The sequence below is a fragment of the Quercus lobata genome, chromosome 1 (assembly GCF_001633185.2).
Source record: "Quercus lobata isolate SW786 chromosome 1, ValleyOak3.0 Primary Assembly, whole genome shotgun sequence".
NCBI lineage: Eukaryota > Viridiplantae > Streptophyta > Magnoliopsida > Fagales > Fagaceae > Quercus > Quercus lobata.
In genome coordinates this window covers 47,995,155-48,067,243 of record NC_044904.1, presented here as the reverse complement: position 1 = coordinate 48,067,243, position 72,089 = coordinate 47,995,155, and the positions used below count along the sequence as shown (strand labels likewise).

The following is a 72,089-nucleotide window of genomic DNA, read 5'->3' as shown; positions in this document are numbered from 1 at the left end:
CAAAGAAAAAAAAATCCAAAGTAAAAAAAAAAAAAAAAGACAAAAGAGTTAACCAGTGACCCACCCTGAGAAAAATGAGTCGTATCACAAGTCAACCTATTTTTACTATGGGCCAAAAATCTAGAGTTTAGGTCAAGTATTTTCTTTTGGGTTCATTTTTTTTTTTTTTTGGATAAGAAAATATGAATCTTACTCTGAATGAGAAAGAGAGAGTACAGCGTGGGCACACGTGTGCTTAATTTGACTAGGGCATTCCTCTATCCAAGTAGAGAAGTCTTCAACATGTTTAGCATGTTGGGTGTAGACACCACATTTTGTACCCCTTACGATTTAGGCCCCCGTTTCCTAATGATGCTCAAACTCTAAGGCCCGACACCAGTTTAGAGCCTAATCAAATATTAAATTGACTTGAGGAGTGTTAAAATGGAAAACATAACCTTTTAAATGAGCAAAAATCTATTTTTGGAAATAAAATGACCAAAGAGGCCCTCGGCTTGCGTACGTGGGTTGTGGCCTGCTTACGCAAGCTAAAGCATGCGTATGCAAGCACATTCCTACGTATGCAGCTAGGGTTTCAGAAGTATAAGAAATATAAGTTTTCTGCAATAATAGTTGAGGTTTGGAATGAACCCCATATCATCTGGGAGCCGTTCCAAACCCCATTTTTTCAACTATAAAAAACCTTACATGGTACATTTTCAAAACACACAGAAATCCCACAGGAAAAACCTAAGAAGCACTAGAAAATAGTGAATCAAGTCAATTTTATTTGATTGAGGCCTTTTCTGGCCCCAATCCTTCTAATTTAACGTTGTTAATCACTTTCTTATTGGTTTGTGAATAGATTTAACCGAGGGGAATAGTCAAAATTAAGCTTGGAAAGCTTTTGTGTGAGGTACTTAGTCTAAAATTTTCCTTTTCCCTCTCTTTTATTTTCTGCCTTTAAATCCTCTTGTTTGCTTTGTTTGTTTGTTATGATATGTTCTAATATGCCTTCCTAGGTTAGGTTTAAGTTTTTGTATGCTTAAAATGCTTGTTAGGGTGTTAGAATCATTGTTCTGAAGTTCTGCTCTATTTCTGCATGTTTAGGGTTTTTTGGGCAAGGATCTACGTATGCATGATCTAGCCTACGCAAGTAGGCTTGATTATGCATACGTAGACCTATTCTAGCGTGCGTGATGCCGTTGCTTAGAAACCCTAATTTTTTTATTTGTTTCTACCTTCACATGTTTGTTCTGTTTGGCCTTTTTTTCATATGTTTTAGGCCTTATAAGTTCCTGTCATTCTTTTCACATGCTTGTTTGTTATCACAAGTTTGTCTTAGGGTTTGTCTTAGGGTTTGTTAGTTTAATACCATACATTCACATGTTTATGCATGAATGCCATGGGTGTTGTGTTGCTGCAAGGTAAGTGAAAAGTAAGTCATGCATTGGAGATGTTCGTGCATTTTTGATATGATCTTGTGTTGATATTAGAGATGAATATGAATGCTTAGATATTTCCTTATGCTTATGTTTCTACCTTGATTTGATTGTATATGTTGTTGCCTTGAATATGCTTTGATGCCATGATAGATGTACACTAGGATTTGTGATGAGATGCTTAGATGTATGGTTAGGGTTTGGGATGAATGATACCATGTTGAATAATTAGATGTATGCTAGTGTGTATGTGAGTTAGAATACAAGCATTGAACATGCTTTTAATAAGGTTAAGATATAAGACACAATGATGGGAGGCTAACCTTAGAGTTAGGCAATCTTGGGTGCCTAACACATTCCCAAGAGCGTACCTAAACTCCAAACTTATATCTCTGGTAGTAAGATCAAAAGGCCCTTCCTCGAAGGAACACTATATATATGGCTTCTAGACCATTGCAAAAACTAGGTGGTAACTCCCAAACCCCTTGTGTCCACAATGGCGACTCCACTGGGGGTTATGACTTTAACTCCTATGTGTCTTGTTTCTTAACCTTAATAAAACCTTTTTCAATACTTGTTTGCATGCACATTCACTTGTTCTTTTGTCCATTAACCTCGATTGGTGATAAGTGGGAAGGTGGAAGGCTTCATTCGGGCCCAAATCTTCCGAAGTTCATCCCACTAACTCACAATCGATGCCATCACCTATAATGGGCCTTGAGTATGTTAAAGGTTTGCTACCAATCCATTATGGGGTCCACTTAGGCCCTCGGTTGAAATTATAGCCTATCTAGTTGTGAGTGACCTACTTATCTATCCCTTTTAGCCTTAGGGAGCCTACCCATACTAGAGAGATCCTAGGCCCTATCACAAAGGATACCATTTTCTCTTGTTTGTTCAAACATATACCATGTGTTCACCTAATTCTAAAGGACAAATAAAAGGTATAAAAATGGAAGGGATGGCCCTAAAGTTATGGTATACCCTAAAATGTTGTGGGATAAAAGAAAGAAGTCCTTACATATGAGAGTCTTGTCCCTAAATCCAAAGGTATATTTTAACTTGAAAGGTTCATAAGACCATAACCTAATTGCTATCATAAGACCAAGTGGAAAAAACCCTTTTGAAAAAAAGGACTTTGGGCCTAAGGTAACAAATATGCTATGGACTTAGCAACCAACATCCTTCAAAGCCAAAATGAACTTCCTTAATCTTGGGTCTCTTTGTTGCATGCCTAGGCCCAAAATGATGAGAATTTCATAGACTTTGAGAGGAAGGCTACAATGTATTCTAGCTAGAGGGCTATTATAAATAATAATAATAATGATGAAATATTGAATAAAGAATGGGAAGCCCAAAAGTGACAAATACATTGCAAGCCCAAGTTTTAGACAAAAGGGTTGGAAATTCCTAAATGCATTCTAATGAAAGCCCATGAGAGTAATATGAGAGCTTTACCAAAGCCTAATGAAACAAGGGGAAAGGATCCATGAGAGAAAAATGAGTGACATTGTAATTGGGCCTTCAACAAAATGAACTTAAGAATTTTCCAAGGACATCTAAAGTTTAAAAGGAACCATTAATTGGGACATGAACTTAATGAATATGGGGCTTCTTTTCAGGCATAATTACACCACCAAAGTCAAGAAAACACATCCCCACTCCCATTTGGATTCGAGAGAAAGGAAGGCGCTTGATCAAGATAGAGGACACACACCAAGGAGAAGAAAATCCCTAAGAAACAATGGCTAACTTTATGGAAGGCCCAATGGCACAAAAGATCCTTGAGGCTTTGGAAGAACATGGAGAGGCCCTTAAGAAAATGGGAGGGCACCTCACTAGGTTGGAAGAATCTAAGCTCAAAAAGCCTCCATATGTGGAAATCCATGATGATGAGGAGGAAGATGAAGAATGGAATGAAAATGACAAAATGGAATATGAAAGGAATAAGAAATTTGAGAAGCTCACCGTAGAAACCATAGCTATGAGGGAAAAGATGGAGAAGATGCAACTTGCCTTCTGTAAGGCACAAGGAATGGATGATTACCTCTATAACATTGGGGGAGTAAGCTCAAAGGCTCCTATTGTATTGCCTCCTAAGTTCAAGATCTTCGATGCAGAAAAGTTTGATGGGACTGGGGATCCGAAGCAACACATAAGAAGATACCTTAGCATTGCTGAAATGAAAGGGCTAGATGAGAAGCAAACTTTGCATGCATTTCCTTTCTCACTCACGGGAGGTGCATCAAGGTGGTACTAGCCTTGAACCAAGCAAAACTAAGGTGTGGAATAAGCTAGTGGAGTTGTTTGTGGACCAATTCATCTTCAACACCATGATCGATGTGACCCTATGGGATTTAGAGACTACCAAGCAAGGTGTGGGGGAGACATCTTACGAATACATGACTAGATGGAAGAACAAGGAACCTAGAATGGTCAATAGGCCAAATGAGAAAGGCCAAATCAACATGAGCATCAAGAATTTTCTTCCGGTTTATAATAGTAGGCTTTTGTCATCACCTATTTGCTTATTTAGAGAACTATGTGATTGTGCGACAAGAATCAAAGACGCTCTCAATAATGGACAACTGGAGAAAGGGGAAAGCAAGCCTCCAACCAAGAAGACATATGGAGAAGGAACCACCACTAAAGCACCCAACCTCGTAAATGTAAGCGCCATCATACCCCAACAAACACTAGCCTACCCAAAGAAAGCTCACCAAGAATTCTTCGACCTAGGAATGACCCTCGCCCAAGTATATGAAAACCTATCCTCCAAAGGATTCATCAAACCCTTAGACCCCACACCCATGCCTAATCCCATACCTTTCATGTGGAACCTTAATGAATATTGCCATTACCACCAAAAATCTGGCCACAAAACCGACAATTGCTTCCGCCTTAAACACGAGATACAAGACCTTATAGACAATAGAACCCTCCCAAATCCTAACATCATTACCAAACCTAACATTAGAAAGAACCCTTTACCCAATTACCATATGGCTCCCCTTCCATATCAAAATTGGGTGCAAGTAGATGAGATTGAGTGGGATTGCTCAAAGTTGATAGAAACTACGAATGTCAATATCAATGCCGTGGAAGTCCAAGGAATATGGGATGAAGAAGATGAAGTCTTAAAGGAAGCAATAGCAATATGGGGAATACTTCCTAAAGGAGTGATGGAATTGAAGAAAAGGGTTTTGGAGGACAATGTAGCAAATATCACTAGGAGTGGGAAGCACTACAAACCATCCTTTTTGGAAAAGGATCATCCTGGTAGGGATCTAGGGGAAGGGTCCAAGCCCACAAAACCTAGAGGAAAAGAAGATAAAAAAGAAGAAGATAGGGTCTTAATGCAATTAAAGAAGACCCAAGCTCATGTGTTCGATGGGGTTTGCTCATGGCCTCTTAGATGCACCGTAAGGCTCTCTTGGACACCTTGAATGGGAAAGAAGTACCCATAGAAACTACACCACAAGAAGTTTTGTCTCTCATGGGAGTTGAGGGTTCCTCACACCCTCTCCTTGTTTTTTTCGATGAAGATCTCCCTCCCAAAGGAGCTACTCACAATAGACCTTTGCAAATCACCATTGAATGCATGCATGCCAAGGTTCCAAAGGTTCTTATTGACAATGGATTCGCCTTAAATGTTTGTCCTTTTAGGACCGCCCTCGATGTTGGCCTAGACATGGAGACTATCATTCCTTCTCCCTTAACTATAAGGGCATATGAAAACACTTCAAGGAAGGTCATAGGTACTTTCAATGATGAAAAACATTATTGTAGCCACAAGGTGATTGCAATGATGAAAAACATGGAATACATGCTTGGTATGGGCCTTGGAAAAGAAGGAAAATGGGTAGTTGAGTTCCCCAATATCAAGACTCAAGTGACCAAGGAGGGTCGAAGATTCTTTGAAGACTACAACAGAATCAAGAAAAATCATGGCATTCTCAATGGGAACTTTGTGAAAGAAGGGGGAGACTTCCCTTATAGTGACTTCCCCAAACCATGGGTAGGTAAACACAGAAGGGTGTATTCGGGTTAGGAAATGTTCTTTAATGAAAAGCTCACTTTTAAGGAGAAGCCTACCATGGTGATCAAAGAGATACAAGAAGAGGTCGATTGGGTGAACTGCATGGATGTTGAAGCAATAAAAACCAAGATTAAGACGAGTGGGGATGTGTTCGCCATTACTAATGAAGAGCCAAGTGATACTTTCAAATTCATTGTGCCTATTGTGGGGCCCATTAACAATTGAACTTGGGTTGGATTTTATGAAAACTTGGGGAAAAAGTTTTGTAATGCAAGTTCTAATGTACTTTTCAATATTTTCAATAAGATGAATTCTGATTTGGCTTACTTTGATGTGTCCCATAACATTGAAATTCTGCATTTAAATGATTTGAATGAATTTGAAAATGAAATTAATAAACAATTGGAAAAGAAAATTGAACCTATGAAACCAACTCTTGAAACTATTAATTTGGGCAATGATGAGAATCCACGCTTAATTAAAATTGACTAAACTCTAAATGAAAAAGAAAGAAAAGATCTTCAAGAACTCCTCATGAAATTTCAAGAGGTGTTTGCATGGTCCTATAAAGATATGCCTAGAATTGACCCCTAGATAGCTCAGCATCACATTGATACTCATGATCACACGGTGCTTGTCAAGCAAAAGTTGAGAAGAATGAGGACTGAATGGCTCTTAAAAATCAAAGAGGAAGTCACTAAGCAATTAAACGTAGGAAAAAATTAAGGCAAAAGAACCCCGCTAGATTGAAAACCCGCAAAGGTGATCTAGGCAAAAATTAGGAGAGAAGACCATGGGCATGGTGAAAATTCCCGAAGGGACGTCATGGGAAAAATTACATGGTAAAGGAAAAAGAAAAAAGAATAATAAAGACAAAAAACAAAGATAATAAAAGGAAATTCTCTCATTGCTCAAATTAAAGGATAATAAGATTGTTTTCATAGGAGATTTGGAACATTCCAATCCTTTATTAAATTAAAAAACAAAACATAAGAATCATAAAAGTGTAGAAAAGTAAAACATGGGGCATATCAAGGTGGTCACTTAGTCCTCCTAGTCGTCATGCAAGCCTTCTCATCCTTCAGAATCCACTTCATGTCATCCTCTAACCATTGCTTGTACCTTGCAATAAGATAGATGTATTTGGGAGGAATGATGTCTCTCATCACCCTATGCCGTGACCAAGCCTCACTGATCCTGCCCAAGATCCTATTGGTGAACACTGCGGCGTGGTAGGCCCTTTCATCATTAGGAGCTCCTTGATGCTTTCCAAATTTCCTTAAGATACGACAAGTGGAGTAGTAAGAGCAGCATCGAAGCTCAATTAAAGCCACACAGTGGTCCTTGCAGCAACTATGGACCATGCTTAAGATATGCCACCATTCCATGACCCACTAAATGTCGGTCTCCTTGAGGTGACTCATAAGCTCCATATACGCCTTAAAGCCCATGTCATTCCGATGAAGTTGGCGATCCCTAAGGTGTCTAGGGAGGTAGGTGCTAAGAGTAATGGTTGGAGGTTGAAGCAATTGAAGTCTCTCTTGTAGCCATATCAAAAAGAGAGAGAGAGAGAGAGAGAGAGAGAGAGAGAGAGAGAGCGTGAGAAAAAAATAAATAAAATAATGATGAAAGACAATATAAAGTGCCTCGATGGGTATACCTGAAGGAGAATAGGACTTCCCGCAAAGAAGTTTGCTTCCTTCCTATGAAAGGCATCCAAGCCATTGAGAGTCTCCGCCAAGATCAAGCCCATTGAATTACCTCTCTTTAGCTCATAACTTAGTCCTCGTAGTCGTCATGCAAGCCTTCTCATCCTTCAAAATCCACTTCATGTCATCCTCTAACCATTGCTTGTACCTTGCAATAGGGTAGATGTATTTGGGAGGAATGATGTCTTTCATCACCCTATGATGTGACCAAGCCTCACTGATTCTGCCCAAGATCCTATTGGTGAACACTGCGGCGTGGTAGGCCCTTTCATCATCAGGAGCTCCTTAATGCTCTCCAAATTTCCTTAAGATACGACAAGTGGAGTAGGAAGAGCAACATCGAAGCCCAATTAAAGTCACACAGTGGTCCTTGCAGCAACTATGGACCTTGCTTAAGATATGCCACCATTCCATGACCTGCTGAATGTCGGTCTCCTTGAGGCAACTCATAAGCTCCATATACGCCTCAAAGCCCATGCCATTCTGATGAAGTTGGCGATCCTTAAGGTGCCTAGGGAGGTAGGTGCTAAGAGTAATGGTTGGAGGTTGAAGCAACTAAAGTCTCTCTCTTGTAGCCATATCAAAAAGAGAGAGAGAGAGAGAGAGAGAGAGAGAGAGCATGAGAAAAAAATAAATAAAATAATGATGAAAGACAGTATAAAGTGCCTCGATGGGTATACCTAAAGGAGAATAGGACTTCCCGCAAATAAGTTTGCTTCCTTCCTATGAAAGGCATCCAAGCCATTGAGAATCTCCGCCAAGATCAAGCCCACCAGATTACCTCTCTTTAGCTCATAAGCTATCATGCACATTCGAAGGTCCACACAATACAAGTTTTGAACCAAGAAATACCTTGCAAGAGCACACAAGCAAAAGGCACGAATAGAGTACGAGCGTGGCCTCTTACCCTTGGGAAGGGTTGAATCGGAAAAATACTCAAAAACCAACTTAAGGTTAAGCTTCCCAAAGACACACCACCTATTTGTCGTGGCAGCAGGGACACCTAACACAACTCACAGCATGGAAGGAAGATCCCCAACCATTGTAGGGAAGATAAGGTCATTAATCTTCAGTTCACCCATGATAGCAGCAAATTCCTCAATAGTAGGGCATAGTTCTATTCCATTGAAGCTGAATACATGCCGAGAAGGAACTTAATAGTTGGCAGTAGCATGAAGAAGAGGTTCATCCACCCTAATTTGATGATAGGGAAAGATGCAAGAAAGACCATAGGGAGTAATGGAATCCTTGAAATTGGGACCAAGCCTTCTAATCCAAGCTAAGACATCAAGTGAAGAGTTTTCTGCCATTGGGAGACCTCAAAAAAGTGTTCTCTAGGTTGGAAATATGTGGGTGAGGGTTTTGGACTCAAACGGCTACTTTTATACTTAAGTATGTCGGTTAGGGTTTTTCTGATTCACGACCCACGTATGCAAGGTCAACCCTACATACACAAAGTCAAAGCTGCGTATGCAGGCCCATCCCCACATACGCATGACGCTTGGCAGAAGCCCATGTTCCCTTGTTTTGAGTAGAGTTTTTCACTCCAAGGCATTCCTAAGGGTTCCTGCAGCCTAAAGGATCATTCAAGGCACATTCCAAGCATAAGATTGCAAGCATCAAAGAAGCAAAGTTGTATAGAAACATACAATTTATATCTTGTAAATTAAGTACTAAGTTCCCAATTAAAAGCATAAATGTAAAAAGATGTTTTTAAATACAATCCTTTGTCTTAAACTTAATCCAAAATGTCTGCTAAAGGGAATAATATATATATATATATATATATAGATAAAAGCAAAAAAGAAAAAGAAAAAAGTTGTGTGTTGTATGCCTATATGTGTCTTAAGCTACAGGTAATCAATAGTGCTGCCTCTTCCTTAATCGATAGCTAGAAGTCGCCTCCGAGTCCTCCTCCTCACCATCATCATCATCATCATCATCATCATCATCATCATCACCACCACCACCTAGATGGGTCGCTCCTCCAGGACCGTATAGCTCCCTCGAGTAGTTGGTCACCTCTAATTTGAGATTCCCGACCAGCCACACCAACTCCTCATTCTCTTGGATAGTGGGCTTCGGTTCAAAGAAGGACAAGTTAGTGACTAAAACAAACAAAGAAATTTTGCAAAAAGATAAGGACAAAAGGAGAAAGAACTCACCGCTCGAGTGTTGGGAAGGAAAGAATAGCCAATGACATTAGGATTACGGGGCACGGCACACTCCCGAGCAAATCCATCTAGCCATAAGCATATACCATCCAAGGGAGGTGTGGAGGATTAATGGGCTCATTGGTAACAAGTCCCCCTTGTTGCAATTTCCCACATTAGTAGTCATGACAAAAAAAAAAAAAAAAAAAAAAAAAAAAAAAGATTGAGCATATACTTGAATAGTAAGGGAAGGCATGAGGTGAGTAATGTTGAACTCCTCATAGTCCAACCCCTCAAGAAGCCGCTCGGCATAGGAAACGTCGCTCCCCCACAAGTTGTATTCAACATCAGTCATGGAGTGTGGGGCAATCATGAACTTAGGAGGGTCCATCGGAATCTATGGTTCATTTCTACCTACCAGCTAGCATTGCACTCTCTCCACCAAGTATAGCGCCCTCAAGCCTGCCCCTTCAACAAAGGGTAAGGTAAACTCTGAAGCAATAAGAGCGGCAGAGAAGCAGGAAGGGGCTGGCGAGCCCATGGAGTCCAATTAACCTATAATGACACAAGGTTAGAAGAAGAGTATTCTAAAGGAAATGCATGAAGAGGCATGAACAACTAGAACTCTTAAACTTACCTCATCCGAAGTTAACCTAGCAAGATGGGCCTTCACTTAAGGAAACTCCCTTAGAACTAAGTCAGTGCTTGGAGTTATGAGGCCATACCTAACAACCTACCACTGCAAAAAAAGCACAAGCCATAGGTTAGATACAGGATGACAGTTGAAAGGATGACAATTTGCAAGGTCTCGTTTGCAAGATGACCGTTTGCAAGATGATAGTTTTCAAGACAATACAGTTTGCAAGCTACAAGCTATGAGTGAAGGTGCAAAGAATGAAAAGATAACTAACCTCAAGAAGCTTCCAAGGCCCCACAAGCAGTCGCACGGTGCCCCGGCTGAGAATATCAAGAGTGGAGTAGAGATAGGCAAGACATGCCTACCCCCAGTTGGCCCTCAGTGTCTCTCCAAAATCCTGGAAGAGGGTAAGCCACCTTAAAGACACCATTTGCCCGCCATTGGCAAAGAGGTAGGCTCCCAACAAGTGGAAAAGGAAGGCCTTAGCCATACAGACACATTCCTCCGTGGTCCTCTATAGGAGGAACATGTAATCCGACACCAAGTTGAAGTAGCGGATGGTCTCATTGGAGTACTTCCTCCCCAACATGTCAAGGCCCAGCTAGATGCCTGACATACCGTCCAAACTGATGATGGCTCGATCGAAGCTAAGGCCAGTCATACGGTAAAAGTCATAGGGAGTCATCGTCATCTCCTGCTTGGCAATATGAACGGTGTGGGTAGTGTCCCACCACCTTTTAATAAGGCACTGCGCCAAGGTAGCACTTGCAAACTTCTCTGGAAGAAGACCGATGATAGGCTCGAAGCCTACCTCCTAGATATAGCCTCTGGTTTCGGGGACAAGAAGGTTGAACTACTCCACCACCTTATTGGTGCTTCCCCTACCTGCATAAGGGGATGGTGAATGCAAAAAAGAAGAGGATGACATTAGATTCCGAATTCAAGTAAAATTTATAAAATATTATATTTTGATGAAAGAATGAAGATAAAAAGAATGATATAATGATAATCGGATGCAAAAATGATGAAAATGTGTTAGGATTGCATGTGGAAGTGAAATGGTTGAAAAATAAGTGAAAATGAGTAGAGTAGGGCTTCTGCTAGGCATCTTATATACGCGGGTCAAAACCCGCATACGCAAACAAGACCCTGCGTACGCAAGTCCATTCCCACGTACGCAGAGCCTCAAGAATAGACCTACGTACGCAAGAACAGAACTATGTACGCATGAATGTAAGCTGTGTATGCAGGCCCGAGCCCACACATATAAGAACATAGACAAAAGCAGTTTTTCGACATTTTCAAAGAAGCATCATCCAAAATCAATACTAGACATGTTCCTACCCCTCCTAAGATGTTAGGTATTCATCTAAACCCATCCCATAGCGAAACCCAAGCATTTACATGGCCAAAAACACATCAAAACCGAAGAACAGAGAGAAACTTGAAAATGAGAAAAAATGAGAAAACTTATAGATTCACCCATGGGAATATGATTCTCTGACGGATATGTCAATAGTGGAGGCCCCGCTAGCCTCGTTGCTCCCTCTAGCGGGTTAGATGGAAGGCATCAGAAGATAGGATGAAGGAGGACTTCTTGGCTTTGGGTGCCATTGGAGAAGATGATGAGAGAATGAGAGAAGATGAGAGAGTTTGAGAGGATCAGGAAGTGAGGAAAAGAAAGAGGAGAGGGAGGTTTTTGTAGAGAGAAAAAAGAAGAGTTATGGAGAATATGAAGAGGTGAGGGAGATGAAGAGAATGAAGTAGAAAAAAAAAAAACGGTTGGTAACTGTTGGAGAAAATGAAAAGGCAGGAACACACCTGATGGCTAAACTACGTGTAGTTTAGGCCTCACCACTAAACTACGTGTAGCTTAGTCATGAATAGTGAAAAAAAATTCTTTCTTTCAAAAAGGGAGGGACATCTCGAGATTACCACAATTAAGCACAAAATTATCAAAAAACTCCTTAGTGAGCGGTCTCTTCCCCCAGTCAAGCACATCAATCAAAAATTATCCTTAGTGGATCAAGCACATCGAGAACCATCTTTAGTGATTCAAGCACATCAAAAACACCATCCCCACGATGGAAGCAGAAGACCCTTCCCCAGAAGATCAAGCATATCAAAAACACTATCTTTAATAAGGAAGTAGAAGATTCTTCCTAAAATGGATCGAACCTATCAAGCATCACCTTCAGTGAGGAAGCATAAGACTCTTCCTCAATATTTCAAACATCTTAAGCAATATCCCCAGTGAAGGAAGCAGAAGATTCTTCCTCAAGCAAGATCAAACCTATCAAACATCACCCCTTTAGAGGAAGCAGAAGACTCTCCCTCAAGAATTCAAGCATATCAAGCGTCATATCCATGGAGGAGGTAGAAGATTCTTCCCCGATGGACCTAAGCACATTAAAGCAAGTCCCTAGAGAGGAAGCAGAAGATTCTTCCCCAAAGTATCCCCAATAAGGAAGCAAAAGATTCTTTCCTAGTGAGTCTCATACACCTAAAAACCCCCAACGAGGAAGCAAAAGATTCTCTCTCAAAATCCTCAGTGAACCATGTAGGAAGCAAAAGATTATTCTCTAGTGGATCACACATTTACGCTACTCCTTAGCGAGTCCATCCATACTGCTCCTCGACGGGTTTCTCATCCCCAAGCAAGTCATGAGAGGATGAAGATTCCTTCCCATGAGCATTTACTCCTCAGCGAGTTTTCACCATCTTCGATGAATCCAACAATCAAGACTACTTATGCACATATCCTCCAGGAATTGAACATTCAGGCACGGTAGAAAAAAGGTAGAGATAGTGATAGAGAAGAAGACCAAGGTCAACCCAAGGCAAGAGCCCACGCACGCAAGAAATGAAGAAGATAAGAGCCTCTCCATCTTTTCACATGCTTGTTTGTTATCACAAGTTTAGATTAGGGTTTGGCTTAGGGTTTCTTAGTTTTAATACCATCCATTCACATGTTCATGCATGAATGCCATGGATGTTGTGTTGCTGCAGGTAAGTGAAAGGTAAGTCATGCATTGGAGATGCTCATGCATTTGTGATATGATCTTGTGTTGATATTAGAGATGAATATGAATGCTTGGATCTTTCCTTATGCTTATGTTTCTACCTTGATTTGATTGTTTATGTTGCTGCCTTGAATATGCTTTGATGCCATGATAGATGTATTTTAGGGTTTGTGATGAGATGCCATGATAGATGTATGCTAGGGTTTGTGATGAGATGCCATGATTAGATGTATGGTTAGGGTTTGGGATGAATGATGCCATGTTGAATGCTTAGATGTATGCTAGTGTGTGTGTGTGAGTTAGAATACAAGCATTGAACATGCTTTTAATAAGATTAAGATATAAGACACAATGATTGGAGGCCAACCTTAGAATTAGGCGATCTTGGGTGCCTAACACCTTCTTAAGAGCGTACTTAAATTTTGAACCCATATCTCTGGTAGTAAAGATCAAAAGGTCATTCCTCGAAGGGACGCTATATAATGATTCCTAGACCATTGCAAAAACTAGGTGGCGACTCCATTGGGGGTTATGAGTTTAATTCCTATGTGTGTTGTTTCTTAACCTTAATAAAAGCGTTTTCAATACTTGTTTTCACGCACATTCACTTGTTCTTTTGTCCTTTAACCTCGGTTGGTGATGAGTGGGAAGGTGGAAGGCTCCATTCGGGCCTAAATCTTCCGAAGTTCATCCCACCAACTCACAATTGGTGTCATCACCAATTATGGGCCTTGAGTACGTTAAAGGTTTGCTACCAATCCACTATGGGGTCCACTTAGGCCCTCAGTTGAAATCATAGCTCATCTAGTTGTGGGTGACCTACTTATCTATCCCTTTAGCCTTAGGGAGCCTACCTACACTAGAGAGAACCTAGACCCTATCACAAAGGATACCCTTTTCTCTTGTTTGTTCAAACATATACCATGTATTCACCTAATTCTAAAGGACAAATAAAAGGTATAAAAATGGAAGGGATGACCCTAAAGTTATGATATACCCTAAGATGTTGTGGGATTAAAAAAAGAAAAAGAAAAGAAGTCCTCACACATAAGAGGCTTATCCCTAAATCCAAATGAATATTTTAACTTGAAATGTTCATAAGACCATAGCCTAATTGCTATCATAAGCCCAAGTGGAAAAAGCCCTTTTGAAAAAGAAGACTTTGGGCCTAAGGTAACAAATACACTATGGACTTAGCATCCAACATCATCCTTAACTCAATTATAGTCACCTCTCAATCATGAAATGAAATATTAGGACTAACATTTCACCTACTACACTTTGGTAAGCATTTAAGTGAGAAATAAGAAGCCTAGATGAATACAGTAGGAATGTAAGTTACGAGCATTAATGCTATGTTAGTTTCGGTAGCAAAATTTCTTGCATTTTCTAGTGTTTGGCAAGAGCATTAGTATCAGGTGTTCCCAATGCCAAAAATTTGGCATCTACCACACCATACACAAAAAAATGCCTCATAAAATATGTCAAATGCCAAATAATTTTGGCATTTGCTACAATACAATTCTACAAATGGAATTGTACGATAAAAAATGCTATAATTATTTATTATTATTATATTAAAATTTTATCTCTCCTCCACGTATCTATCTCTCTCTCTCCTTGTCTGTTGCTTCTCAAACTTCTCTCACTGTCTTCCTCTCTCACTCTCTCTTCCTCAGCCACAACCGATCTACCACCCCACGCTGCCAATCTGCTACCCCATGCCACCAATCTCACCTTCCTCCTTAGCCACAAGCCGCCGATCTTGCCCTCCACCTTAGCCACAACACCAATTGTCTTCCTCCTCAACCACGCCGTTGATCTTGTCCTCCTTCTTAACCATGCCACCCATTGCCCTTCTCCTCGGCCATGTCGCTCACCTGCTTCCTTTTTTCTTTTCTTTTTTGTTATGGATTTTTTTGTGGTTATGGTTTGATTTTTGATGGGTTGTGGTGGCTGATTTTGGTGGGTTATGGTGGTTGTGGGCTAATTTTAGTGGTTATGGTTACCGTGGCAGGTGGTACTAGGTTGATTTTGGGTTTTGGTTACGGTGGTCAGTGGTAGTTGGTTGATTTTGGGTGGTGGTGGGTTTGTGATAGTGGTGGGTTGTGGGTGGTGGTGGGGTTCCAATTTGGTGGTGGGCTGTGGGTAGTGGTGGTGGTGGTGGCTGTGGGTATTGAATTTATTTATTTGTTTGTTTATTTTATTTGTATGATTTTTTTTTTTTTTAGGTTATTTTATTGTGGTGTATATATTATTTTAATATTTTGTATAAAAAAAATAGAACATTTGATGTAGGTGAATTGAAAAATGGTATGTTAAAATAGATAAAAATAACTTTTTGACATGTGAAAATAGAATTTTTTTTTTTTTTTACCACAACTGATGCTCTAAGACTAGAAATGCTAATTAACAAAAATATGGTCTATGGTCAACAGAAAAAAAAAACCCCTAGACATTTTCCAAAACATTATATAATCAATGAATCACCACAAAAGCTCTCTCTCTCTCTCTCTCTCTCTCCAAACTAATTATTGACCATAACTATGGACTTTTTTCAAAATGATATATTTTTTACAAATTTCTGCTTTCCCACATAATTCTTCGCATAGATTCTTAATTTGAAGTATGAATTTCCCATATGCGAAATTTTTTTCGGTGTAAGACTCTCAAATCACCCAAAAATATATAAAATATGCGAAAATACACTTTTGGTCCTTACATTTTGGGTTTATTCTCATTTTGGTCCTTAAATTGATTTTGAGCCTACCTCAGTCCCTGAAAATGAAAAACCATTTCCATTTTGGTCCCAGACGTCAATCTAGTAACAGAAAATGCATACATGGCAAACGGAGCACATTGTTGGCATGTTAGATGTTTTGATGTGGCTAATTAGGGAGCTGACGTGGTCATTAAAAAATATTTTAAAATACCACAATAGCATATAAATTAATTAAAAATAAAATAAATTTTTTTTGAATTTCTCAATTTTAATTTTAATTGAAAATTTTTTTTTAATTAAATACAATTAAATACAATCTACTTAAAAATAGTAATTAATTTTTTTTTCTTGTCATTATTTTCGGAAGAACAAAATAACATGTTCTTCATTTTCTTCAAGAAAGAACATGTATGCCTAGAAAATTAAAATAATCAAGATTTTCTTTTCTTTTCTTGCATTTTCTTAGTTAATAAACATGCAAAAATATATACAAAATCTCTATTCTCCACCGAAATCTCCAACAAATCAAACCCATAATCTCAAAAAAATCATCAAATCCACATAAAAAATTTTTTTTTTTAAAAAAAACCCAGAAATTTAAAATAAACACAGTAACAAGTAACAACAATCACAAAAGAAAACTTTCATCTCCTTCAGTTTCATAACTCAAATCTAACAAAGAGATCTCTTTTTCTGAAACTCCACTGTTAGAGTATTCGGTGAACAATTTTTGGGTTTAAACCGAAACCCAACACCAACCAAAATCGTTGTGCTCTACATATTTGGTCAATCAGCTCCTCGAATCCAATGGCCCACATTACCAACACCAACCCCACCAAAATGTGAGAGGCGGAGCTTGGGATTTTTGGTCATAGGCAAGGACGGATCTAGGATTTCAAGCTGGGGGGGGGGGGCAGAGATAAGCAAAAAAAATTTTCAAATACGCATCCATATAGTATTAATAAACTATCAATCAAGACAAATACCCAAAAAATCATTGTTTCTTAATAAACTATCAACTTTTTGAAATTGTGTTTGAGAGATATGGTTATTTTCCGGAATTGGGATATCGGCATTTTCTGGAATTGGGGAATGAATATTTCTTGAGAATGGAAAATTGACATTTTCCTAAATTGGGGAATGAATATTTTCTAGAATTCGAATATCCACATTTTCTAGAATTGGAATAGCAACTTTAGTTGTTGGCAATCCCACGTTGACTTCGGAAGAATTTGAATCTTTTCTTTTGAAAAAATCAAGCATTGTAGTTGATTTTTTCATGATCTACAAATAAAATAAGAATCATATATATTATCATGGTTGTTGTTACTAACTAAAGACAAATACTAGAATCTAGGTAATATGCATGATGCATTTAATTATAAATTTAGTATTTCTCACTTCTTTTCAATTTATAAATTTATCTAATTTAACATTATGAGTTAACAATAGGCGTAAGTGAATCACTATTATTTTCTTAAATTTGTGTGACAATTTTCTATATTATATAATTTGTTTTTTTCTTTTGTCTTTGGTTTGCCTTTATTTATCTCTTTGTGACTTTGTCTTTGTGTTGTCTCCATCTTTATGACATTGACCCACTAACCCAATCCCACTACCGACAGTCCAACACTATAAATTTATTCTGCACTACTAACCAAAACTTTTTTTAACTTTAACTTCTTTAATCTGAGTAATATCTACAAACTCTCTCTCTCTCTCTCTCTCTCTCTCTCTCTCTCTCATCTATATATACAAGAGAGAGAGTCATAAACACAGAGTGACAAAGAGCCAAAAAGCCAAAAAAAAAAAAAAAAAAAAAAAAAAAAACACCACAGGCCACAGCACAGATTCAATTCACAATTTCACAATCACCAACATCAGTTCATCACTCATCAGTAAAAGCACAAACACTCCACAAGCAAATTCACAAACATTTTATTAGGTTTTGAAGGAAAGGATAGATTAAATACCTGTGAACTGTGAAGGCTGGAGTAACGAGGCTGGGCTGGGTAGATCGAGCAACCGCCGGCGGCGGCTAGATGGGTCTCACGTGGGCGGTGGCATCGTCTCGCCTCTTTGTTGTTGTCGGCATCGGCGTGGGTACTGGGTAGACTCTTGCGTCAGCGTTGGTATCGTCTCACCTCTTTGTTGTCGTCAACGTGATGATGGCAGCATCTAACTATCTGAGTACTCTCTATCTCTCTGTCTCGCTTCGACCGCTCTATCTCTTTGTGACTCTGTCTCACCTCTCCTAAGTTTCCTTTCTTTCTTTTTTCCTTCGTCTTTCAGACTTTCACTTTTCCATTAGGTTTTGTTGAGTTTTCTTCTTCTTTCCTTTTTTTATTTTATTTTTTACATAGGTCATGGGCTCAATTTTTCAACATATGTGTAAATATATGGGCTGTAAATATACTTCATGAGGGGGGCCGGCTGGGCTAGGAATTCATAAGGGGGGCTTGAGCTAAAAACTAAGGGGGGGCCCAAGCTTATATTTATATATATATATATATATTTTTTTTTTGAAAAATTTAAGCTGCTAAATTTTTTTTTGGGGCCCGGGGGGGTGGGGGGGTGCCGGGCCCCCTTAGGCCCCTACCTAGGTCTGTCCCTGGTCATAGGTGTCTTGGTAGATCGAAAAAAGAGAGAGTGAGTGACGCATAGATAAAACAGAGAGATATCTGGAATAGAGAAAGAAGAAAAATGCCCATAAACCTAGCAAACCAAAACATAGAAACCCATAAAATACCTTGCAATCCAAAGCCCAAACCAACAATAAACCCAACCAATGATCACCAATCAGACCAACCAACCAGCCAATCCTACAATCCAAAACCCATATGAACAGATCAGACCATCAAGCCACCGCAACCCACGCCAACAACAAAGCCATCCAACGATCTACCACCACCCACCACTGGACCAACCACCACTTCACAACCACTAACACCGATCTTAGCCCATCTCTTTCTCTCTAAACCCAGATCAAAGCCAAATCTCAAAGAGAAAGCCGAAAGAAAGAGATCTTGATCCGAGGAAATGCCAAAAGAGAGAGAGAGAGGGAGAGAGAGTGAGGAAGATTTTGATCTAAGAGAGAGAGCTTTATGATCTAAGAGAGAGAGAGATTTTGATCTTATAGAGATTTTCGCTTGGTTGTATGACCAAAGTAAATTTAGAGATTTTCTGAATCTTTAGAGATTTGACCTTTAGAGAGAGAGATCTTAGAGATTTGAGCTTTAGAGATTTTCTCAATCTTTAAAGTTGAAAAGTAAAAAAAAAAAAAAAAATAATAATAAAAATTGATTTTTTTAATTAAAATTAAAATTGAGGAATTAAATTTTTTTTTTAAAGTTTTTAATTAAAATATTGATGTGGCATTTTTAAATGCCCGAGTAAATTTTTTTTAATAATATTTTAATAGCCACGTTAGCAAAATACTCCATTTGCCACGTATGTATTTTCTATTACTGGGTTGACGGTAAGAACTAAAATGAAAATAGTTTTTCATTTTCAGAGCCTAAGGTAGGCGTAAAATCAATTTAGGAACCAAAATGAAAATAGGCCCAAAATTAGGGGTGGCAATTTGTGTTCACGTATCGGATTTGTGTTGTGTCAACTCATAAGTATCCGACTATATAGGTCAACACTAACCCGACATGTTATTAAACGGGTCAAGATTCTTCAACCTTAGCATGACCCATTTATTAAATGGGTTAGTCGTATCAACCTGTTTATTATATTTTATTAAAACGAAACAAAAAAATAGCATTAACCAAATTAATATGAATTATGGAAAACTAAAACAAATAAATATTTTTAATATAAAATTTAGAATTAACGAGTAACTGCATAATAATTAATCATTCAAAACTAAAGCATATCTCAATATCACAAATAATCAATCATAATATGTCAAAGAAAATAAATCACAACAACTAATAAGTTTATATACCTAGAGTTTGAAGGGTATATAGGTAAAATGTTATTTAATTAAACGAGTCAGGTCAAACAGGTTCCATGGATTGGTTACTAATTCAACTTGTTTATTAAACGGTTCATTCGTGTCAACCTGAATATGATACTAATCCATTAAATCTCAACCCATAAACTACTAATTTCATATCATGTCGTGTCGGGTTTGCGAGTCGTGTCTAATTTTGCCACCCCTACCCAAAATATAGGGGCTAAGTGTATTTTCACCTATAAAATACTTCATCATTTGGGATATGTTTTCTTAAATGTAATTGTTCATATAACTATTTAGAATTATAAAAAATATATATAATTTCACGTGAAAACTAAACAATATAAAATATTTTCTAACTCATTTCAGAATCATCGCATCAATCAAACACAGGGAAATGAGTCAATTTTCCAAAAACAAACAAGTCATTTTCCAAAAATATATGTATATATATATATATATATATATATTTATATATGTTTTTGTTTTTTTATTCTCACCTGCTCTTGATTTTCTCCCCTTCACACAAATAACAATAACACTCACTAGAATTCTTTTTATTTTCTCAAGTTACATAGCTATCACAATTCCTAAAACTTATTTATTTATCTCTTAAATGCTTACCAACCCCAATTAATGTAGTAGGTGAAATGTTTGCCGAATTCATTTGATTCTATAATGAATTGGGTAAGACAATAAGATTATGTAGTACCTTCACATATTGTCAGTCTTTTTCTTTATATATATATATATATATATATATTTGTGATAGGTACGTAACTTGGAGAAAATAAAAAACAAAAATACACGTGTGTGTGTTTCCTCCAAGTATTATGAAATTTTTGTTGGGAAAAAAATTTCTTCGGCCATAGTAGTATTACTATCCTACTCTCTCCTACCCTTAACCTATCAAATAAAGTAGTAGACTACATATGTTAATGAATAAAAATCTATTACATGTTAATTAACCCCACTTGAAGTGACTGACATACTATATTTGTATTTGAGGTAAGCCTTGATGAAGGGCTCCAATTCACCATCCATTACAGAAGCAATATCCGAGGTCTCAAATCCTGTCCTAACATCTTTGACAAGTTTGTATGGATGAAATACGTAGTTCCTTATTTGCTGGCCCCACTCAGCCTTTACCGCATCTCCTCTTATTTCCTTGATTTCAGATGCTCGTTGCTCCACAGCTATGACTAGCAACTTGGTTTTCAACCTGCTCAGAGCCTTGATCTTGTTTGCTAGTTGGGACCTCTCTTCTGCATTGTAGTCAAGAGAAAGTAAATGCTGTCAATTTTAGATAGGAACAAGTGCTCAAGTCTAGGAGGCAGTGGAGTTGACATGATTGCTCAAAAGATTTGACATAACAAAAAAGAAAGTATTTATGGTGCATAATTTCCATATACTTGCGTCAAAACTGGGGAAAGGCTAGCCACACCTACGCTTACATCCCAAAAAGACTAGTCAAATTACAATTGAGGTTCTTTACAATCGCTTATATAGCCCAGTTTGACCTAAAAAACACCCAATGTGGTGTGTCATGCTCACAACCCAAGAAAAGGGCTTACACCTCAGGACTGATCAAATTATAATTGAGACTCCTAATAATTACTTATACTCCCAGTTCGACCTAATAAACCCCCCAATGTGGGACTAAGCATGTGCCTGCACAATACAAGTTTGATTGAAATGTGCAAACATCCCATTTTCCAATTTTAAAGTTAACATAGCTGAACTGGGTGCTCAAAGATACAAATTCTAGAGTTGTTTAAAAAAATCAATTATGTTAATTCAAACAGTTGCCTCATTCTTGCCATTGATGGTTGCACACCATGTGAGTGGTGCATTTACAGAAATACATACTCAAGCGGATGCATCACATCACAGAAAATAGTGCCTGGTGGCACAGATGGTGATAATTATAACAAGTTGTTATATCCACAGTAAAGCCAACGGAGTTACCTACTTGAACAAGGCATCTCAAAACCTCTTTTTTAAGTTTCAATTAATTTTTTTGTCTAAGCACAGCCTTCACTAGACTAATCAAAGTGGTATTCTCTTCTTTGCTTCCCCCCTAAGAAGCATGGACATGCATACTAAGACCGACACAAGTGGTAAAGAAGAGAATACCATACAACAAGAAAATAAATAAATTTTATACTCAAGTGGTAAAGAATACCTGTGCATCAAAGAGTAACACCAGTGGGGATGTGAGTAATCCGTACAGCTGTTTCAACCTTATTTACATTCTGACCTCCTTTTCCACCTGCCCTAGAAAAACTGATTTCCAGGTCCTCCTCGGGTATTTCAACATTCATCGACTCTTCAGGAAGAAGAGGCATGACTTCAACACCAGAGAAGCTTGTCTGCAGATAATTTCAAAATAAAAAATACAGTGGAAAACATCTGATAATTTCCATAGAGAGATAGATATCTTTCATTAAGAACTCGAAGATCAAGGTTAGATTAGGTTGCTTGGTAAAATACATTGCACAACTATGAATAAGACTAGTTTAAACCTGATGGACAACCCAAGTGTTCAATATCGGCATTGCATCAACAAATCCTAAGACCCTGAACACTATCAAGACCAGAACATTTAGGACTGGTAACCTTAACTTGCAGCACTTAAGGAACATTTGCTTTTCCAAGTTTTTTCCGTTTCTGCAATCACTTTTGCAGTGCTTATATAAAAAGGATCTCCTAAATGTTACTTTTTTTTTTTTGGGAACGTGTTGGAGATAAATGGGTCTCCAACATATTACAATGGGTTGCATGTGAACTTTCTTGGCAATTTCCTCTTTTTTAATTATTTGAATTTTTTATTTTGGTCATAAAGCAGGACTAACCCATTAATTCATTTCAAAGATCTGACTAGAAAACATCCACCAAGCAAATAAAGGTAGGGACATGTAGTAAGTGTCTTGTTTGATGTTATATTTTTTTAACCCTCTTCAATTGAAAGAGCAAGGATTGTTTCAGATTGAAAATCAATTATCTTTTCTGATGACCAGAAAATCATTTTCGTTAGCTACCCCGAAAATCAGGCCATGAATGGACCAGGTTTCATTCGAATGACAATTTAGATGGTGGCCAAAATTGGCCCTATCTTTTTTTTTTTTTTTGAGAAACAAAAATTGCCCTGTCTAACATCACATCTGGAGCATTCTTTCTTAGTTTTTTTTTGCATATAAAATCAGATTTTACCCATACTTATATTTATCCAAAAGAGTTCAAAGTTACCTGGCGAAGACCTTTGGCATTAAAAGGAGATTGTCGCACAATACGGTGTGTTCCTTTCTCTCCAGACAAATAACCATAAGCATAACGACCTTCAACTTCAATTGTGGCTGACTTAATCCCTGCTTCCTCTCCGGAGGATTTCTCAACCACTCTTGTTTTGTATCTCTGTTTCTCTCCCCACCTCACATACATCCTAAGAAGCATGTCAGCCCAATCCTGCGCTGGAAATTATCAAAAACCATTTACACAAAAATGGGGAAAGGAAAACTTAAGTTCATCATCAAGTCTTCAACTTTCACGCATAACTAGGCAACCGCTAATGCATGCAAAGTGCCACCCATTATATTACAAGTCCTAACAAACAATTAGATGAGCTACAGGTGGAAATTTTATATATTGTTGTCACGTTAGAGAACCAGTAGGTCCAATGGTCCGGGCGTTCTAAATGGGAATTCAATTCAGCCAAAATTTCTGGTTGGATAAACAAGGAAATCACTAATAAAATAATAACCAACAGAAGGAATATTTCTTCCTGTTTAATGTAAATACAAAAAAGATTAAAGAGAGATAGAGACACGGAAAAGTATATCCATAGCATATGAAACGTTGTGCCCGATCATGCTAAATTAGCATTCATACAATTATTGGGGTTATTTTCAATATTTGAGTACATCAGAAGCCCTAGGCACACTACATTAATTCAAAACATGTATGCAGTCCTAGTAATACCCGAATAAGGTTGAATATATATTACCTATGATCCCTGAAACTCTCAAGTCATCTTAATAAAAAAACTGCAACACATCCGTGTATGGGTAAGAGACATAATTCCAGCATTCTCCTTTCTTTTTTCTTTTTTTTTTCTGTTATTCGCATCTCACAGACCATGGGTTAGATTTTGCATTTCCTAGCAATTCAGGATTTAGATGTCATTAAAACTCTAGGAAAAAAATTATAATATATAATGGAAGTAAATTTATGTTCCAATACAAAGAGGGTTGGTGAAATTTACAAAAAAAAAAGTCGGTCATTTGACAATCTGCCTATTTAACATTACATTTATATACAAAGAGGGTTGGTGAAATCTACAAAAAAAGTCAGTCATTTGACAATCTGCCTATCTAACATTACATTTAACCAGCAAAGTGCTCGATAGTTATAGTTCATAATAGCTGGACCGGTCCAAAATCACTCCTGCCAGCACTAAATGCCCATTGCATACATTACAATAACCATATGCTCAGTAGAAGAGTCCCTAGTTTACAGACCCCCAATGATCTCATTCTACATTTCTAAGGCAAATATTATAGCATCAAATGGATAGTCCAGTCTAGATGGATAGTACAGTCAAAGTAGTCCATAGATTGGATGGCAAAAACCAGTTTATAATATTATCGAAAGTAGGCAAGCCTATTTTATGCCCATAATCGGATGGTCAGAATGGTAAGGTAATGATCAGTGCCCCTAATTCACTTTGTATAATAGGCAGGATTCTCAATTTTTTACTAGCTCCAAGCAATACTCTTATTGGGTGGGAAATAAACAGGGGCAAGACAATCTCAGCTGATTTTTTTTTTTTTTTTTTTTTTAATTTCAGATGGTGAGGTCTGAAATTTTCAATATCCTAGGGAGGGCACCCAATTCACTAGTGACAAAAGAAAAAATCCTACTGCAAAAGATGCATTTTGCCTCTCATCTAATTTTCATATACATGGGGTATGCTTATGGAGGAGCATTAGAGCCAGGTAGGATTTTTTTTTTTTTTTTGGTGGCTTTCTTAAGTTTACCATTGGGGATGGGCTTAGGAAAGATTCTGGCACGATCTTTGGTGCAGTGACTCTAGCCTTACGGTATGTTCTCAGAATTGTGTAGAGTGTCAGTAAAAAGAATGCATCTGTTGCCTCTTGCTTGAGTGGTGGGCGCACTTGGATTCTCATTTTCGTAGGCCCTTTCAAGATAGGGAGTTGGAAGCAATAGATAGTCTCTCTGACGTGTTGTATTCTCACCTACCTCAAGGATATGGTGATGACCAACTTTCTTGGAGAGAGTCAAAGGTTCAAGGTACACTCTTTCTATGAGCATCTTAGAGGATCTAAAGAAGTTCAATTTCTTCTTGGAGGAGTATTTGGTGTGTAAAGGTTCCTCATAAGGTAGCTTTATTTGTTTGGCCGGCAGCACTGGGTAAAATTATTTGATAGTGAATAATCTTTGTAAACACTCATTTTGATTGTTTATTGGTTCTGTATGTGTAAAAGAATTGAGAGTTTGTTAACCATCTTCTAGTGTACTGCCCTTTGGCCATGGACTTGTGGTCCTTTCTGTGCTCTTTGGTGTCTCTTGGATCAGGCCAAAAACTGTGCTTATGTTACTGGAGTGTTGGCAACGAACCTTTCATCATCCTTGGCACTTGAAAAATTGGAAGGCTACTTCTTTGTGTGTATTGTGGACCATTTGGCGGGAGAGGAACAGAAGGACCTTTGATGGCATTTATTTGTTTTTCAAAAAGGACCTTTGATGGTTTTCAGAGTAGGTCAAATGATTTTGAGATCACTGTGTAGATGACCTTTTTGGGCAGTATCCAACCATCTTCTTTATTTAGATTTTTTAGACCTAAATTTGAGGGTGTAATTGTTTAGGAGTAGGCCAATCCACAACTTGTGTGTTTGACTTACTTCCTCTCTTGAATAAACGTATTTTACTTATCAGAAGAAAATGTGATGCAGGACATGTGGCCCTAGACTACTTACAAAACTTGAACACCAGAAGGGTAAACAGGCCAACCACAAATCACAAAAGATTCCTACTTGATTCCCTAGGAAGAACATTGACTCATTTTTTCTAGGAATGTAGCAATTCTAGTGATTTGATTTCATGTGAAGTTTAATTCTATGTTTAGAACTTTAGCAAGCTTAAGGACTATAAGTACCAACAATAAGGAGTCCCTCACATTCATGTGGTTGATTAATAATATTTATGAAGTAAGACACATTTAGGATATCTATTTTCTGTGTGCTTGTTGTAGACTAAGGGTTAGGAGAATCTGTAAATTACAGCTTAGCACTTTAGAAAGACAGATTAGGGTTCAACAATGGCTATGGTTTTAGTAGGAAAGCAAAAGATCTGATTTAGGGTTGCAAAAGAGGTAAGAAGAAACAAACATCGAATTTGTCTACAAGCTATGAATAGTTTTTTTCTTTTTTTCTTTTTTTTTGATAGGTAATAAAACTTTTATTCAAAAATACTGAGCATCATGTTCACGATGGTGAACATTCTGATCAGGAAAAAATACAAAGGGTTCAAAAACTTAATCTAATAGAGTGTAAGAAATCAGAAATAGAAATACAATTCATAAAACCCCAAACACGTGCCCACTGAAACAAAGTACCGAAGAGAAAAGCTTTTAAAAGATCTAAAGTTCTCTCCTTGTCTTCAAAGATGTGTATTACGTTCCGTCCAAACCAGCCACATTAAACATGCTGGGACCATATTCCATATGGTTGACAAATGCTTTCCAAACCAATTTCTCCAAGCAAAGAGAGAGCTAACTGTCTTCGGCATTACCTAATGGATCCCAAAAACCTCGAAAATTGCACTCCATAATGCATGAGAAAACTTACAGTGGAGAAGAAGATGATCTACAGTTTCCTCGCCACAAAAACACAAACAACACCTTTTAACCAAGACCTGGCCTCTCTTAACTAGATTATCAATAGTGAGTATCCCATTCCTACCTGCTATCCATAAGGACACCCGTTTAGGAACCTTTGTACACCAAATACACTCCCAAGGAAAAACCTCATTGTAGGGACCAGACAACAACTTATAGCAAGAGTGCACATCAAACACCCCCTTCTTAGTCAACTTCCAAGTCAAAGTATCATCCCCCTCACCCCTCGGCATATGGGAATACAGAAACTCAATGAAAGAACAAACGTTTTCCTTCTCCCAATCCTCTGGAGCTCGACGGAAATGAAAATTCCAGCTCCTACTTCCCCCTTTTGAAGCAAATACAATGAGGTCAAAAATCCAAGTCTCTTTAGATTGAGAACGGGTAAATAAATTAGGAAAAAGGTCCTTTAAAGGATTACTCCCACACCAAGGATCATGCCAGAAACTAATACAGTCACCCTCCCCCACATTATACACTACCTGTCCAAAGAACTTCTTTGCTCCTTCTGTAATGCTCTTCCACATCACACACCCATGAGTACCTCTTACAATTCTAGTGCACCAGCCCCCTCTAGTCTCACCATACTTGGCTGCTGTAACTTGACGCCATAACCTGTTACCTTCCTTCCCAAAACGCCATAACCACTTACCAAGCAAAGTTTGGTTAAACAACCCAACCCTTCGGATCCCCAAGCCACCATCCTCCACTGGCAAACAAACCTTCTCCCAAGCAACCAACGGATATTTAAAAACATCCTCGGAGGCTCCCCAAAGGAAATTCCTTTGAATCCTTTCTAGTCTAGCTACCACCGCTTGGGAATAGTAAACAAGGATAAAAAATAGGTAGAGAGGGTACTCATTAATAAAGTAAGCCTACCACCTTTCGATAGATATAGATGTTTCCAGCCAGAGAGCCACCTCTCCATCTTTTCTATAATAGGGTTCCATATCGATGAGTCCTTATAATGAGCCCCAAGTGGCATGCCCAAATAAGTCATGGGCAAGCTACCCACCCTGCAACATAAAACACGGACCAAGACATTCAAATTCTCAACACCACCCACCGGCACAATCTCACTCTTACCACCGTTGACTCTCAAGCCCGTAATAGCTTAAAAAAAATCAATACCATCCAAATGTATAGTAACTATTCTCTCGAGGCATCACAAAACAAAATGGTGTCATCAGCAAAAAGAAGGTGAAAATTTTTCAAACCTCCTTGTCTATGAGACCCTGCCTGAAAACCACAAAGAAAACCACCATCTTCCGTTCTCTTCAACAACCTACTCAATACCACCTTAATCAAGAGAAATAACAATAGAGACAAGGGGTCCCCTTGGCGGATACCACGAGAACTACCAAAAAAAATCCACAGGAGACCCGTTCATCAGAACTGAGAATCTAATTGTGGAAATACAAGCCCTAGTCCATCTCCCCCACCTCTCCCCAAAACCCATCCTCTCCATAAGATAAAATAAGGCATTCCAATTCACATGGTCATATGCCTTCTCAATGTCCAGCTTAACAATGACCCCAGGGATTCCACTTTTCAATCTACTATCCAAGCATTCGTTGGCAATTAGAATTGAATCTAGGATTTGCCTCCCCCAAACAAAAGAATTTTGAGAAGCAGATATCAACTTATCCAAAACCCCGCAAAGTCTATGTGCCGACATCTTAGCCAAAAGTTTATACAGGCTACCCACAAGACTTATTGGACGAAAGTCTTTAATATTGATTGCATTGACTTACTTAGGGATCAAACATAGAAAAGTGGCATTGAGAGACTTCTCAAAAATACACTGACTATGAAAATCCGCGAAAAAAGCCATAACATCCTATTCTAGTACACTCCAACATTTTTGGAAGAATGCCATAGTAAAACCATTTGGCCCAGGTGCCTTATCACCTTCTGCCTCCATAAGAGCCTCTAGAATCTCCTCCTTCTCAAACTCCCTCTCCAAAGAGTACCTCTCATCTTCGTCTAAACATGCAAAGTCTAAACCATCAATAGTAGGCCTCCAAGATTCCAAATCCTAATATAATTTCTTATAAAAATCCACTACCTGTTTCGTAATTCAGACTCATCCTCATAGAGAATCCCCTCAACCTCCACCCCCCTAATTTGATTGGTTCGCCTATGAGAGTTGGCGAGTTTATGAAAAAAGCAAGTGTTATTATCACCTTCTTTAATATACAGCACCTTAGATTTTTGCCTCTAGGAAATCTCTTCCAAAGAAGCCAAAAGATCAATATCAGATTTAACCACCACTCTTCTGTCTCTGCCCACTTGGATCAGAACTTCCATCCCCTTTTTCATATCAATGTCTAAGAGTTCAGTCATCAAGCAATTTTTCCTAAAAGAAACATCCCCAAAAACATGCTTGTTCCAGTGTTTCAAGTCCCCTTTGAGAGCCTTCAGTTTACATGCTAGAATATAACTAGGAGGTCCCAAAAAATGATAACTACTCCACCATTGACGCACCATATCCACAAAGCCCTCTACCTTTAACCACATATTTTCAAATTTGAAAGGACTCCTCCTCCTAGACATCCCTCCTGCCTCCAAGAGTAGAGGACAGTGATCAAACACCACCCTAGGAAGAATTCTTTGGGTCACATCTAAGAAATGATCCTCCCAATCTGTAGACACTAGCACTCTATCAATTTTGGACATGGAGGGTCTGTCAGAGTTGCAAAACCACGTGAACTCCCCTCCTTCCAAAGGCAAATCAACCAAAGAGTGTTTTGCAATAAAATCCGAGAATTTAAACGTGGCTAGACCGAACGAAGAACATCCAAGTCTCTCAGACGGATATCTAATAATATTGAAATCACCAAACAAACACCAAGCCAAGAGCCATCGTGATCTCACAGTGTCTAACTCTACCCATAATACATCCCTAATGCTTCCCTCGGTCGGTCCATAAACCCCCGAACAGATCCATTCAAAACCATCTGCCACACCCTTCAAAACAACGGAAATTGAAACCTTTCCAGCCATAAAGTCAACTTGCTCAAATCCCCTCTTATCCCACATCAAAAGTATACCCCCGGCTACATTGATGGCCTCTAAAGCCACCCAGTCTACAAAAGGGCTGCCCCAAAGACATTTTACCATGTTAAAGTTGGTATTGTCTAGTTTAGTTTCTTGAAGGCAAACTATATCACATTTCCATTCCTTTAGAAGATTTGTCACAACTAGTCTTTTATGAGGATTATTCAATCCCCTCACATTCCAAGACAGAAGCAGAGGCTTTCAATCTGCCTCTGGTATTTCTACCATCTGTTTCGCAATCCTTGGTGGCAAGGTTGAGTCCACCATTAGGATCCCACAATGCTAGAGGAGTAACATCCATCAAATTATAGTCCTCCCCACCTTTACCTGATAATGATATCAACCTAGGAGTCACACTCTCGTTTATATCAAGACCCATCTCGGATAGAGGGGAAAAATGGTTATAACCAAGCAAATGGTGCTGCTGAAACAGCTCTTCAAAGGAGTACCTTCCCCTGGTGGAACGTGACAACCTTCGAGACAGTATCGGTAAGGTCACCGACTCGTACAAAAGCATCGGAAGAGTGACCCATACCATTATCAGGGTTCGACGGCATGGGTACCTGACTCTGGACCAACCTTCAAAACTACACAAAACTGGAGGAGTGAGCCTTGCCATCGTCGGAGCCCAAATTCTCCTTCGCTTCTTCCTTATGGGTACCTGACCCTTCCCCAATCTCCCACAAACTTCACACGAGGTTGAACAAGAGTGGTGGAATCAGTCTCAGATGTGGCTACGGCCCACTCTTGTTGGGCTGTGTTTTATTAGCCCACGCGACGACCCGCTTGCCTGATTCCACCAAATCCACAAAGATTTTCAAGGCAAAATGGGCCTGGGGCCACTTCACAATAGTTGAGCATATCGGCCTGCTTGCCATTCATTTTTTTTTTTTTTTTTGAGGTAAAAGGCGATAGAAAGTGTATTATTATCATAAAAAAGTATACAGCCCCATGTATAATACCACGGGTGAGGGAGGCACCAATAGCACATTAACGCTAGGCCCATGAGCAAAACAAAAAAACATTGAAAATATTAGACTGACACAACCATGTGCATGGAAAAAAACAGGACATTCCCGCTATTCTTTGTGCTTCCATAAATCTTTGGTATTCCTCCAGTAAGCCTCTTGCTCCTTCCCAAATTATCTATGGCTGAGGTTGGAATTGTTCAAAGTATACTTTATTCCTTACATTCCATATAGCCCAAGCTGTAACCGCCCATGTCTCCAATTCTTGTTTGCTCAGTTTAGTTTGCATCTGCTTGAAGAGAAGAAAAAAGTCACTGTCTCCATTACTGCATTTTTGGATTTTTCCCTTGATCAGTGCCCAGACGTTTCTTGCAAAGGGGCACGTCCATAATATATGAGTGGTAGTCTCGGGTTCTTGTTTGCACAGCTCACAAGTCGGTTCCACTCGCACTCGCCTGCAATGTAGATTGTCTCGGGTAGGCAAGCAATTAGAGAACGCTCGTCATATAAACATTCGTATCTTCGGTGGCACATTGAGGGACCAAATCTCTTTCCATGTCCATGCATGAAGCCGATCTGCTGAATGTTCTGCCTTGGGCTGGTTTTTCAAGCGAAACGCTACCTTATAAGTTGACCGAACGAAGAATTTTTGTGCTTTGTTTTCCATCCAGCAAACAGAGTCTTGAGAGTTAAGGTTTTTTAGCGGCAGTGACATGATCTCATTTCGTGTTTGAGGGCTAAACATGGCATCTATTTTTCCTCGGTCCCATTGTCTTGAGTCGTGGTCGATTAGCTCACACACCTTCATGTCTGGTGGTGCATCATTTAGTGGTACAGGGGTGTGAGTCAACCAACGATGCGTGAATACTCCAATACTTCGACCATCCCCTACCTGCCATCGTGAGCCCTCTCTGATGAGATCCCTTGCTGCTAGGAGACTACGCCAAACAAAGGAAGGATTATTCCCCAACTTAGCAAACATGAAAGAGCAATTTGGGAAATAACGAGTTTTGTAAACTCGATAGAACAGAGAGTAGTTTTCATGTATTAATCTCCAGGCTTGCTTGGCCAGCATCGCTAGGTTGAAAGCATGGAGGTCATGAAACCCCATCCCTTCTTCCTTCTTTGCCATACACAGTTTTCTCCAATTTATCCAATGTAGTTTCCTCTCTGCCTGCGTTTGTCCCCACCAGTATTTGGCCAGCAAGGAATTTATGTTGTCACATATGGAGTTTGGCAGTTTGAATATACTCATAGAGTATGTCGGTATCGCTTGTGCCACCGTCTTAATCAATATCTCCCTTCCCGCCTTCGAAATAAATTTTTTTTTTTTTTTTTTTGATAAGTAATAAGAATTCATTGATAGTAAAAAAGATACACCCAAGCACACAGGGAGTATACATGGGGGAGCAAGTCAAGAACGAAAATTACAAAAGTCAAGTAAATCCAAAATAGAAAAAGGATGGTTTCTCCACACAGAGAACCATTCAAGTAAGGTTCGGATGAAAAGAAGCTTGAGGTCAGGCATAGCACGTTCAGAGTCTTCAAAGCATCTACTATTCCTCTCCTTCCAAATACACCACATCAAACAAAGAGGAACGACCTTCCAAATAACTCCATTGCGGAGGTGACCAAAGTGACCTTGCCAGCAAGCAAAGAGACCAACAACAGATGAGGGCATGATCCAACACACTCCAAATAAACCAAAAACCATATCCCATAACTCCGAAGCAACCGGGCAATGAAGGAAAAGATGGTCAACACTTTCACTACTACGCTTGCACATATAACACCAATCCAAAATGCAAACCTTTCTTTTCCTTAGATTGTCAATAGTCAAACATTTCCCCAAGGCTGCGGACCAGGCAAAAAAAGCCACTCTAGAGGGGATCTTCTGCTTCCAAATACTTTTCCAAGGGAAAAAATGCTCACTATGACCAACAAGAAGATGGTAGTAAGTACTAACCGTGAACCCCTTACTCTTACAAGGCAGCCAAAATCTCTTATCCTCCTCGATTCCCCTTACAGGAGTGCTATAAATGGAGTTGATGAAGCTCCTGAGAGCTTCCAATTCACGATTATGCACCTCCCTACAAAACTGAATCTCCCAATGGAGGACTCCATTGGAGAATCGCATAAGATCCGCCACACTTGCCTCTTTGCTACAGCTAATCCTATATAAATCGGGATAGCGGACAGCGAGAGAGGAAGTCCCACACCAACGATCTAGCCAAAACTGCACTTTTGAACCATCTCCAATATCATACATAATAAACCGAGATAAAGAGTGCCACCCCCTGCTAATATTTTTCCACAAACTGACACCATAAGGACTAGAGGAAGAGGTAGAACACCAACCACCCCAATCACAACCATACTTAACCTCTATCACTTGACGCCAGAGAGCATCCCTTTCTTGCCCGAATCTCCAAAGCCATTTCCCTAAAAGAGCTATGTTGAAAGTTCTCAGGTTCCTAATCCCTAAACCACCCGAAGAAAGCGGGGTACACACCGTAGACCAATCAACCAAATGAAATTTGGGCTCATCTCCTAGGCCACCCCACAGAAAGTCCCGCTGAAGTCTGGCAATACGGTTGGCCACAGAGGCAGGAATAGGGAATAAAGAGAGAAAATAAGTAGGAAGGTTAGAAAGCGTGCTTTTAATTAAAGTGACTCTACCTCCCTTAGATAAATATAATTTTTTCCAGCCTCCTAATTTTCTTTCCATCTTCTCAAGAATTGGATTCCAAATAGACTTGTCTTTGAATTTTGCCCCCAAAGGAAGACCCAAATATTTCATGGGGAAAAACCCTTGTTTGCAGCCTAAGATAGCCACCAAAAGATCCATGTTATGAACAGCCCCCACAGCCACCAGCTCAGACTTACCCAAATTGACCTTCAGACCAGACAGCCTCAAACCAAATGAGCACCATACAGAGAATCAGCAGTTGATCAATATTAGCATCACAGAAAATTAGAGTATCATCAGCAAAAAGGAGATGAGAAACCATCAAAGATCTACCAGTAGAAGCACCTTGCCGTAACCCCCTAGAACTTCCAAAGAACCCATGGGGAGTACCATTAATAAGGATAGAAAAACGAACAGTAGATAAACAAAAAGAGATCCATCGCCTCCACTTATCAGGAAAACCACAACGCTCAAGCAAGAGAGTAAGAAAATTCCAGTTCACATGAACGAAGGCTTTCTCAATGTCCAGTTTACATAACAACCCTGTTTGACCAGACTTCAGTCTACTATCAAGACACTCATTAGCAATAAGAACAGAGTCGAGAATTTGCCTATTAAGAATAAAGGCATTCTGAGGAGCAGAGATGATCTCGCCTAAAACCAAGCGAAGACGAGAAGCCAAAACTTTAGCGAGAATTTTATAAACTCCCCCAACAAGGCTAATAGGCCGAAAGTCTTTTATTTCCACAACTGCGGCTTTTTTAGGAATGAGAGCAATGAAGGTTGCATTCAAGCTTTTTTCAAACTGGCCGGTGACATGGAAGTGGTGGAACACCGCCATGATGTCAGTTTTGAGAATCCCCCAGCAAGCTTGAAAGAAAGCCATCGAAAAACCGTCAGGCCCAGGAGATTTATCCCCATTGAACTCCTTGATGACTTCTAAAACCTCAGATTCCTCGAAAGGTTTTTCTAACCAATCCGCATTGTCCCCAGAAATACATGGGAAATCCAAAACATCCGGAAAAGGGTGCTGCACTTGCTGCTCAGAGTATAGGTTTATAAAGAATTGTTCAACATGGTCAACAATCCTATCCTGGTTGGTAGTCACAGCCCCATCAATCATAAGGGTTTCAATACAATTATTTCTTCTATTAGAATTAGCCATTCTATGAAAAAATTTCGTATTAGAGTCGCCCTCATTTAAAAATAACATTTTGGACTTTTGCCTCCAACTAATCTCCTCAAGCAAGGCAGCCTTCTCAAGATTGACGCGAAAGGAAGCTTGATCCAATTTTTCCTCTTCAGATAAGGGTTGAAAGTCCTCTTTGACATCTAAAGCATTCAATTTACTCCATAGCAGCTGCTTCTTTGCTGTGATATTGCCGAAATCGGACTCGTTCCACTTCTTTAGGTCCGATTTTAGAGCAGTCAACTTCTTGGCAAGAATGAAGCTAGGGGTCCCTTGAAAATGGTAATTCTCCCACCAGGATTTCACCTTATCTAAGAACCCTTCCGCCCTCAACCACATATTCTCAAAACGAAAAGGGATTCGCCCTCTTCGATGACTCCCACTCTCCAAAAGAATAGGGAAGTGATCGGATAACACTCTAGTAAGCCTTTTTTGGGAGAAGTGAGTGAAGTGATCTACTAGGGTCGGAGAGAAGAGAAACCGATCAATTCTAGAGGCAGAGGTGGAGTTAGACCAAGAGAAGAGACCTCCCTCTAAAGGAATATCCATAAGCCCATGAAGAGCAATAAAATCCGAGAAGTCAAACATGCAGCGAGAGAATCTTCCCACCCCTAATCTCTCCGAAGGAAAGCGGGTGACATAAATCACCTCCCAAACACCAAGGCAAATTCCACCAACTGATCAAGCCAGCCAGCTCTTCCCACATAAGATGACGATTCCTGTTTAAATTTGGACCATAGATACCAGAGAAGGCCCACTCAAAATGATCAAAGACATTTTTGAACCTACACGAAATCGAAAAATTCCCCACTGCTTCCTCTAACTTTTCCACCACCCTTCTATCCCACATGAGAAGGATACCACCGGAAGCACCCTCAGAGCCTAAATATAACCAATCAATGAAGGGACAACTCCAAATGCTTCTAACTAGGCCTCTAGTAACCCATTCCAGTTTTGTCTCTTGCAAACAAACAATATCAGCCCTCCAAGAGCGTAAAAGATTGCGAATCTTGAGCCGTTTATCTTTGTCATTCAAACCTCTAACATTCCAGGATATAATCTTCAAATTCATTGGGAAACAAAGAGAGCCCTGTCCTTACCAACACTAGAGCGTCTTGAAGACGCGGAACCATAATTAACAGAGCTGAATAAGCCCCTTAATTCTCTTATTCCTTTCCTCCCTGAGCTCTTCTCGGCTTTGTCAGTTTTATCCTTAAAGTCCCTCTGCTGTATCTCAGTTTCAACAGCCAACAAGAATTTGGTTGCTGGCTCTTCTAAGCCTTTAAGGGAAGTCCCAAGAAAATCATCAAAGCCACGGAATTTATCCTGAAACCATTCCAAGTAACTGCCTTTACCCAGCAAATTCTCTACTACCAGAGTTGCTGGCTGATCAGAAACATTCGTGGCAGCCAAAGGTAAAGAGAAAGCCAGAGGATCGACATTGAGGGGTGGCGAAGAATTAGTGAATTGAGAGGCATTCTCGGAGGAAAAATCTGAAGACCAATCCTCCACAATAACATCAATCCCTTTTTCCGACTCAGAGTAAAGCTCCTTAGATTCCGAATCCTTCGCCGGAACTATCGCTAAATGGTTTGAGTTGTCCACTCCGACAATGTCATCTCCCGGAGGCAAAGAAATATGAATCGGAACTGCCACCCTCTTCCCATCTCGTAATTTGAGAACCCACTGCTCGGAATTTCCTCATTTCCTAATGACATCGTCTGAGTGCTGCTGAATGATCTGTTGGATGTTGCGATGCAAATCCACATCATCATCGAAGCACCAGGAATCATTTAAGGAACCATCGGAGGCCATAGACTCAGAGACGGAGGCGTCGGAGCTGTCAAGGACAGAGAGAAGCTTGTCGGTGCCTGTCGGATCCATGTGGGTCAGAGGCAGCACCGCGTCGGACATCTCGCTACTCGTGAATGAAGGTGACGGAGAGAAAGGGAGAGTGGGAGGGACAAGCGAGGAGAAGAGATGAGACTGGAGTTGAGTCAAAGAGGTCCGGTGGGGTTTGGGCTTCCAAATATAGGAGGGTTTAATATTGGGCTTTGGGTTAGGGGCTGGAAGGGCTTTGGGTTTAGAATTAGGAGTGGGCTTTGTGTTTGAGAAAGGCTTAGGCATAGGGTTTGAGATGGGCTTTGGGTTTGAGATGGGCTTAGGCTTTGGGCTTGAGATGGGCTTTGGGTTTGAGGCTTTTGAGTTTCGGCCAACAATAGGAAGTTTGGGCTTAAAGGGATCAGAGGGTTTTGGCTTTGGGCTTGAGATGGGCTTTGGGTTCGAGGCTTTTGATTTTCGGCCAACTGAAGGAAGTTTGGGCTTAAAGGGATCAGAGGGTTTTGGGTTAGAGGGCTGGCTAAGTGGGGAGTCCACCTCAGTGACATTGGAGCAACTGATCTCCCATGTACCAAGAGGCCCACGAAACAGCCTAAAATAAATATCTAATTGCACCTCACCTTCAGTCCCATCAGAGGAGACAGGAGGGAGCTTCATCCTGATCAGATTTTTCTCCTTCCCAAGGAAGCTCCCGCGAGAATCCTGGGTCTGAGAACCTAGAGTTGCTAAGTTAGGATTTCGAGAGTCCAACAATAAATGCCCAGGATTTACTTTGTCGCGAGAATCCTGGGTCTGAGGAAGCTCCACCGCTGCCAACCTGTGAGCTTTCAGTTCACTCCGACGGCCTTGAACCACCGCTGCTGCAAAGGATTTGGAAGCTTGAAGTTCAGACCCAGGAAGGAGTTTAAGGGGCCGATTAATGGCAATATCCCCCGAAGCTAAAACCTTCTTCAAATGCCCAACAAAACCTCTCCAACCATTGCCCATTCTTCCTTCCGGGATTACCAAGAAACCTTTCTGACTACCATGTAAAAGTTCAGAAATCATAAGAAAAGAACCATGAGCATTGGAGCCTGATTGAAGAATAAACACCGTCTCTCCCTCTCTAACAGTACGAGCATAGTGACCAGGGGATTCAGAGTAAATAAAATTCTCCATTAAAGATAACAATCTCTTAGCACTCTCTTTGCCCAAGAACACTGATCGGAGAGAATCTCTACTTCTCTCAAAGATACGCAATAAGAAAAAGGAACCCCCTTCTTCAACAGAGAATTCAAAAGATTTTGACTCAACGAAGAAAAAGAGAGAGCCACCCATGGTTCAAAGCAACTAGAAAGTAGATGAGTATAACAGATCACCTATGCTAAAACTTCAGTACAGGAATCCATAAAACTGGAAAACTAAAAGATACCAAGAGAGACTGTAAACACTCAACATAGGTTAGAATCACCACTGATACCCCGTTACTCTTTTTGTAATTTTTTCCTAAAGGTTTTTGAAGGTATTAACCTTGGATTTTCCTGTGGCCATAGGCAGTCCAAGATACCTTTCACATTCTGTCATTATCCTTGCTCCAAAAAGTTGTTTAAGTGACTCCTTGATCTCCTGTTTTGTGTTCTTGCTGAAGAATAGTGTGGTCTTTTGTTGGTTTATGGCTTGGCCTGATGCAGCTTCGTATTGCTCTAGCAATTGTAGAAGTCTTTGCCCTTCCTCCATAGTTGCTTGACAAAATAAGAGACTATCGTCAACAAAGAGGAGGTGAGAAACCCAAACTCCATGTTGGCATGATTTGATCCCTTTTAGCACCCCTGTGTCTCCTGCTTTCCTCAATAGCGCTGATAGCCCTTCCGCAAATAGCAAGAAAAGGTATGGAGAGAGGGGGTCTCCTTGCCTTATTCCCCGTGTAGGAGTGACAAAACCCCTTGGTTCACCATTGATTAAAATGGAGTAGGATGCTGTGGTTACTGTCTCCATTGCCAAGTGGACCCAATTAGGATCAAATCCCAATTTCACCATCATTCTTTGCAAGAATGTCCACTCAACCCGGTCGTAGGCTTTACTGATGTCAAGTTTTACAGCCATGTGTCCCTTTCTTCCCTTCCTTTTGTTTTGCAATTTGTGGAGCAACTCATATGCTACAATAGTATTGTCAGTGATTAATCGATTTGGCACAAAGGCACTTTGAGCATCAGAAATCACATTAGGCAAGATAATCTTTAAGCGATTAGCAATAACCTTTGATATGATACGAGACACCACATTGGCTAAACTAATAGGTCTAAAATCAGACGTGTTTCGGGTCATTTTTCTTAGGGATTAAAACAATATGTGTATGGTTCATTTTTCTCAACATATGCCCCGAGTTTAAAACAGATAATACTGCTACTGTAACATCATGGCCCACAAAATGCCAATATTTCTGAAAAAAGAATGGAGTCATACCATCAGGACCTGTTGATTTGGAAGGGTGCATTTGAAATAGGGCTGTCTTGACTTCTTCCAGAGTGTATCGTTGAAGGAGAGTGGCATTCATACCTGGAGTGACCAATCTGTCCACTGAGTTGAGCACTCCATCAATAGTGGTCGGATGGGAAGAGGTGAATAGTTGCTGGAAGTAGTGTTCTGCAGTGTGAGCAATGCTATCCTCCGATGTGCCCCACCTTCCTTCACTATCATAGACGCCCAAGATTTGATTTTTCCATCGGCGTTGACTGGCCCTTTGATGAAAAAACTTTGTATTTTTGTCACCCGCCAGTAGCCAAATGGAGCGAGACCGTTGTCGCCAAAACAATTCCTCCTGGTGTAACAGACTGTTGGTCTCTACCTTTAGTCCCTTAATAGCATCTAGATGGTCAACACTATTTAAAGCACATAGGTCTTCCAATTGTTTTTGTTTCTCCTGGAGTAATGTTTTTGAACTAACACCAGCTGCACGGCTCCAATCCACCGAGGCAAATCTGCATCTTTTGATTTTTTCAAATAGCTTTGACATAGGGCTGCCATTTCTCTCGGCTACCCTCCATGCTTCTTGTATCACGGTCTCGCATTGAGGATTGGAAGCCCATTTTTCTTCAAATCTTCGTGGCACTTTCCTTCTTCTAGTCCACTGGGTTTGGTTCTGTGTGGTAATGACTATCGGAATATGGTCCGAGTATGAGGTTTGGAGATGAAAGACCCGCGTCTCCGGATAGATTTCCTTCCATGCCACCGTTGCTTTGTCAAGTCGTTCCTGTACAAATGCATTCCCATGTCTACCATCGTTCCAAGTGAAGATGTTTCCTTGAAAACCAAGGTCCTTAAGTCCACAATGCAGGAGGGTAGCTTGGAAAGCTTCCATGTGTTTCAATGGTTTTGGTACACCACCTTGCTTCTCATCAGATGACAAGATCTCATTATAATCTCCAACACAAAGCCAAGGGGTTGAGATCCTAGTGTGAAGATGCTTGAGTAGCCGCCATGACTCGTGCTTTCTTTGCTCTTCCGGCCATCCATAAAAACCTGTCAATCTCCATGTAGGGTTAGAGCCATTAAAAATAAGAGCATCAATATGGTTATGTGTGTAAGTTTGGACATGCAGGTCCACCTCCTCCATCCACAAAAGTGCCAGCCCGCCACTTCTATGAATACTCGGCACCGTTAACATACACCGATATGGTAAGTCTGCTTGAATCTTCCGCATCTCATCAACTGACTGTTTTGTTTCCATGAGAAACAAAATTTTGGGAGCTTTTTCCCTCACCAAGTGAGAGAGGACTTCAACTGCACGTTAGTTCCCAAGCCCTCGACAGTTCCAACTTAGGATGATCATTGTTCTCGGCGGGGCTGCACCGCAGCCTCCACCGTTGTGAGTAGTTTTTCCTGGTTGTCTTCACTGGTCTTGCTCCGTTTTCTATCCTCATTTTCCACTTGGCGGCCATCTTCTGGTTGTGCTCGTTTTACCCCCGTCTGGTGTGAGCCAATATTGGTTATACTCCTAGAATGGTCATTGTGGCGTTCAATTCTTTTCCACTTGGCTGTATTTTCTGTGGGCCTTGTTTCTTGTGTTTTAATAATCTCACGTGCCGCTGCACGTGGTATTAAGTTTTGGTCAACAGTTGCATTGTTTGGTGTAGGTTTTATGACTTCAACATATTGGACATGGACATTAACTAGCTCATCGGCTGCAATCATGGGATTGATTGCCTCTGATGAGTTTAATTCCTTATCCGTTACCTCACCCGATTTTGATGCCACAGCCTTTATACTTTCCTTGAGGGTCTGATTCTTCTCCGTGATTTCCGCACCTATTAACTCCATGTCAATACGCTGCTGTGAAACCGTATCATTAATGGTGCCGTTACCCAACTCTCCGTTTTTTCCATTTGGGTCATTATTGCCACCTGGAGTAGTTACACTCATTGATTGCAGCTGATCCCTACAGCCCTGATCGTGATTCTGCCTTGTTTCCCACCGTGGTGAGCTGTTCCGTCATCTATCCTGTGTTTCGCCGCTTTTCCGCTGCCCTGATTTCAGCCATTCCCCATATGGGTTCTCGGTCAGCTGTTGGTCCCTTGGGATTGGACACTCTTTTGCATCATGGCCAAATAAACCACATTGGTAGCAAAGTCCTACCATTCTTTCATATTTGAATCCCACTCTTACCCGGTCTCCTTCAGGGCTGAGTACATAACCTCCCCGCCGAATTGCTTTATGCAGCGGAATCTCCACACGGATTCGGATGAAGCGAGCTTGTTCCGACGAGAAAGTTTTGTTGTCCACTTCCACCACATGACCGAGGCCTTTGCCAATATCCCACGCAGCTTCCTCATTGATGAGATCGAATGGCAATCCCCATACTTGAACCCATATAGGTAGCACTGAGAAAGTTACCGACCTCACCGTCATGCCCCGTTCCCACCTACGGAGGACAAGGAGGTTATTGTCAAAGCTCCATGGTCCATTGTTAAGGACCCATACCAACTGGCTTTCCAATGTGAACTTAAATTGTAGTATTCCTTCCCCCACCTCAATGATCCTGACATCACTTCCCAGCTTCCATGCAGCTCGTAACGTTGCCTTTGCTGCTCTCATGTTATAGGGACGAGTGGAAAGGAAGCGTCCCAACAAGCTTAGGGAGCATTCCTCTAATGTTTTATCCCGATTTGTAGGTCGAATCTCTAGTACTTCACCTTCTTCCTCTGTTAACCGTATCTGTTGCATCCTGGCAGTGAAGTCAGCCTCCATAGTGCACGACAGAAGTGGTCCTTTGGATTGTGTTACCACCTTTTGACTCTAGTCCACTGCTAGAAGCTGTGGAAAAGAAGACTCACCTGAAGTGAGAAAGAGCACTCCTACCACGAGGAGAAGAACGCTAATAGTTGGATCTGCTGCCATTTTTTAAAGTAGAAGCGGAATTTGACTTTTTTTTAAAATCAAATCTCTCAAAAGTCTAAGTCTGATTAAAAAAGTCACCCAATTTTGGAAACTATTTCTCTTTCTCATAACACGAATCACTCCCTATATTCTTGAGGTCATTTAATTTTTTCCAAACTTGACACCTTTGATTGCCGATGGATTTTTCAAACCCACCACCACCAACCACCACTTCTTTCCCTGGCTGAGAACCAAAACTCCCCAAAAAGAATCCACATAATCTTGATTCCAACAATGCCTAGCCACCCAACTTAACTCCCTCCAGAATCCATACACAGCCACAACGTGCACAGCACGTTGTGGTACTCTGAGATTTCCACAAACAAACCACCTTTGTTCGATCTGCTGCTAATATCTAAGACTTTAGAACACTCACGGAGCCATTTGAATAAGTGTTGTTTGCTAAGATTCCAACGTTTTAAATCTGCTAAACAAGGGCCAAAATTGGAAATTAACACTGTTTGCCAAACAATATAATTAGTAGGCAATGTTTTCAAACTATATATATTACTAACATCTCGAGTTTAAAAGACTCAATTTAGGGCCTATAAATCGAGTCTCAAAGACTCAGTTTCCATGGTTTGATCACGTCTGATGTGGCGTTTTTTCCACGTAGCGTCCACTTGGAAATCGAGTCTCTAAGACTCGATTTATAAGTTGACCTTTCAAAAAGAACACCATTCTATGTTTAGGAAAAAATAAAATAAAATAAAATAAATTTAAGATAAGATTAAAAACATCTCTCGGCCTCTCTCTTCTCTCGTCCCTTTGCTTCTCTCACATTAACAACCAACGGAGATTGCAACCACCGCAAAAACACCAACAACCACCGCATCCACACAAAACAAAACAACCACCAATCTCAATGCTACCATAAGCAACCCACAAACTCACTCATCGCAGCCCAAGAAAACTCATTCACTGCCAAAACACCTACAACCACCGTGACAGACGAACCCCAAAATCCAACCCACCGTGACCACCGCACATAGCCCAAACACCCATATATACTGCCAACCCAAAACACCCAACTCACAGACCCACAATCATAAACCCACGACCGACTAACCAGCAGCCAAAATCAACCGCCGCAGCCTCCACAACAACCCCACCACCACCAAACCGGTGAACTGAGTCGACTCAATGGCTGGGTTTCTGCAATTCGTAGTCGAAACCACCACCTATCCACGTCGTCACCGCCACCTAGCAACCCAGCATCTTTGGTTTGTGCTCTTGAAAGAAGAGAGAGCAGACATAGTGAAAGAAGAGAGAGAGGACTGAGGTGAGGAGAGATGTTTGAATGATTGGGAGACATAACTGTGCATTGATTTTTGTTGTACAACTTGCTAGCACTGATAATGTTTGAATAATATTAAATGTAAAGTGTTTTGTTTTGTTTGCTAGCACATACAAATTGATGCTTAAAGGGTCGGCTTATAAATCGAGTCTTAGAGACTCAATTTCCAAGTGGACGTCACGTGGAAAAAAAGCCACATCAGACGTGATCAGACCATGGAAACTGAGTCTTTGAGACTCGATTTATAGGCCTAAATCAAGTCTTTGAGACTCGAGATATTAGTAATATTTATAGTTTGAAAACAGTGCCTACTAATTATATTGCTTGGCAAACAGTGTTATTTTCCAATCTTGGCTGCTAAACAAGTAATGATCCAATCTAAACCCACCCTTCCCACCTGGATAAAGCCATGGAACTTACCCCGGCATTTATGAATAGCATAAGAATCTACTCTTCCACCCTCAAAAACCAAAGAAAAAGCTTTTGAATCGATACAAAAGAAAGCTGTATTCCTTTCAACCCCCCTGACTGAGGTCTAGGCTTGGGCTGTGGTAGGGGTTTGGTTGTTTGTGTATCTTGTAAAGGAGACTGGTTTTGTGGAGGTATTGGAGCTTGTGGGGGAGGCTTATTTTGTGTAGGTATTGGGACTTTGGGTGACACTGCAAAAGGTTGTTGGACCTAAAACTGATTCGGCCAGTAGAGATGTGGTAGAAAAGCATGATGAGGGAATTGTGTTGGGTAAGGATAGAGAGGAGAAGGGCCAAAGGGCAGAGGGGTTTGGTAGGGGTGAAAAGGTGGTGGTAGTGAAGTTTGTGGATAAGGGAATGAGTATGGAGGCGGAGGTGGCCGAGGTTGTGATGGCGTTTGTAGTGGTGCTGTAGGTGGGGGAGGGGGTGGTATGAATAGTGCACTTAATAATTTTATTAATAAACTCCTTCTATTTGAATACATTGAGCACAAATATATATAAACGCTCTTTCTTGAATTAGTAGCATTAAGATTCCTAGTTTGACTAGTAAACTAAAAACCTAATAAAAGACTAACTAAAACCTAAAGAAAATAAAACCTAAGATACTTAAGATCTCCTACAAAATTCTAGACTCAACTAAAGTAACAAAATACCCATTAATCATGGGAATCACAAAATAGAAACTCAAATAAAAAACTGTTTTAGCCCTTAAAGACTCATACTTAGACCTTTAAAACCACATAACTCTTACTTCATTTGGACTTCACACCTGGACCCCATAAACTAACTCTTGAATAGACTAATTTGCAAAGTAATAGCAAATTAATTTTGCATGGCTGTATCAACAGTAGCATAAATAGTCTGCATTAACAGTACCACAAGAAAGAAAAGAAAGGAGAAAGGTCACACTAAGGCACACGAGCCTTTCACAACCAAATATTCAATTCTTATTATTCAACTGCATCTATCTTATTTGAGTACAATGACACTCTTATATAAACTCTTAATCTTAACTTTTGTAAATATAACCAGAACTCCTACTTTGGCTAGTAAACAAACTCTTTTTTTTTTTTTAGAAACGAGGATATCCAAAGCTCTTCAAGTACTTGACTCTTGACTTGGGTATGTGTAGTCCCCCCTTCCCACATACACTAGGTTATTACAAGGAGGATTCCCTTGGTGGTGGCTCCAAGATGCTGACTAGAAGTTTCAAAACTATGAGGCCTTGAGAACCATTGACCCAACCCCTTGGGGTTAACAAACTTCAGATTTAAATAAATAAGAACACGCACATAAAAGCCCATGAACAAAATTTAACTTATCCTATCAATAAAATAAACCCAAGGCCCACAATTATAACCCGCAACTGACAATTATAGAATTATGAAAATACCCTTGATCTAGAAAAAAACCAAATAAAACGTAAAATAAAACACTAATAACCTCATTAACTACCACAATCACTTATTCTTGAGTTCTGCCTTAATCTTAGGCTTCCAAGAAGATAGTTTTTCTCCAATTATGCAATTACTGACAATTTATGTTCACTCATGTTACCTTTTGGGTAAAAGGATTTTCACTAGTGAATTCTAGGGTTCAAGCAGTTTTAGGCATTGGTACAGTCATTCTAACACTTCCATCATATTTCAAATTTGAACTAAGAAGGAAAAAAAATCGGTTACCTTTTTATGTAGAACAAATATTACCTGTGCATCAGTACCTCCAGCACCAGCTGTGATAGAGATAACAGCACCTTCTCTGTCATAAGGACCAGAAAGAAGTTCTGTCAACTCATATCGATCCAATGCCTTGTTCAATTCTTTGATGAGACTGGCAGCCTCTTCAAGAAGTCCAGTATCTGTGGAGTCCATCTCCTCAGTTAGCTTAACAATTGTTTCTGCCTCTTCAACCTGCATTCAATTTATCTTGGTCAATATGCCCTACAATGTCTGATGAAAAATAACATAGATCTTAGAAGTTCACTACATCAATCCGATCCAAAAGCACATGCACAGAATGAAACATGAATAGTTAGTTTGGCCATGTGTCAAGTGCTTCTCCAAAGTTGAGTAGCCCTTTTTTTAGCCAACTTGGTCAACAACTAGTTCAACCTGAAAACAAATACCAGAGGACACTTCCACAATTCCAACTAAGATGGCACCTCATTCATCCAACCAGAACATGTTTTTTACATTGACTATGTGGTCTGACTAGGTTAGTCAACTTGGTATGACCCAGGAAGAAAAGTTTTGACAGGGCATTGCTGTATACAAATCCATATCTTGGTCCAGACCAGGTTCATAAGTAAAACACCTTCTCTTAACCATAACAGTCTGTGAAGATATATCACCCCCTATATCACATCACCCACCAAAGATGAGTAAAAAAAAGTCATCAAGGATACAAACAGCTAATCAAGTGTCAATCTCAATCGTCTCCTTTGTTTTGACGGGTTGCAAGATAAAAATAACGAGCATACTAACAAATCAGTCTAACAATTATGGATTCCTGCATACTATGAACTTATGTAGATGAGTGACATAATGAAATAATACATCAAAATACCAGGCTTCATGATCAATCTAGGGTTTTGAAAGCAACTGCAATACAAAATCCTGGACTGAAAGTAACAGAAAACTTATGTACCTGGGTTTTGAACTCAGTAAGCAATTTTATCTTATCTTTGACATCAGTTAGGGCTGAAAGGGTTTTTTGAGCTTTGTCTCGATCATCCCAAAGAGAGCTATCAGCTGCTTTGAACTCCAAAGCCGCAAGTTCTTTTTGTAATTGCTGCAGACCAGAAGAGGCTCTAATATCTTCAACACGTGCTGAGGTAATCTCTACATCCCTCCTCAGGGAATAAAAATCTGCTAGGAACACCAGAGCAGTTACAACAGTGTTACCGACTAATCAAAAATTCAACTTAAGAAGGAGTTTAAAGAAGCAGCACAGAGCCTTGGCTTTTTTTTTAATATGAATGGTGTAAATTATTAACCAAGACAAAGAAGTGAGCATACATTTCAGTACCAAAATCTATTGATGAACAGGTACAAGAAGTTGAAAGAGAGAGGAAATTGTTAATTAAAGTAACAAAAAATTGCCACAGGATCATATCAACACCCAGAAGTAAGTGAATCACACGAGGCAAATCCAAAAAAATTATTTCAAATCTTTGACCTACATTTGAAGCATATAAGAGTATTCAGGGTGGGTTAATCAATAACTCTAGAGTTCAATCTACATCAGATAATTTTTTGATCTGCAATGTCAAAGGGAACTATAATCATTTGAAAACTTAGGCCACAAGAGTCTAGATGTATCTTAGAAAATAACCTATCAAAAAAAAGATGTATATTAGAAAATATTACTTTTATCTTTCATAATTTTTCTGCTAACAAATCAAATGATCCTTCAATAAAGAAAACATGACAAGCATTTCTAGACGTCTTAATAATTCACTACTCTTAGTTCAACTTTAAGAAGTCCAAAACACGTGGAAGCAAAATTATATCTAAACTAAACATCATTTCCTGTCCATTAAATAAAAATAAATACCCAATTTATGTACTGTCAAACAAAGAGTGGCAGTGTAGTTATAAATTCTAGTAAACCATCTGACAAATTCAAAACTGAAAAGTGAATATAAAACCAAATTCATATAAATACAACTAACCTTGCATTGCCCATTCTCTTGCATCGGCATCGACCCCAACACTCAACTGGCTCTCTGGTGTTGAAAATAAAACTAAGGCAAAATCCAAATAACAACTGAGTGAGTGAAACAAAGCCATTCTAGAATTCATTCTCAAAGTACATAACAAATAAAAATTAATTATATGGATTAGAGAATACATGTGGCCGACCTTGACTCCATACCCAACCCCAAAATTTTGGAATTAATGCTTGGTTGTATGTGGCCAACACTGACTAATCTATTGAGAATCAATAGCCGAACCCAAAATTTTGGAACTAGAACTTGGTTATCATTGTCGTTGCTATGTATTAAAGACAAAAGTATTAGATTTTCAAATGATAACACAATTGTGAAAGAGCATATTATAAATAAACCTCACACTACCTTCACAATTAAAATTTTACTTACTATATTAAAGAAGCTCAATAGTTTATCAATTACCACACAAAAAAAAAAAAAGTATTGAGAGAAAGAGTCCCATTGATAAAAAAATAAATTAATTAATTAAAAAACGCAAGAATAGCATGAACCCCATGAAGCTTTATCTGAGAGAGACTATTTATTCCTCTCACAATGAACAGTACAAAATAGGAAAACCCCAGAATGGTTTAAGAAGAATTGTACAAAACCCACAAAGCACTTACAGAAAAGTTGAGAAAAAAACATACCCAACAACACAAACACACCAAAAAAGGACTTGGAATTCACTTACCAAAAGGAGGAAAGCGAGAACTAGTTGTAGTAGTAACATTGGTGAAGAAAGCGAAGTTGAGAGAGGGTTTATGTGGTGGAAGTAGTAGAGACAATGGTAGTTGATGACAGTAGTTTGAGAGTTTGGAGGGTTTGAGATTGAGAGCAGTAGTTGAGCTTTTCAGAGCTCCCAGGAGACTACAACAACTCTCCATGTTATATGTTATGGCTTTTGTTTTGTTTTGTGGCCTTCCCCTGTCTTAACCACAAACAGAGGCTAAGAAAATAAATAAAAAGGAAAGCGAAATTGACTGCATGTAGTTTTGTGACTTGTCATTTTTTTTTTTTTAGTTTCTTACAAATAACTAGAATAAATTTGTTGATATAAATAAGGCATCTTAATTTTTTTAAAACAATAATATCTAAAGAAACTAAATAATTTTCAACTGACCATGTAAATTGAGAGACTTTTTTTATTTGCTGGAAATGAAATGATGGGATCTAGGGAGAAAGAGAGAGGGCAGATTAGCTATTACCTTTGCGTATCCATCGGTATTAGTGAATGGTTCCCCTACTGGTTTTTGTGCTAGTTTTGAGGATTTGGATATTAGTATTGCAGCCGTTGCAATTACCCTCCTCCACTCCACACGTAAACTTTTTTTTTTTTTTTTTTTTTTGCTCTTTTTTATTTAATGGCTAAAATTGAAAGTTGCTTTTTTAACTTTCAATCACCGTCATTATAATGGTAACTATTGTTTTGCTTGAGAGAGAACTGAGAGACCATGGAAGTTGAACATTCTACGCCATCCCAACGCAGTAGTGAAGAAGAAGATGAGTTGCACCGTAGTGTTAAGAAATTTAAGGAAAGCAATGGAGCTAGTAGCTTTCTGCAGCCAAGGAAACTTGTGAGTTATAAGGACAGCCTTGTGGGAGACATTCCTGGAGCTTATGAACAAGCCTTCAAGTTCGACAAAAATTGGGAGGAAGAAGATTATGAATCAGACATTGAACTGGAGCCGCTGGTGGAAGGTATGGCTGAAGTTAAACTTTCTAAAGAAACTAAAGCCCGTATCAGGGCGCCTTGGTCTAAGGCATTGATTGTGAAAGTGTTTGGTCGAACAGTGGGTTTTAATTACCTCACTTTCAAAATTAATGCGCTTTGGAAGCCAAAGGCGAAGATGGACTGTGTTAACTTGGGGCGAGATTTTTTTCTCATCAGATTCAGTAGTAGTGAGGATTATGATTTTGTGCTTCGAGGAGGCCCATGGCTCATTGGAGGGCATTACCTTGCAATTATGCCATGGGAGCCGTACTTTAAAGCCTCTGAAGCTAAGCTTTCATCTGTTGCAGTGTGGGTTAGATTACCTGAACTGCCAATAGAATTCTATGAAGCTTCAGTTCTTAGGGAGATAGGGAGTGTGATCGGGCCTGTGCTTCGCGTGGACTCCTTTACTGCTTCAGAAACTAGAGGTGGGTATGCGAGGTTGTGCGTCCAGATCAATCTGGACAAACCTCTCATCACTTCAATCCGGATAGGTAGACTGGTGCAACGGGTTATGTATGAAGGTGTTTCTTTATTGTGCTTCAGCTGTGGTCGGCTCGGCCATAAGAAAGAGAGCTGCTGCTATCAGATAAAGAAAGTACCCGCTGAGAATGAGGTGCAGTCAGCGCCAAAGACTAACGAAACCAGAGAAGATATTCAGTCCGATGCGAACTACGATCCATGGCTAGTTGTTTCAAAGAAAAAATCTGCAAGTAGAGTGGGACGTTTTAATGGGCAAGCAAAATCAAACCAGACAAGTCTTGTCAAAGCTAAGGGTACTTTCGACCTTTACCAAGAGCACTACCTAGGGGAAACGGAAAATAATCTTGATAAATCACCTCATAGTGATTCGGCTGATACAAGTTCTGAAGCCACGCGTACCACTACAGTCCAAAATCAGCAAAATGACCTTGAGATGGTAAATGATTGTATGGTAGAGGATTGGAAAGAAACTTCGGGCAGTGGATCCCAACAGATGACACGACAACATGAGGGAAATAAATTAAAAAATTTGCATAAGGCTAAAGCAAAAGGAAGCAGTGGCCTGGGAGTCAAAAGCACAAAAAATTTAAAGGGCTCTCGAAATTTAAAGCGTCCAATATTTAGTTTTGGGAGCAACGGTGAGCTCCCATAGCTATCTAAAGGTCAGAGAGGAGGTGAACAAGGTGAGAATGGAAGGGATGTGGAGTGCTCAAATCCAAGTGCCAGGAACCGGCTGGGCCTTATGGTACAGGAGGAGAGCGGTGGTGATTCCAGACGAGGTTATAGCACAAATTCGTGCAGAACCAACAATGACTCTGGGATGGTTCGAGGAAGAACTGGGGCAAGCTTGGAAGCAGATATTCCCCATAACCCCAATGAGCATCAGAACTGGGGACCTGCCGTTGGACCACAATGCGTGGAATCTCACGTCCAACCCGTGGTGGAAATTCCTCAAGGACATTCTGGCGATTTCATGGGAAACAGCAGAGGAGTTGAGCAGATAACGAAGGCCATCAGTCGTGCCCCATTGGGACGAATCCGGATGGTTAATACAGGAAAGGAAACTGGTGGATGTGCGGGGAATGGCTACGACTCATTTGGGGAATCACCCAACACTGAAGTTGATCCAAATCATGGCTCCAGTGCAGAGGTGCGACGTACTCCTGTGTTGCAAGGAAGATATTCCGGGCATTCTGAAGTATATGATAGTATGGAAGCCAGAATGGACAGCTTCCAAAAGCCTTTTGAGGAGGATGGGATGGAGTATGGTGGAGTCAGTGACAACGAGTGCTAACCCACCTGAAATTGAGGTACCTTTAAGCCAATTCGTCAAAATGAATATATTATTATGGAATTGTAGAGGTGCTTTAAATGCTGATTTCACTAGAAGGATTTTTGAAATGATAATTAACCATCGCCCTTCAATTGTGATTGTTACGGAGACGAGGGTTGGAGGAGCCAGGGCAGGAAAAATTATTGAAGGATTGCCTTTTGATGGGTACATCACTACTGATACAATTGGCTATGCCGGGGGTCCATGGATGCTGTGGAGGACTGAGGATGTTGAAGTGTCTCATCTCTCAAGTACAGAACAAGAAATTCATGCCTCTATTAAGGTGCACTCTTCTAACCTTACCTGGCTTATTTCTGCAATCTATGCTAGTCCTAGGTTAGCTGAAAGACGAATTTTATGGAATAATCTTAAAACTGTAGCTCAACTCCATAATTTACCTTGGTTGATGTTGGGAAATTTTAATGAAGTTTTGTGTGGAGAAGATAAGTTTGGGGGAAATCAAGTGAATCTGAATAGAGCTCTTGAATTTAAAGATTGTCTTGATGATTGTAATATGTTAGACTTGGGCTTTGCGGGCCCTAAATATACCTGGACGAACCGTAGGCCCATCAGAAGCCTCATTTTAGAAAGAATTGATAGGTGTTTTGCGAACCCAAGATGGAGACTCCTATATTCAGAAGCTATAGTTACCCATCTGCCTATAACCTTTTCGGATCATTGCCCGGTTCTTGTAGAATTATGTAAACCCAGTGCCAATAATTTTAACAAGCCATTTCGCTTCCAAACGATGTGGCTTCTCCACCCGGATTTTTATAGAGTAGTTCAGCAGGCCTGGTCTGGGAATAGAACACTTTATAGGGCAGTGGCAGATTTTGTTGACAGAGTAAGAAAATGGAATGTGGAAGTGTTTGGTAATATTTTTGCAAAAAAGAAAAGGGTTTTAGCTAGACTGAATGGAACACAGAAAGCCATCGCTGAGAACCCTTCTGATTTTCTATTAAATTTGGAAAATCTACTTTTGTCAGAATATTCCCTTATACTAATGCAAGAGGAAGAATTTTGGGCCCTTAAGTCCAGACTCAATGCAACCTCCTTTGGGGACCGCAACACGTCCTTTTTCCGTGTCTCTACTGTGGTTAGGAGACATAGAAACAAAATAAGGTGTATAAAGGATGCAGTTGGGAATTGGTTAACTGAGGATAATGAAGTAAAGGAGCATATAAGGAGTGGTTTCATTAACTTGTACACCACAGAGTTGAACTGGTCCTCTAAATCCTCAGAGGTTTCTAATTTCTCTTGCTGCTTCTTTTCAGACGAAGATAGAGCTAGGATTGATTGTGATGTGACGGTGGATGAAATTAGAGCAAATCTTTGGGCACTCAAACCATTTAAAGCACCAGGTCCCGATGGTCTTCATGCGGGATTCTACCAACATTTTTGGACAGAGGTTAAAAATTCTGTTTGTGAGGAGATTAAAGGAGTTTTTATGCATGGTGTAGTGCCAAGTTATCTAAATGAAACGTTGATATCCTTGATTCCGAAATGCCAAAATCCTGAATCATTGAGCAATTATAGGCCCATCAGTTTGTGCAACTCGATTTATAAAGTGATTTCGAAGATCATTGTGGCCCGAATTAGACCCCATCTTAGCAACTTGATTTCTCTTGTGCAAACGGCCTTTGTGCCTGGCCGAAGAGGAACCGACAATGTTATTATCGCCCAAGAACTCTTTCATACCTTGGACAATAAAAAGAAGGGAAGAGTAGGCTACATGGCTATCAAGTTGGATTTAGAAAAAGCCTTTGATAGGCTTGAATGGAGTTTTGTGCATAAAGTGTTAGAAGCTTTCCATTTCCCTCCTAAACTTACAAAGATCATAATGAGCTGTATTGCGACCTCAAGCATATCCATTTTGGTCAATGGGGGTGCCTTACATTCTTTCGAGCCGTCTAGGGGTATTAGACAAGGAGACCCCTTATCCCCGTACATTTTTATCTTATGCTTGGAGTACTTGGGTCACCTCATTGAGCAAAAGTGTGTTAATGGAGTTTGGACACCTTTGAAGGCTTCCAAGAATAATTTGGGAATTTCTCACCTCCTTTTTGCGGATGATATCTTATTATTTGGAAAGGTTGAACTTGTTGCCTGTGAAGCTATTGTGGAAGTGCTTGGGAAATTTTGTGTTGAGTCCGGCCAAAAAATTAGTTTGGAAAAGTCCCGTGTTTATTTTTCTCCAAATGTTAGTGATAGTTTAAAAGAGGAAGTATGTGATAAATTGGGCATCCGGGAAACCCATGAGATTGGAAAGTACCTTGGATTCCCGTTAAGGCATAGAGGGGCTACCCGTAATCCTTATAAGTTCATTGTGGAAAAGGTTATGGGTAAGCTTGCTGGATGGAAGGCAAAGTATTTATCTTTTGCTGGAAGAACGGTTTTAATCAAGTCTGTGATGGCTGCCATCCCCAATTATGTGATGCAAGGGGTGGCTCTACCAGTCCATGTTTGTGATAAATTGGATAAAATCAACCGGGACTTTTTATGGGGCTCCACTAGTGAGAAAAGGAGGATGCACATGGTTGGGTGGTGTAAAATTATAAAGTCCAAGGAAGAAGGGGGTTTAGGTATACAAGCGGCTAGGGCGAAAAATATTGCGCTACTCTCTAAATTAAATTGGAGAATGTACCATGAACAAGATGCATTATGGACTAAGGTGTTGCTTAATAAATATTGTTCTAACTCGAGAGCAAGATTGAAAGATCCGGAAAAACTCCCTTCCTCACCCAATTGGAAAGCCATAAACTTAGGGTTCCCTATCTTTAAGAAAGGTATTAGGTGGGGTATTGGCAATGGTCATGGTGTGAGAGCTTGGCTGGATAGTTGGATTAATGGAGAGTCTCTTCGCGACATGATAGAGGGGCCTTTAAGGCAAGAGGATGTTGAGTTGACTATGGCTGATTTGTGTTGTAATTATGATTGGAAATGGGACATTATATCCTTTGAATTACCTGATTCAATTAAAAATAAAGTGAAAGCTATCCCACTTCAACTCTTTGAAAGTAGGAAAGACTCTATCATGTGGAAATATTCCAAAGATGGTGAATTCTCCACTAATTCAGCCTATCAATTAGCTAACCAATTTGAACCAGAGGAAAATCAGTTTAAAGAACAGTGGATCTGGAAATTGGATATACTCCCTAAGATAACAAGCTTTCTTTGGCTTTGTGTTCATGGTAGCATACCGGTGAAGAGTGTTCTGGCTGCTAGAGGTATTAATTGTGATAAGATGTGTCCTATTTGCAAGCAGCAAGAGGAAACTATTGTACATATGCTGCGTGACTATGAGGTTGCGCATGATTTGTGGTGCAAGTTGGGAGTTCCTTATCCTCATATAAACTCCTTTAATGAAAACCTTGCTAATTGGCTAAGAATAAATAGTTTGAGTACTATTAGGCATAACACACATATTCCTTGGTGCACAGTTTTTTTATATGCGGTTTGGTCTTTATGGAAAAATAGGAATATTGTGATGTTTGATAATAGTATACCAAATCCTAGGCTAGATAAATTCTGCCTTGGTCAAGCAAGGGAATTCCACTTTTGTGTGAGTAAGTCCAGCCAAGTTTCTTCCAAAATTTCCATTCCTATTAGATGGAATTTACCTCCAGTTGGCTGGCACAAGCTAAATACTGATGGTGCTTCTATAGGGAATCCGGGTAAGGCGGGTGGTGGAGGAGTTATTAGGAACTTTCATGGAGATTGGGTCAAGGGGTATTCAAGATCAATTGGGTATACCACTAGTGTGCTAGCTGAATGGTGGGCATTGAGGGATGGGCAGATTTTGGCCATACAATTGGGCATAAACCAGCTAGAGGTGGAACTTGATGCTAAGGTGATTGTGGAGCTGCTCAATGGTTCTAAATGTCCTAACCGGAGTTACTCCCCTTTGCTGAATGATTGCAGGTACCTCTTGGCAAGACTTGTGCAAGTACGGGTGGGGCATATATATAGAGAGGCGAATCAATGCGCTGATCTTTTAGCTAAAAGGGGTTGTACTATGCAGGAAATTTTTTTTGTTTTTGATTCCCCCCCCCCCCTGCTGATATGTATATATTGCTTAACTCTGATAAAAATGGGTTGTATCATTATAGGCATGTTGCCAATACGCTGGCCTCTATAGGTAGGTTGTAATGTTTTGTGCTGGTTTTTTTTAATATCTACCCTATTAACCAAAAAAAAAAAAACTTTCAATCACCGTCTTTGACAACTATTGCATCAAGTGCAATACTTTATGTAATGCCTCTTATCTCAATCTGTAGTTTTGATTAGGATTGAGATATGCTATTAGGCTATTAACTCATATGGAGGAGGGAGGTGTAATAAGAGCTAATAGCCAAATATTTGTTAATGATATGGGTTGTCTCCCACTTATTATTTGTTGTAGCAGGACATGGATTGTGTGTAATTGCTAAAGATACTATACTTTTATCCTTTTCTTTTTCTTTTCTTTTTTTGGTGATGCTAAGAGTATCCACAGTAGTGGAGTTAAAAATTTAACTTTTTAACTTCACCAAAAGTTATTTTATCTATTTTACCTATACACATACTACAGCAGTGGATCTATTTTAGCTTTTAACACAATTAAATAATATAAACATCACAATAAAATAATATAACCACTACAATAAAATAATATATCTCACTCCTAAAAAAAATCCAGAACACCAACCACAACCACCTCTACCATCAGCCACAACCACAACCACACCTACAACCACCACCACCACCAGAAACAGCAGTCCACAAAAAAAAAAAAAAAAAAAAAAAAAAACCCAAATCTCCAATCTTTTTCCTCAACCCAAACTAAACAAAATCACCAATCACAAACAAGCACAACCACGAGCAAGCACTCTAATCGACGGCGTGGGTCTGAGCTGATCGGCGGCTTGGGACGGTTGGTGGGTTTGAGGCTGAGAGAGTTGATCGGCGGTGGGGTCTGAGCTGATTGGCGGCTTGGGACAGCATTGAAACAGAGGTGAGAGTTTGAGATCGGTGGCGGTGACATTGATGGTGACTTTGACATTGACGATGACGGATGGTGGATGGCGGTGACGTTGACGATCGGTGGTGGCGACATTGACGATGGTCAGGTTGGCGGCGATCAGAGTGAGCTTGAGACTTGAGATTCAGTGAATGAAGAGACTTGAGCTTTAGTGAATAAAGAGAGAGTGAATGAGACCGAAGTGAATGAGAGAATGAATAAAAAAAGAAGCAAGTTGTACCGGCTGAATAAAAAATTACTTTTTTTTTAGCTCCAAGCTACAATGCACATCTATCTATAAATGTGCACTATAGCAATTTAGCTAAAAAATTTAGCTATTGCTCCACTGCTGCATGGGGTTTTTTTGTGGTTTGGGACATCTAAAATTGCAATAAAGCTATTTAACTCCACTGCTGCAAGTGCTTGAATAGATTTTATATATTTTGATGATGCTTACACTTGTTGAGGCAATGATGGGTAATTCTACCGTACCCCCAAAAAAAGGGGTACAGTACCCACTAGTAGGCAACCTGCTATATCATGTTACCAAATCCTCACATTTGATGGTTTCATGCTCACATTGTGCAGTTTCAACATTATATGTGACAGTTCTTTTGACACATTCGATGGTTCCCTTATTTTTTTTATCGCATTTGATGGTTCCATCCTCACATTGTGCAGTTCTAACTAGGGGTGTTCGCAATGCGGTTTTTGGCCATTCTTAGTGCGGTGCGGTTTAACTAAAAACATAACTGCATCGCACCTTATTTTTGCGGTCACATGTGCGATGCGTTGCGATTTAGAGTTTAGCCAAAATCATAACTACACCGCACCTCATTTTTGCAATCATGTGTGCAATGCTATGTATAAGATGTGGTTTGAACGGTTCGAAGGCAATATATTTCTCAAATTTTGGGCTTCTCCTACCTAGCCCAAAACTAATTTTTCCCTTTGTTTTAGGCCAAGTTTTAAACTATTGAGTTAGTTTTTCTTTATTTTGGGCTGATTTCTTAGTCAACACTTGCTAGAGTTATCAAACTATTTTTTATTTTTTGAAAACTAGGATTATTAAACTATTAATAATATATTTAATATTAAAAATAAATAAATATATTAATATATAAAGAGGGTGCGGTATGGTGCGGTTTATGCAGTTTTCTTATTATAAAATTGCAAACCGCACTGCATTATGTGGTGCGATGCGCTGTTATTTGCAGTGCAGTGCGGTTATGCCATTTTGTGGGAGGTTTTGGTGTAGTTTTTGCAGTTTGTGTGGTTTGGTAAACACCCCTGATTCCAACATCACATTTAACAGTTCTTTTGTCACATTCGATAGTTCCATTTTTTTTCTCACATTTGACGGTTTCATTTTCACATTTTGCATTTCCAACATCACATTTGACAATTCTTTTGTCATATTTAGTGGTTTTCCTTCTTCTTTTTTTTTTCTCGCATTTGACTATTTCATCCTTACATTGTGCAGTTCCAATATCACATTTGACTGTTCTTTTGTCACATTTGATGGTTCTCCTTTTTTTTTTTCTCACATTTGATAATTTCATCCTCCCATTGTGTAGTTTCAATATCACATGTGACAGTTCTTTAGTCACATTCGATGTTTCGCTTATTTTTTTCTTACATTTGACAGTTTCAACCTCACATCATGCAATTTCAACATTACATGTGATAGTACTTTTATCATATTTGATGGTTCCTTTTTTTTTTCCTCACATTTGACGATTCCATCCTCGCATTGTGCAGTATCAATATCACATGTGACTATACTTTTGTGGCGATCAGAGTGAGCTTAAGACTTGAGATTCAGTGAATGAAGAGACTTGAGCTTCAGTGAATGAAGAGACTTGAGCTTCAGTGAATGAAGAGAGAGTGAATGAGAGAATGAATAAAAAAATAAGCAAGTTGTACCGACTGAATAAAAAATTACTTTTTTTTTAGCTTCAAGCTACAGTGCACATCTATCTATAAATGTGCAATGTAGCAATTTAGCTAAAAAATTTAGCTATTGCTCCACTGCTGCATGGGGTTTTTTTGTGGTTCATTTTTTTTTTCCTCACATTTGATGGTTGGGTAATTCTATGGTACCCTTTCTTTTTTTAAGGGTACAGTATCTACTAATTGGCAACCTGCTATACCAAGTTACCAAAACGTCACATTTGACGGTTCCATCCTCACATTGTGTAGTTCTAATATCACATGTGACAGTTCTTTTGTCACATTTGGTAGTTCTCTTTTTTTTCCTCACATTTAACAGTTTCATCCCCACATTGTGCAATTCCAGCATCACATGTGACAGTACTCTTGTCATATTTGATGGTTCCTTTTTTTTTTCCCCTCACATTTAACGATTTCATCCTCACATTGTGCAGTATCAACATTACATGTGACTGTATTTTTGTCACATTTGGTAGTTCCTTTATTTTTTCTCATATTTGACGATTTTATCCTTATATGGTGTAGTTCTAACATCACATGTGACTGTTTTTTTTGTCACATTTGGTGGTTCTTTTTTTTTTCTTTTTCTTTTTTCTCACATCTGGTGATTCCATTGTCACATTCAGCAGTATTCACATCACATTTGATAGTACTTTTATCACATTTGGTGGTTCCCTTATTATTATTTTTTTTCACATTTGACAGTTTCATCCTCTCATTATGCAGTACCAACATCACATGTGATTGTATTTTTGTCACATTCAATGATTCATTTATGTTTGGTGGATCCTTTATTATTATTATTATTATTGTTTTTTCACATTTTATAGTTCCATTGTCATATTAGGCAATACCAACATCACATATGATTGTACTTTTGTCACGTTTGGTGATACCCTATTTTTTTCTCACATTTGACAGTTCTATTGTCACATTGGGCAATATACCAACATCACTTTTGACTATACTTTTATTACATTTGGTGGTACAATTATTTTTTTTCTCATATTTGACAATTATATTATCACATTGGGCAATACCAATATTACATCTGACCATACTTTTGTCACATTCGGTGGCACTCTCATTTTTTTTTTCTCACATTTGAATATTTCATCGTTACATTGAGCAGTACCAATATGATATCTGATCATACTTTTGTCACATTTGGTTGTACCCTTTTTTTTCCCTCACATTTAACAGTTCTATGTTAACATTGGGTAGTACTAACATCACAACATAACAAACAACTCCCTTAAGTTGGGCAATTGATTTTGGCATGCCTTTTTCAATGATAGAGGTCCAAAATAAAAGGTTGAGAGAAATCCTATTTGAAATTCTATGAGAACTTTCCTCAAGCACTTGGCATGCCTTCTTTTTAAACCCATGATTGAGTTGTCCTTGCAAAGAGCATGCCAACTCATTAAAACAACCAAGGCAAGTCAGTCATACAATATCACAAAATTGCAACAATAATTATCTCATGTGTTTGGTTTTCAATTGTTGTTAGATAGCAACATAATTTGATATTCAAAAACCTCATTGTGGGCATTCTTTTAGGTCCTGGTTTTCTTTGTAAGTGTGTGAATATTAATATGAAATTTTGAACCAAACATGAGCTGGTGAATATGCAATCCAACATCCTCAATGAAACTTAGAATCTTAATGACTTCTTGTAATCCAAATCGACCTTCAAAACCAACAACAGCCAAACTAAAGCAATTATTAATCTGATTAGTAACAGGGAATAAAAGTTAAGATAATTCACATATATCTCATATGTTGTTGTCAAAGAAACCATAATAATTGTTTATTAGTACTAAAATCAACTTAGTCGGAGAAAAAAGAGAAAGAGAGAGTGATCTTTTTGACGGCCTAGTTAACACCATCGTTGGCGCAGAGAGCGGCTAGAATTGAAATACTCTGTTTCATATTTTGTGGGTCTTGCCTAGGGATTTGTTTAGCAGTCATGGCTCTGGTCTTGTAGTTTAGTAGTTGGTTTGGAAGAGAAAGAAGTTGAGAGAGAACGGATCAAAATCCTCTTGATTTTTAGAGTACTCTATCACATAGAATTTTTAGAATCCTAACCTTTCATTTTGCAATTAATAGTTGAGATCTTGCCATATCATTAATTTACAAATAAATAATTTAAAATAATGATTCCACGTCAACAATTTAGGAAAAATTAATTGACAAGTCAGATTTTCATAATTTTATATTATTTTAGTTATAAAAAAAAAAAAAAAAAATCCAATTGCACGGCCATGCCACCAGCTTGTCTCCATCAAGTAAGTTCTTGCCACCGGCGACAATACAGAACTTGGGATCAAGATGCCGACCCAAATGTTTAAAAAAGAAATTAAACAATATTCCTTCAAATCACTATAATCATGATCTTAAAGTGTCCCGTTGATAAATTGGAGTTGTTTGGATGCTCTAGAGAGTAATAATGTCCAACTCATAAATCTGTGGGTGGGTTCTCACTTCTCATCTTCAAACTTGCTTGACTCGGCCCACCATCTCTTCCTTTTTTGCACGAACAGCTTCGAGAGAGAGAGAGAGAGAGTTGTGTGGTTAAGATCACATCTTGATCAAGATCTCTGCTGTCGCCATTGCTGAGATTTCGACGGAGACAAGCCTACGTTGTCAGTGTCGGCACAACAATGACAACGGAATGGGTCTTACATCTTACATCTTACATCTGAGACAAGCCTACGCCCTCAGTCCTCAGAGAGAAGAAGCTTATAGATATACAGAAGCGTTCTGAAGCGTAGCGTAGGAAGAAAAGTGATTTTTTTTCCCTTTGTTTATATACATGACCTGCTTTACCAGTAACAAGCATTCCCTAAAATTAAATTAAGGCTTGAGTTCAAAACATCACTAATTTATGGCCGTTTGATACATAAATTTAAATACATGTTTTCAGTTTTTAAACAATATTACATGTATTTTTATATATTTTTTCACTCACATGTATTTTTAGAAAACTAAAAATTATTATTTAAATACACGTACCAAACGGGCTCTTAATGATTCAGATTTAGGTAAGTATCATACCTCCTTAAAAAAAGGGGTACAATAGAATGACCTAGCAATGATAGGATTAAAAGTTAATTTGTATAAAAGTGAGATGGCTCTAATTGATTTGGTGGAGAACATTATAAAACTTGCTATTATTGTATTTTTTAAGGTAAAATATTTGTCAATGACCTATCTCGGTCTGCCATTAAATAAAAGTCCATATAAAATGAAACCCTATCCCTTAAGAGAAATTTGAGTGTTCGCTACTAGTTGGAAGAGGCTTTATTTGTCGAAAGGATGACATATATTGTTGAAAAATACACCTTCGAGTCTACCTACATAGTATTTATCCTTACTAGTATGGCCAACATGATTAAGAGATTGCAAAGGAAGTTCTTGTGGAGTGGCTTGGATTGCGATTGGAGGATTAGGGATACTATAGCTTACTACCTTTAACCAAGTTATGTTGGGGAAGTGGTTATGGCGGTTTGGGATAGAGGTTTGGAGAGGAGTGGGGAGCTTGTGTGCAACACCGATTCAAGGCACTCATAGATGTTGTCCATGGAATAGCATTGGAATTGTTAGAATTATGTGCCATAAAAAACAATACTATGTTTTTTATTTGATAATAAAATTTTATTTTCACATACATAATTTTTATAGGTATATTTCATCGTTTAAATGTGGCAAGTGAAGTCGCCTCTGTAAATAATAAAAAATCAAGTTAATGGTTAAGGAACCAAAGACAGGGAGTAATGATTTTTCATAGATTATTAAATTGTTATAGACTGTGGATATTAATTGAATACTAGCCTGTAATCTCATGTATATGCATGGATATACTTAAAAAATACACATTAAGATGCATAGTATAATTCCTATATATATAATTTAAATACTATTAATATATAGTCATTCTTATATTTTGTTAACTCTTTAAAAAATCTTATAAGAATATTAGTAGGTAGAAAATTTAAATTATCCATATTGTTTTTTGGGCAAAACTTAGATACAGCACCTTAGGTACTGTTCGCTAGGTACCCCCTTTTAAAATTTAGCCACCTGTCTATTCACTTAACATAGCAAACGTGCGTTAACGGTTAACATCCTTTTTTTCATATTTTTTTTCTTCTTTTTCTTTTTGGCCGTGTCCTTCAGATCTAAAAGCCAAAGTTCATGACACAGAATTTTCCTTCTTTCTCTCCTTCTTGTTTTTTTGGAAAAATTATCATTATCCCTTGTAGTAATTATTTAGAATCCACACTCCAATATGGAATTAAGATCAGTATCTTTGTCAGCCACCAAAGCCAAGCACCTACCGAGCCCAACCAGCTGTTCAAATTGCAAACCAAAGTTCAAATCTTTGAGATGAAAAGCTAGCAACCCCATCGACTTTCTGACTGTTTAAGGGTTAGATCGGGAAAAAGAACTATCAAGAGAGATCAAAAAAGAGAGGAACAAAGAAAGAAATAGAGATTGGCATCCAACAAATCATTCAATTGACAACGCGAAACACACGAGCCAGCTCTTTCCTCCTTTTGAAATCTTGATTTCTTCAAAATATAGAGGTCTGAGAGTGTGAGAAGAGGGACGTTGGTCTTCAAAATCTGGGCCATGAACTCTAGTTTTCACACGTCTAAAGGAGAAGGCCAAAAAAAAAAAAAAAAGAGGAAAAATGTTAACTGTTAACGCACGTTTGCTCCGTTAAGTGAATAGACAGGTGGCTAAATTTTAAAAAGGGTAACTAACGAACAGTACCTAAGGTACTGCATCTAAGTTTTGCCCTTGTTTTTTTTTTTTAAATTATTAATTCTTAAATTTTGATATTGTGAAGCACTTTTTTTTTCTTTTTTTTTTACATTTTTTATTTTTTTTTTGCTTGCTCATTTTCTAAGTGACAATTGCCTCCTTCATAATGTGCATTGTAACGAAATTGTTTTATTAATTTGGATTTAAAAAAAAAAATTTGAAATCAATATTTAAAATGAATATGTAAGTTAGAATAATATTATTATAAACATCTTTTGTGCAATTTAAACGTATTTGCTTGCTTGTTTTCTAATTAATAATTGTCTACTTTTATTTTTACGTAAACTTCACAATGTTAATAAGAAATTCTGAAGAAAAAAAAATCTATAAAAAAAGCATTCAAATTTTGAATGACACTTTTTTTTCCCCCATAAAAAATGAAGATAAACCTTGCAAAACACTTTACTGATAAATATTACGTAGTAGGAAATGTAAAGCAATGAACACAGCTGGGATTGCAATGCAATTTTCTACCATTGATACTGGACATGTGTCACATATTAGTCTAGTAGTTGGCAAAGCAAAAGAAGTAGCCATTGCAAAATTCCCCCTATGACCCCGGAAAACCAATTTGTTATGAGAGGGGGAGAAAGGAAACTGCAGATGTTAGAGCTATGAAATAATAAAACATAACAAACAAATTTCAATTGAATATAACTTTGGTTAATTCGGTGGTTCTGAATTCTAACACATAGAACCAAGTCAAACAAAGGAATAAATTAACTTGCATAGCATACACAACTAACAAAAAATTCAAATGGAGCAAATAATGCTTAGCCCGAAAACACATAACAAAGGTTTTCCAGACTCAAACATGCTAGTAGTATAAACTTAAAGGCTTTTAGTAAGCAATCAAAAAGAAAGAAGCACCACAAATTAATCCTCCGACCCACTCATATTTTATATGGTAATGATATAACAGGTACATTCAAAACAGGATTGGCAGGGAAAGTTCAAAAGGTATATATGTCCCATTCAAACTTGGTTTCTTCATGTGGACTTGGTAGGTACAAAAGGAGGAATTCATATGGCCAATAAACATCAACATAAAGGAACTGAAAAAAGAGGGGGTGGGGGATTAATTTGTGGTGCCGGACAAATTTACCGATAGTAATAATCAAACTGATCAGTCAACATAAATTTTCTATGCGAATTATCCAAAGCTCAAACCCTATGAATATGACCATCAATACATGTAACATTAATCATAGAAAAACTAATATATAAACATATAATTCAAAAAAAAAATTTCACAAAAAGAAAGGAAAACGTTTACTCACCTTTTCTTAGGAGTATGTGCTTTGTTTTGTTAATGGAGACTATGCTTTTTTTGATCTTCATCATACCACTAAAAAACAAACGATTGCACAAATTGCAGCCCAAATTGGGGAAAAAATAAGAATATGAAAGCAAGGGAGATAGAGAAAAACTACCTTCAATGCGTTTAAAAACTCAAAGCAAAGATTATGCATTTGAGAGATAGATGAAAGCTAAATGTGAAGATCTATGCGAGAGTGAAAGTTTGTGTTAGTTTTAACTTTTAGGTGGTGGAGGCGTAGGAATGTTTTTTTTTTTTTTTTTCGGGTGTGGAAAATGTGGCTGAATGTTTCTCGAAGGTTGTATGTTTATGCTTATATGAACATCAAATGGGATGGTAGGGATTTTTATAGTGTGCAAGTTAAATGTTTTTGCTTAGGTGAATGAACTTGATTATTGTGGTTTTCTAACTTTCGTGTTAGGTGTTAATGCATGCAAAAAAATTTAAAATTTTAGATAAGATATATAAGGACCACGTTTGAATCCCTGACCCAAAGGATGAACAGACTCAGGCCCAAAAAGCCCAAAACAATAAATTTGTTGAAAGTGAGTTGGAAAACTGGGCTAGAATGAGTTGGATGGCAAACAAAGTGGATTCAAGTGACAAGAACATAAAGATAAATGGATTTCAACTAAAGAAAGTCGTCCTCGGAGAGGTCCGAGGAAATCGGTTCTTGTATCTTTATCTTAACTATGATTACAAATTTATTTCCTGATTGCTACAGTGTTTCTCTTTTGATTTTTCCTCCCCCTTTTATGGAGGGTCTCTTGCATTATATAGTCCCCTTTGAACAATCTTGGTCCTCCACTTGTTGATCATCTAAGCCACTATTTGAGTGCTTGTCCCATCAGACACCTCTTTAGGCCCTCTGTAAGTTGGGGTAGCCAAGACAGCACTGTTCAGGGGTCCTCTCCACATTAATGTAGTCAGGAAGTTAGTTGCAGAGCATTTAATGCAGTGGCAGCAGCCTTTCCCTAGACATTTTTGGGTTTCCATCCCTCTTGTACGTTTATAATGCACATCCCTATTAGTGGAATTTCCTGAAAGGTCACCTTGAACGATAGGATATACATTAGACCTATGCTTGGCTTATCCAAGAAGACAATCCTCCTCGAACCACCTTCCCAACCTTTCCAATTGCACGTTACTTATGGGACTTTGAACTTAATGCCTTCACTACTGCTTATTTGTCCTCGGACCCATCAACGTCCTCGGCCAAAGCCCAAGGCCCTATATACAATCCTAGGCGCTTATCCCCACAAGATACATGACGCAAAATTAACTATCCAATTTAGAATTTAAATTATATTTTCTCTCGGTTTTGATTTTATAAATAAATAAATAAATAAATATATATATATATTTATATAATTCATTTGGCACAAAAATTAAGAAAGGATTTTAGAGTGATTGGGATTGATGTGAAAAAAAAAAAAAAAAAAAAAAAAAAAAAAAAACCAGAAACATGAAGAGCCAAGAGACAGAGAAAGTCATTAAAGACTCCTATGTGATTTGAGGAAATCTGTATAAGTATGTATGGTGTGGTCTTCACTTGACACCTAAATTTAGAAAAATATATTGGGACACATGGCGCAAAATTAGAACTCTAATTTGGAATTCTAATTTGAGTTTCTTTCAATTTTACCTATTATTATATATATAGATAGCTTACCACTGAAGCCTACACTTGTTGTGCTGCTACATGATAGGATGATTTACTCCATTATTGAGGTAGTGACTTGAAGCAAACAAGTGGGTGTAATGTAACAAGTACATACACTGAATCAGATCCGATCAAGAACACTTTATGGAGTGATCACTGTTAATTAAAATGTTGTTTTATCACAATTTTTCTATTGTCCTCAAACATGAGAGGTTTGTGTATATTTATTTATTATGTACATAATTTTGACAATGTCAACTGGTGATGCTAATTTTAAAGGCTACATACAGACATGTTGGGTTATGTGTGTAATGAGTAAAATATGTAAATGCTCAACAATGAATCCACCGGTCTCTAAAGAAGACAGTATATTCAGTTGATTTTCATATTGAAATTGGACTCAAAACAAAACCGGCCGGTGACATTTTTCAAAAATGTTTTTCATATATATATAATATTGTATATATATATATATATATATATATATATATATATATATTTAAAGAGTTTTTCAAAGGTATTTTGGAGTCCAATAGAAATTATGAAATCAAGAAATTAAGAGTTACATAAGTTAGGGACATGATAGTGATATTAATCTAGTCCTAATGGCTGTTGGGAATATAGTGTGGTGCAAGAACATAGATATAAACTTGTAAGTAATGAGACCTCATTTGTAATTCTCTAATCTTCAGGGGTCAATTGCAATGTGTTGATGGGCATTATTGCAATATGTAGGAATTCAAATATTTTCTTGATATGGTTGAGAAAATTAAGGAATAATTTTGAAAGAGTTTCAAGATAAGTCGATAACATTAAAAAAGTTATTGATTAATCCTATAGTTGAAGATTAGGATCCCTAAGGATCCCACGTCCAATCTCTCTCTTGGGTTTTAGATGTCTTAAATTAAAAAAAACAAGATTTTAAAATATTATATCAGTTGTTGGCCATCAGAACTACTAAGTGATATTGCAGTCTTTTGAAAACCCAAAAAGAAACAGAGAAAGAGATGTGAATTCCTTGGGAGGCAACACACTTGGGTTGCTAAGAAAGATATGCAATTTTGTTCTATTTTGAATTCATGATTGTGGTACAAGGATCTTTAAATGAAAATATAAATTTTGTTTATATTGCTTCTGCAAAAACTATCAGGAATAAGATGGAGTTGACTTTTTACAACACAATAATTTTGATGTTGGCTTTGGCATGACCGTTGGTGTGGAGTTCAACCTTTAAGAATCATTTTTCTTGTATTGTATTCTAGTTCTACTAATAGGAATTTTTCAGTGGAATCCTTGTTGGTCAGATTTGGCGATGGGCACGAAGGAGTTTGGATGTAAGATTCTTTCGGGACATTAATGACAAGGAGTTAAAGCTAGTGACATCATTCCTCGATCTTATAGACACTCATATCCCCAATAGAGATGGTGGTGACCAAGTTTAGATGGAGATTGAAGAAGAGTGGAGACATTAGTGTTCGTTCATTCTATTAAGTCTTAATGCTCAAATGTTGAACTTTTTCCTTAAAATAAAAGGCATTTAGGGGCTTAAGACTCTATTGAGGGTCTCTTTTTCTGCGTGGAAAGCGACATAGGAGAAGATTCTTTTTGTGTGGAAAGATCCTTACTTGTGGGAACCTTATTAAGGGGGGTTGTACGATTGTGAGTTGGTATTGTATGTGCCAACATAGTGAGGAGACAGTAGATCATCTACTGATGCACTGCACCTTTACTTGGGAGTTATGCCTTATGGAGCTTTGTTTTTAAATTATGTTTGATGTGGCTATATGGGGGAACGGAATCAACAGACTTTTGAAAATATGGAAAATAAGAGGACTTAATTCTTAGCATCTTTCACTTGTTCTTTATACGAGAGATCTTGCACTTGCAGGTTGCAGCTTCACAACTTACCATTCCATTGTATCATTTAGAGTCTTTGCCATTGTGTACATAATTATTCATTGACTTAACGTTTTAGACTACTTTATGTTTAAGTAATCTTTGTTTAATATATATATATATATATATGTGTGTGTGTGTGTGTGTGTGTGTATAATCAACATTGTATTTGTACACGTACTAAGATATGAACTAACCAAGTACAGCCTCCCTCTCCTCCCTATGTAGTATTCAATACAATTTAGCAATGTATCTGTTTGAAAACAACTTATCTAACTTTTTACTGAAAATATGCTAAAGTATTTTTATACCTTGAAAATTTTTAAAAAATGAGAAAATGCGGAAAAAAGTACAGTTTTAAAAACTTAAACATAAAACCTAAAATGCCAAACAGATATATTACCGGTTTCAACAATTTCCATTCCACACGCCCAAATTTCCTCCATAACCAAGTTGTTGTTAGAGATATTACTTATACGATGCATATGCATTTCAATAGTGCTTTTCTTTTTTTCTTTTTCTTTTTTAATTGCATATAGTTCATAATTACCCAAGATTACATTGCTAATTCTTCAAGCATAGAGGTGTACTCAACAGATAACAAATACACACCCCTGATGCTTAAATGAATACTTACAATTACAAACAAATATGCAAGCACAACACTTTATTTTGATCTTGAATAACAAACAATAATAGGTATAAATGACAAGGGTTCAGGTAATCAATCAAACCTAAAACTTTTTACTTCCAGAATTTGAATAAAGATTTTTATTTCCAACCCTTCTTGATTTAAAAGTAAAAACGTACAGAAAGGAAAGCAACTGGGAAAAGAAAACATTTCTACCTAGTATTCTCAAGCCACTGGCAATAATAATACCATTCATAAAAGCAACAAATTCATTTTCAAAATTACAACATTGCCTTCATTGCTACTTCCAGGCAAACTCTGTTGAATCAATTGGCAACAGTACCACAAATTCGTTGCCAGAAAATAAAGGAATTTACAACACCACGCTACATTTTTTTTGTACTTCACCTGTAAGTCTTTACTCTTTACAACGCCTATATAACTCTTCTTTCAAGTTTTTACAACTTCACCTATAGCTCGATTCTTTCAAATTTTTTACCATTTGAAAGTGAAGAGCTTCATCTTTTACTTACTTCCAGTGCTCTTGTCATGGCAATGTGTTTCTTCAAGGAATCCAACACAACTTTGCAAGCTACTTTTTTGGCTATCCTTTTATCAGCAACTGTAGCTGTATGCTTGAACAAGATCCCATCAGCTTCAACCTCTATTGTAATGGAAACCCCGCCCTTGTTAGTGGACTTAATGGGTTTTTCCATGTTAAAATGCTCTTGTTGGCATAGTTCATTCAACTCTTTTGCAGGATGGAACACCACTGTTTCAGGTGTAATTAAGGGCTCCAAAAGAGGCCTCATACTCTGGAAGACTATCTCCTTATTGTATCCTGAATCAACAAGAATGGCTCCAGCCAAAGACTCTATTACATCACCCAGTACCTGTCACCAATTAGAAAATATTTGATGATTTCTCAAATAAAATTACAAAAACTTGAAAATCCAAGACCTTTGTCTAGACCATGAATAAAAAAGGTTAGGATTTAAATATAAAAAAATTAGATCAAGTGAAAAGGTAGAAAATAAGCAAAGAAGAAGAAATCAAAACTCAGCACAAAGTTTAAATAGAAACAAAAGTAAGAATTTGAATTGTAAGTTAACCTTGGGAAAAGTTGTCTGTGACTCCCATCCAAAAGTTGATTCCGAAGATAATTTCTCAAAACTGTCCACAGTTCCTACTATATGTCTATGGAGATCTTGGGACGCATGAAGAATGTGTTTATGCAGTCCATACTTCACTGCAGATCGTGCATAACAATCATTGTTCACAGAAGCAGATCTCATGTCAGTTAGAAGTTCAGGCGACAACTCAGGATATTTATTGTAGAAATGCAGGGTCACGAGATAATCCAACACCGCATCCCCAAGAAATTCAAGTCGCTGCACAAGCAACAAACCGTTAATAAAGTTACAAGGAATGAAAATCAAAGAACATGTAATAAACATAAGCAGTTTAATCAGACCAAAATACAAAAAAGCCAAATCACAATTAGCTTAAGCTCATAAAACAGAAAAAAGAGAGATCATGAAAGAATGTGTTAAATTTTTTTTTTTTTAAAAGGACCAACCATTATGCTGTTCACATATAGTGTAAACAATAGAATAAAGCTTATATGTAAGTTGACTGATGCACCATAATTCACATCTAACTTGTCATCAAATTACCTGATAACATCTTGGAATCTCAGGAAGCATGTAAGAACCATGGGTCAATGCCTCCACTAACAAGGAAGGGTCATGAAATGAGTAGTTCAACAGGGTCTCCAAACGTCTGACATTTATAAGCTTCTCAGCATGAACTTGGAAGTGCCTCTCATATGGTGTAATGTTAAAATCTACCTTTATACCCATCCAATACATAAATAATAAGGCTGCTGTTTCACCACCTGTGCTAAGAAATGCACCAATTAGGGCCTCAACGACATCAGCAACTCTTTTACTTTTCACCTTCCTATTTCCCCTAACATAGATTTTTCTGTTATTGGAAAGCAACTCCTCATTTAATGCATTGCTCCCAGATTTCTCACCAGGAATTATCCACATTTTAGGATCAAAGGGCTCAGTGCGTATAAATCCCTACAATGTGAAGAATAGAAAGTAAGTCGCATATACAATTTTTAAACAAAATTAAAATTAAAACAGCTAAGGAATACTGTAATTTTGAATGCCACAAAGGGAATTCCAATAAGACCTTAAAAGTAACTACACACCTAAAATATTTTCTAAAAACAAATCAACTAAAGGAGGAGCTTTGGCAGAATTTTTTATGTTTACATCATACCAATAAGGACAGAGTTTACCTCCAAATTGGTTTGGAGGAAAATTCCTCCAACTCACTACGTGGCAATTGAAACAACCACCATGTGTACTTTTCACCTCATGACTTTAATTAGTCATGTGACTAGTTTTAATTAATTTAATGAGCCATGTGATTTAAAACATATGGATTCTTCAGGTACCTCGAAAAACAATAATTACACAAGGAATAGAGGGACTTCCCAAGCAAAATATAAATCAGAAAGGAAATTAAAATTTCCAAAATTGATGTTTACAACAAAAATAAGAAAAGAGGAGCTAACAAGAAAAATATACAAGACTGTATGACAAAAAAACAAGCAGAAACAGAGTGGCATGCAATTTTATGCTATCATATCTTAGAACTTCATTCCGAATGCCATCAGTGTAACAGAACAGATTTTATTTAAACTCAACACAAACCAATTTGTAAAAACCACAAAGGGAAAAGGAAAAGGAAACATAAAAAATAAACCTTTTAGTGAAGGTGTAGGGGATGTAAACAAATAAATATACTACCACAATTTAAACATGAAGTTAACATCCTTCTGGTATTTAATTTAATGCAGAAAGAATAAATATGAAATACCAACAATAAATCTAATACATAATTTTCTTTTTTTTGTGAACAGGAAAAATCAAATTCATTTCAAGAGAATGACAACACCAAGAATTCAAAGAATTAGTAGAAAATGAAAATTACCGGAATTTTGCGGCGACATCCAAACTTGCAAAGAGCTGCATTAGAAATTATTTTTTCTTTCTTCACACTAAGGAGACCCTCGTGTTGATTTTGATAGGTTTTAAAAAGCTGTTGACTAGCTGCATATTTGAGAAAAGAATCTCCTAGAGTTTCTAAAGATTCCAAGTGGAATTTCTCTTGGCATTTCTTTGTAGTAATTGCTTCCAAGACCTACCATGAAAAAATGGTTAGCACAAGTTAAAATAAAGATTTTAATATACAATTGACAACAGAGTTAGGGACAATAATATTGTAAACTTTGAGAGAGAAAGTAAGGCCCAGTGTAATGTTATGACAGTCATGTTATGCACACTATATAAATTTACCAATACAGAAAATTTTAGTACATAGGATATCTACAATAACACATGAGATGCTTTATCTCTGACAAACTGTGGAGCATCAATAGAAAACACAAGAAGTTTGCCTAAAATTAGATGTAAATCCTGCCGCAGACAACTTCACAACAGGTGGATAAGATATCAGTTCCAAACTTGATTTTGAACCAAACCTAATACTTTCACAAAATGAAAAGAGATCCTATATGCTTTACATGCCAAATGTATGGGGGAAAAATAAATTGACAGTCATCCTCAATTATCTCCAATGTTCTAACAGTAGCATCCTTTATTTTCAAACAATTATTCTTTTGTGCATACTTGCTATGATAACAGACACATAATATCCTACAAGCAAAACATTATCTTCAAGTATTAACTAACATTACATGTTTTATTTTCAAGGGAACCATTCAACAAGAAGTGGATGTCACTAATTATGATCTCCACTCCCCCTACCCGGAGCCAAAACATTCTTATAAAAAAAGGATGAACTGCCCTTCAGGACCTAACCTGTCAACCACTAGATGAACAATTATAAGAAGGCTAATGTACCTTCATGGTTGGAATAAGATCATTTTGCATGCAATGATGATCCAGGGGCATCTTTTTTAGGTTGACAGCTATAAGCAGAGACTCGAGCCGATGCATGATTGACGGAACA

General features: G+C 38.4%; 3 protein-coding genes across 10 annotated transcripts in view; all 3 read right to left on the bottom strand.

Annotated features, from left to right (window-relative positions):
* Nucleotides 1-20,472: 20,472 nt before the first annotated feature.
* Nucleotides 20,473-48,162, bottom strand: LOC115991351 (peptide chain release factor PrfB1, chloroplastic). 3 transcript variants are annotated; one of them, XM_031115065.1, is made up of 7 exons: nucleotides 47,914-48,162; nucleotides 47,181-47,252; nucleotides 46,154-46,374; nucleotides 45,190-45,417; nucleotides 22,918-23,133; nucleotides 21,854-22,040; nucleotides 20,473-20,933 (listed from the first exon to the last, which is right to left on the bottom strand). In XM_031115065.1, exons 1-6 carry the CDS (start codon nucleotides 48,104-48,106, stop codon nucleotides 21,861-21,863), a joined length of 1,110 nt encoding a protein of 369 aa, XP_030970925.1. In that variant the 5' UTR covers nucleotides 48,107-48,162; the 3' UTR covers nucleotides 20,473-20,933; nucleotides 21,854-21,860. The 3 variants fall into 3 exon arrangements, with proteins under 3 accessions (XP_030970925.1, XP_030970929.1, XP_030970917.1); XM_031115069.1 differs by having other exon boundaries at nucleotides 45,214-45,417; nucleotides 47,914-48,160; XM_031115057.1 differs by lacking the exons at nucleotides 45,190-45,417; nucleotides 46,154-46,374; nucleotides 47,181-47,252; nucleotides 47,914-48,162 and adding an exon at nucleotides 38,772-40,057 and having other exon boundaries at nucleotides 20,483-20,933; nucleotides 22,918-23,138.
* On the bottom strand, nucleotides 24,456-33,327 carry LOC115991375. The gene has a single exon (XM_031115077.1). It carries the CDS (start codon nucleotides 29,705-29,707, stop codon nucleotides 28,805-28,807), a length of 903 nt encoding a protein of 300 aa, XP_030970937.1. The 5' UTR covers nucleotides 29,708-33,327; the 3' UTR covers nucleotides 24,456-28,804.
* A 20,071-nt stretch (nucleotides 48,163-68,233) lies between the features above and the next one.
* The window catches only part of LOC115991318 (endoribonuclease Dicer homolog 2), a 16,057-nt gene continuing 12,201 nt past the window's right edge, over nucleotides 68,234-72,089 (bottom strand). For all 6 annotated transcript variants that reach the window (XM_031115032.1, XM_031115027.1, XM_031115048.1 and 3 more), the window contains 5 exons: nucleotides 71,981-72,089; nucleotides 71,049-71,258; nucleotides 69,716-70,126; nucleotides 69,152-69,430; nucleotides 68,234-68,932 (listed from right to left, as the gene is read on the bottom strand). The exon at nucleotides 71,981-72,089 is cut by the window's right edge and continues 91 nt beyond it. In XM_031115032.1, the coding sequence (XP_030970892.1) occupies nucleotides 68,558-68,932; nucleotides 69,152-69,430; nucleotides 69,716-70,126; nucleotides 71,049-71,258; nucleotides 71,981-72,089 (1,384 nt within the window). In that variant the 3' untranslated portion in view covers nucleotides 68,234-68,557. The remainder of the gene's footprint in view (nucleotides 68,933-69,151; nucleotides 69,431-69,715; nucleotides 70,127-71,048; nucleotides 71,259-71,980) is intronic.

Bases quoted from the DNA above. Each gene is read 5' to 3' on its own strand.
- LOC115991375 (XM_031115077.1), bottom strand. From the start codon at position 29,707: ATGGTAAAATGTCTTTGGGGCAGCCCTTTTGTAGACTGGGTGGCTTTA.
- LOC115991351 (XM_031115057.1), bottom strand. From the start codon at position 40,035: ATGGAAACAAAACAGTCAGTTGATGAGATGCGGAAGATTCAAGCAGAC. The intron at 23,139-38,771 runs GTATGACTCCAT...GATAATTTCCAG, and splicing joins CAAATCAACAGGTCCTGATG to CGCAGGATTGGGCTGACATG. The intron at 22,041-22,917 runs GTAACTTTGAAC...AATTATCTGCAG, and splicing joins ATGCCAAAGGTCTTCGCCAG to ACAAGCTTCTCTGGTGTTGA.